Source organism: Lotus japonicus, chromosome 2, assembly GCF_012489685.1.
Source record: "Lotus japonicus ecotype B-129 chromosome 2, LjGifu_v1.2".
Lineage (NCBI taxonomy): Eukaryota > Viridiplantae > Streptophyta > Magnoliopsida > Fabales > Fabaceae > Lotus > Lotus japonicus.
In genome coordinates, this window is record NC_080042.1 from 71997964 (window position 1) to 72063588 (window position 65625).

The 65625-nt window shown below is 36.2% G+C and overlaps 8 protein-coding genes, 1 long non-coding RNA gene and 6 other non-coding genes across 26 annotated transcripts; 11 read left to right on the top strand and 4 right to left on the bottom strand.

The window, feature by feature from the left end:
• Positions 1 to 6547: 6547 nt before the first annotated feature.
• Positions 6548 to 8418, bottom strand: LOC130735641 (transcription factor MYB35). The gene is made up of 3 exons (XM_057587566.1): positions 8286 to 8418; positions 8057 to 8186; positions 6548 to 7349 (listed from the first exon to the last, which is right to left on the bottom strand). The coding sequence occupies exons 1-3, from the start codon at positions 8416 to 8418 to the stop codon at positions 6590 to 6592; spliced, it is 1023 nt and encodes a 340-aa protein (XP_057443549.1). The 3' UTR covers positions 6548 to 6589.
• Positions 8419 to 9743: 1325 nt separating this feature from the next.
• LOC130739310 (probable prolyl 4-hydroxylase 7) lies at positions 9744 to 14361 on the bottom strand. Its single transcript, XM_057591572.1, has 8 exons — positions 14038 to 14361; positions 13881 to 13967; positions 13731 to 13788; positions 13537 to 13641; positions 11395 to 11452; positions 11134 to 11309; positions 10964 to 11024; positions 9744 to 10158 (listed from the first exon to the last, which is right to left on the bottom strand). Exons 1-8 carry the CDS (start codon positions 14145 to 14147, stop codon positions 9851 to 9853), a joined length of 963 nt encoding a protein of 320 aa, XP_057447555.1. The 5' UTR covers positions 14148 to 14361; the 3' UTR covers positions 9744 to 9850.
• A 2446-nt stretch (positions 14362 to 16807) lies between these two features.
• On the top strand, positions 16808 to 16888 carry LOC130741636 (small nucleolar RNA Z199). The gene has a single exon (XR_009020523.1). It is a non-coding gene; the product is annotated as a small nucleolar RNA Z199 (small nucleolar RNA).
• An 85-nt stretch (positions 16889 to 16973) lies between these two features.
• On the top strand, positions 16974 to 17048 carry LOC130741493 (small nucleolar RNA SNORD18). The gene has a single exon (XR_009020389.1). It is a non-coding gene; the product is annotated as a small nucleolar RNA SNORD18 (small nucleolar RNA).
• A 73-nt stretch (positions 17049 to 17121) lies between these two features.
• LOC130741641 (small nucleolar RNA U54) lies at positions 17122 to 17203 on the top strand. Its single transcript, XR_009020528.1, has one exon. It is a non-coding gene; the product is annotated as a small nucleolar RNA U54 (small nucleolar RNA).
• A 44-nt stretch (positions 17204 to 17247) lies between these two features.
• Positions 17248 to 17342, top strand: LOC130741643 (small nucleolar RNA R64/Z200 family). The gene has a single exon (XR_009020529.1). It is a non-coding gene; the product is annotated as a small nucleolar RNA R64/Z200 family (small nucleolar RNA).
• A 496-nt stretch (positions 17343 to 17838) lies between these two features.
• Positions 17839 to 17968, top strand: LOC130741658 (small nucleolar RNA U19). Its single transcript, XR_009020544.1, has one exon. It is a non-coding gene; the product is annotated as a small nucleolar RNA U19 (small nucleolar RNA).
• A 102-nt stretch (positions 17969 to 18070) lies between these two features.
• LOC130741742 (small nucleolar RNA snoR138) lies at positions 18071 to 18214 on the top strand. The gene has a single exon (XR_009020624.1). It is a non-coding gene; the product is annotated as a small nucleolar RNA snoR138 (small nucleolar RNA).
• A 1977-nt stretch (positions 18215 to 20191) lies between these two features.
• On the bottom strand, positions 20192 to 24312 carry LOC130736987 (uncharacterized). The gene is made up of 3 exons (XM_057588761.1): positions 23962 to 24312; positions 21775 to 23853; positions 20192 to 21655 (listed from the first exon to the last, which is right to left on the bottom strand). The coding sequence occupies exons 1-3, from the start codon at positions 24310 to 24312 to the stop codon at positions 20192 to 20194; spliced, it is 3894 nt and encodes a 1297-aa protein (XP_057444744.1).
• A 469-nt stretch (positions 24313 to 24781) lies between these two features.
• On the bottom strand, positions 24782 to 25462 carry LOC130736988 (uncharacterized). Its single transcript, XM_057588762.1, has one exon. The coding sequence runs from the start codon at positions 25460 to 25462 to the stop codon at positions 24782 to 24784; it is 681 nt and encodes a 226-aa protein (XP_057444745.1).
• Positions 25463 to 28802: 3340 nt separating this feature from the next.
• LOC130735642 (pathogenesis-related thaumatin-like protein 3.5) lies at positions 28803 to 30343 on the top strand. Its single transcript, XM_057587567.1, has 2 exons — positions 28803 to 29049; positions 29340 to 30343. The coding sequence occupies exons 1-2, from the start codon at positions 28992 to 28994 to the stop codon at positions 30062 to 30064; spliced, it is 783 nt and encodes a 260-aa protein (XP_057443550.1). The 5' UTR covers positions 28803 to 28991; the 3' UTR covers positions 30065 to 30343.
• A 3786-nt stretch (positions 30344 to 34129) lies between these two features.
• On the top strand, positions 34130 to 35541 carry LOC130736989 (uncharacterized). Its single transcript, XM_057588763.1, has 2 exons — positions 34130 to 34897; positions 35500 to 35541. Exons 1-2 carry the CDS (start codon positions 34130 to 34132, stop codon positions 35539 to 35541), a joined length of 810 nt encoding a protein of 269 aa, XP_057444746.1.
• A 4077-nt stretch (positions 35542 to 39618) lies between these two features.
• LOC130739311 (uncharacterized) lies at positions 39619 to 41463 on the top strand. Of its 2 annotated transcripts, none has more exons than XM_057591574.1 (5): positions 39619 to 40159; positions 40450 to 40523; positions 40604 to 40707; positions 40842 to 40904; positions 41065 to 41463. In XM_057591574.1, exons 1-5 carry the CDS (start codon positions 40140 to 40142, stop codon positions 41281 to 41283), a joined length of 480 nt encoding a protein of 159 aa, XP_057447557.1. In that variant the 5' UTR covers positions 39619 to 40139; the 3' UTR covers positions 41284 to 41463. The 2 variants fall into 2 exon arrangements, with proteins under 2 accessions (XP_057447557.1, XP_057447556.1); XM_057591573.1 differs by having other exon boundaries at positions 39620 to 40159; positions 40842 to 40907; positions 41045 to 41463.
• Positions 41464 to 45729: 4266 nt separating this feature from the next.
• Positions 45730 to 51478, top strand: LOC130739312 (uncharacterized). 11 transcript variants are annotated; one of them, XR_009019836.1, is made up of 12 exons: positions 45732 to 46347; positions 46422 to 46550; positions 47397 to 47465; positions 47564 to 47650; positions 47908 to 48141; positions 48305 to 48411; positions 48668 to 48754; positions 48911 to 49074; positions 49156 to 49341; positions 50269 to 50341; positions 50832 to 50925; positions 51113 to 51478. It is a non-coding gene; the product is annotated as an uncharacterized LOC130739312 (long non-coding RNA). The 11 variants fall into 11 exon arrangements; XR_009019839.1 differs by having other exon boundaries at positions 48305 to 48397; XR_009019834.1 differs by having other exon boundaries at positions 45730 to 46347; positions 48305 to 48754.
• Positions 51479 to 56994: 5516 nt separating this feature from the next.
• LOC130739313 (AAA-ATPase ASD, mitochondrial-like) lies at positions 56995 to 58787 on the top strand. Its single transcript, XM_057591575.1, has one exon. The coding sequence runs from the start codon at positions 57085 to 57087 to the stop codon at positions 58663 to 58665; it is 1581 nt and encodes a 526-aa protein (XP_057447558.1). The 5' UTR covers positions 56995 to 57084; the 3' UTR covers positions 58666 to 58787.
• Positions 58788 to 65625: the final 6838 nt, after the last annotated feature.

Genomic DNA, 65625 nt, shown 5'->3' on the forward strand with positions numbered 1-65625 from the left:
ATACTACACATTCTTTTCCACGGCTGAAATTTTGCAGGTTATGTATTTTGAGACAGAAACTAATTTCATTTATAAATATTTTTTTAAGAAATAGAATGAATATTGCAACAGAGATAAAACCCACCATCCTTTTTTTAAGAAATAGAATGAAATAGAAATAGAATGAATATTCCTCCCCTCACCTTATGAACCAAAGATAAAACCCCGCCCCTCTACTGAACCATAGAGACTATAAAGCACACATGAAGAGTACAAATTCAAGAGTGCTAGGACATAGTAATCTTATGACAAAATCCCACCATCCCAAAAACTGAAACAAACCAATTAGGAAATCATAATCTAAAACAAAGAAACCAAATGAGCATAGTAAATTGAAGAGCGAATTGGTCAATAGTTTATCCCACATGTGCATTCATAGTTTATTTTTTTTGAAAGGCCAATTTTTTTTTTATTAAGAAGCACAAGGGGTGCTTCGCCCCAACAAAAGATACAATTAAAGGTTCATGAAAGCAAAAGCCCTCCTAGACATAATGTAATCATACAACTCAGCTCAATAAGTCTATCAGCCAAAAAAGAGAGTAAGAAATAGCCCATGGAAGGTGAGCAATTACAGCCTCGAAAATTAGAGTCTTCATAATCCATAGCAGATCAAACTTGAAAGTGTCCAAGGGCTCCACCCTAAGCTGACGTGAATAAGCATAAAAAAACATGCACCTGTACAATCTTGATCAAGCATCCTGTGAGCACAATCTCAAGCAATAAACCGGATCCACATCCCACTCATAGAAAGTAGCTTTGAAATTTTTTGCTCTTGCTTTCAACCACCACCACGAGCGCATTTTAATCAGTTCCAAAACAGATAACAGATCAACCTGACCTCCTCTGGACATAATTGAGTTCCTTAGGAGCCAAATACTCCATATTGTTGCAAACCAAGTAACCTTCCACAACGCATCCATCCTTTTTCCTTGCCTCCACTGCACGTGCTGGAGAATCCCATCCTGCGGAAGCACAATGCTATCAAAACCCAGCCATTTATTACATTGCACCCAGATCATATATGAAACTCTGCAGGAGAAGAATAAGTGATTCGTGGTCTCCACTCTCCCCTTCCTCGTTGCACATCCAGCATAAACCACCATTATTGTTCTAAAATGTCACCCTTCTTTTCAGTAAATTATCCATTGTTGGCAATCTCTGTAGTCCAATTTTCCAAGCCAGTGCTGCTACCTTGGAAGGAACCAAACTGCACCATATCTTCTTGAAAAATCTGTTGTGATCAGCAGCTTCATTTCCCGCTTATGAATTTCCTGCTGCCCAAATAAGACCATACGCTGACTTGACAGTATATACCTTTGATGCTTCTTGAGTCCAATGCCATTTATCACATGTTCCTCTTAATAGATGAACACTTTCAATTTCCTGCATGAAATCAGTGTAGATCCTCTTTTCCCATTCAAAAAAAGACCTCCTCCATAACAACCTCCATTCCCACCCGACTTCCCCCCAACACCTATGTCCCCAATACACTTTGTTTTTTGGTCAGACACTTGGAAAAGTCTATCATACTTTGATTCTAATCTATCATTCCCTACCCATAAGTCTGTCCAAAACTTCGTCTCATTCCCATTACCCACACTTTTCCTCACATTTCCCGCAAACCAATCCCCATACTTCCCACTATAGCACACACTACCCACATCCCTCCACCATGAGGACCCTTTTAAAAAACACTCAACGTTCCCCACTTCACCCCCCCCCCCATACTTTGAGGCTAACACCTTTACCCATATACTACCCCTCTCATTAAGAACTCTCCAACCCCATTTTCCTAACAAAGCTGTGTTAAAAGCAATGATATCCTTCACCCCCAATCCCCCCTTATCTCTTGGCAAACACACTCTATCCCACTTAACCCAATTTATTTTTCTCTCTTCCTCACTCCCTCCCCACAAAAAACCTGTTACATGTGCATCCATAGTAATGAATTAATAAACTAAAAATAAAGCAATTGTTTTTTTACAGCAAAAGATGATATTTATTGATTGAAAAATAAACCTTGGGAACAAACTCTCCCAAGTGAGATTCATTGTGCCAGGAATACATGAACATGAAAAAAACCCACCAGCAATGCACTATAATCCCACTCTGTGCTAACTCCCCTCAACAATGCACATGTTTAGTCGAACCCGCAAACACATGAATTCCAAACCGACCTAAACATTAAAACAGGACATGCCAGACTAATAAACCTTTTCATGCAACCCACCAAGGAGCATTTTCATGCACCATATGTGCAAAACATGGCCCCAACCCAAGATAAAAAATACAAAGCACACAAAAATGTAAAAGTAAACTTATGAAAAAATCCCACCATCCCAAAAACCCATCAAATAGGGCTATTCCTGCTACAAACTATCCTGCCTAAATCCAAAAACCCCCATCATCATTCCAGACACACCCGCAATAGCAAAAAGCCCACCAGGATCAGAAAACAGCATATACCAGAGCACAGTGCAGCAACATTTATATTACAGGGTAAAAAAAATCCACCACCCTGATAACCAACTCATACCAGAAACAATGCACAGTGTAGAACCAATACATTGCAGTCTCAGAAAATACAATTCTGCAATATGAATGTAAGCCCTGTCATCCATTCAATAGACCTTCTAGGTGTCATTATTGGGGGAAACTTCAATGGGAAAAATAAAGCAATTGAAATGTCAATCTTCTCATAGAAAAAACATTTTGTGAAATTAAGCAAAGCATAAGTGAAATGTCTATTATGTTTAGAAAATTTTAAAAAAATTTAAACGAATCAATTATAACAACATGCTTTATAGTTTTATTTCCTTCCGATACATGAGCGAAAAATGGTCCCTTGTGATTTTCTACAAAAAAATGGTCATAACCAAATGTAGATTAACAAACCAAGCACATGCATTTTCCCCAAAATAAATGAAAGTTGTTAATGCAATCAAAGAACAGAACAAATGGTTGAATTTATAAGCATAAATTTGGGCGTCCATAAAACCAACAAAGCTGTAAAGAAGATTGAGGGGAGGTAGGGTGTAGGCACACAACCTGTAAAGCAGCGTGACCAGCTGGTTTTGAGAGCTTGCAGGTACCTACGAAGCATTAAGAGCACAGCTATAAGCAAGAAAGCATGGAAAATCGAAAGAAGAACGCGTGCAACAGGAATTTCGTACTTTAAGCGAGAATCCTGGAAAGGAAGATGCGGGAAGGACGCACAGAGCTGTGAATATAGCAGAATAGGCATGGAATGAAAGGTTGGGGCTACGACGGAAGAAGCTGGTTGAGAGGAAGTAGCCACTTTTCTCTGTGCAGAGTTCCTAAACCTAGCTAAGCAGTAACCTATCATTGAAGCCCAAATACGAATCAGGCATTTGCATCCAAAAAAAAAAATGTTGCTCATGAACAGTGCAATTGAACCTTGCATTTTAAGTTAGTAGATATACAAAACATGACCAGGGTTGTTATATTTTTATATCATATCAGTAATTCTCATAACAAAATCAGATTCTGGTTGTCCCTGTTTTCTCTTCTGCGTTCTGCACTGTCCTTGCCTCCTTGGCAAGTGCTGCGCTGCTTTGCTTCTGCCCTTTCCTCTTCTGTGTTCTGCTTAACTCTTCTGCCTCAATTTTTTCTGCTTGATAAATTCTAAAAAGCCAGGGGTGACTAAGCCTCCGCCACTGGTTCTATCTATGGCAAGAAATTGATCTTTGATGTGGGTGTAAGATGCAATTTGGACTGGTTTTATTGACTCTGGGACTGAACACAGATGTGGGGAGCTGTTTCTTTTTTACTATCATTTGTGCAGGTAGGAAATCATGGACTAGTGGCACATGATTGGAGTGTGCTAACGTTTGTTGTTTCTTTGGAAGTAAGTGGAAGAGTACAGTGCAGATGTAATTTGAAGGCTCTATTTTGAGGGAAGTTTCAATTTGCAATGGTAGATGAATGTGTATTTCCACTTCAAATGTAATGGGATGGTTTTGACGTTTAGTGATTTCAGTTAGTATTATGATGTACTTCTAGGAAGGGGAAGGTTTTGTAATGGGGACAAGTTGCCTCTTTGAGATTTGGGTACTCTTTTTTCTTCTCTAGGGTTTTTCCCACTGCGTTTTCCCTAGTAAGGTTTTGATGAGGCTCAATCTCAAAGTCATTTTTGCGGCCAGTGTGTGGGTTGTGTGGGTTGTCTTTTGATGTGGGTTTAAGACGTCTCTTTGCTGTGTTGTTTATAAGCACTTTTTATTAATATATCAGATTCAGCTTTCAAAAAATAAAAAAAAATTATAGTTATAATATCACAGCAATATTGCTTTCCTGCCTGGATGCCAAAAATTACAATTTTCAAATAACTCTATACAATGTGGATATTAACAACATCCCTACCAACATCTTTACTCATTTTATACTAATATACATATAAAATAAAGACTTAATTCCACTTATTGTCCCTGATGTATGACGATTGTGCAATTTTAGTCCCCTTATTTCTAAACGAGCAATTTGCATCCCACATGTTTTCACCGTCAACAGTTTTAGTCCTTCCGTTAAATGGACATCCAATAACTAACGGAGCATGCTTATGTGGCCTTCATTAAATGATGTGGATGCCTAGGTGTGCTCCATGTAGATGCCATGTAAGAAATAAGAAATATAATTAATTATAATCAACCACAAACAGAAAATCCCTAAACACTTCCACTGTCTTGCCCCATCAACGCATCTTCACCATCAACACCTTCCCTCTGGCATCCCAGACCCATGCCGCTCCCTCTTCCTCTTCTCTTCTCTATCCCTACAAACCTTCCAGTCGTGGAATGTGGCTATGATGCCTTAGCGGCGAGAATTGGGGGAGTAGAAGGAGAGTAAGTGAAACGGGCGCTAATCGCTCTAATTCGACCTTCATCGCACCAGTAGAGGAGAAGACCGCCGGTCCCTCCATTGCAGCGGAGGTAAAATCCCTCAAAGATTTGTCTCGATTTGTTACAATTTCGCCATCATCTCGCTTTCTCGCTCTCTATCTCTCTGTTCTTCGTCAGAGGTGGTGCGACGTCCTTTCACAGCAGATACGGGAACAAGGGTTGCCGGTGGTGGTTGACAGAGGTGGTGCGACGCAGTGGTTGCAGTGAGGTGGGTTCTCTGACTTCCGATCTGCTTCATCATGTTTCTTCATCTGGGCGTGTCTTCTTTGTTGTAGATTCCAATGCCTGTTATTGTTCTTCTTCCATTGAAGAGGGGGGAAATGAAATTTGGCTTTGTATGCGTTTTTTTTTGCTTGTAATTGCTACTGCTGTCATTTTTCCTTTTCGTTTCTGGGTTTCGGGATCTGGGTTTAGCAATTGCTTTTGAGTGAAGAGCGATGTTGGTGGTTTAGGTTTGTGTATTCACTATGCTTCATTGCACCTAGAAGGAATGTGACTTAGGATCTTGGGTTTTGTGTTTCTTTTGAATATTTTTACTAAAGTTGTTGGAGGGAAGAAGAAGAAGAAGAAAATGGTGGGGTTGGATGGGAAGAAGAAGAAGAGGTGCAGAAGATGGTGGTTTTGCAAACGGGTTTTCTGGGGTTAAGCTTTTGGCTATGGGGTTTTGGGTGTGAATCACCGTGTGATGGGTGAGAGGGGAGAAGAAGAGGAGGCGGGGAGTTTTTTGGGGTTTTAATGTATTATTTGAAATGATTTGGATAATAATTATCTATGTGGATTTTTTTTGTGTGTCACTTCAACTAATGAAGTCCACGTCATCAAATTTAGACAGAATATTAACGGAAGGATTAAAACTGTTGACGGTGAAAACATGTGGGATGCAAATTGCTCGTTTAGAAATAAGGGGACTAAAATCGCACAATCATCATACATCAGGGACGAAAAGTGGAATTAAGCCTAAAATAAATATACTAAGGAAGTAATATATTTACACATAGAAATAAAAGAGGAAGAAGACAAATATATAAGGGTTGATGTGCTATAGAAAGAAGAAAACAGTGAAAATGATACCGAAAAATAAAATATAAAATTAGTTATTGTTAAAAAGAATATTTTAACAATTACTCCAATTAATTTTGGGACATATGATGATAATTGAATCTAATTTTACGGGAATGCTAATAGTATAAGTTAGATATTGTAATTTTTATTTAGCATGTGTTAAATTTTCGCCCCCTTAAACGATTTTTTCTGGTTCCGTCCCTGATAGCAATAATATTTTAGATAGACGACCTAGAAATTGAAGTATTGAACTAAGATCAATTTCCCTATCATAATTCAAATCTAAACTGCAAATTGCAGTCTATTATCCAAAAACATCTTTGTAAACATCTTTGCAAATTGCATCTAAACAAACACAAAATCTAACGTGAAAGTCTACTATTTAGACTATGTTTCGATACCTATTGTCATGACTCATGACAAATGAACATTAACACTCATTTTGAGACAAAATGTGAACATTCTTATGATTAGAATGGAAGTTCATTCATATAACACTAAACTGATATCTAAAGACACCCTTAGTTATTCTGAAGATCATTCGGAAATAGCAAACTGTGTGATACAAGCACTTAGTAATCAAAAGAAGCATCCAAAAGTTCTGGGAATGCTGCTCTTATCTCACTATCCCTGTCCAAAATACCATCCACAAATGAATTCCCTGAAGATGAATGGCCTTCACAAGCAACAGCCCCATAACCCTCCCCTGCAGCACCTTGCTTGTCTTGGCCATTGCTATTGGAATTAACATTATTGGAAGGTTCAACTCCATTTTCAATTTGACCAGTGGAACTCAATGATGACATAACCTTCTCCAACTCACACTGTTGCAGCTGCTGAAACTCTGACCACACAAATGGATCACACTGAAGAAACTCACTCCAATCAAAGGAAGAACAAGGAGGGGCAATGATTTGAGTCTGAGAAGTTTGGCAAGAATAGGATTGTGGCGGCGAGCATAATTGCGTGAGGTTAGAGGAAGATGAAGATGAGCTTGAGGACGCAGCTTCACTAAACACATGTGGTTGCACATTCTCTGGGTTCATGACTTGGTACTGAACCTGATGTTCCCAAGAGTGAGCTTGATCCTCTTCTGTGTGCTCCACCATTGACATGTTGCTCATCAAGTCCTCCTTGTTGACAAAACTCATTTGGTTTTCTGTGCTTGGTAGTCCACTAACGGTTCCATAGTCAGAGAGAACCTGTGACACTGGCTTATGGGTTACTGGATCAATTCCCATCTTCATAAGCTTCTTCCTCAGTTTTGTGTTCCAGTAGTTTTTGACATCATTGTCTGTTCTCCCAGGTAATCTTTTTGCAATTAAAGACCACCTACATTAAAAAACAACAAGGAGATATTCCAAATAAGGTGAAGGGGTTTTTATCTTAAAAAAAGGATAACAGGTAATTGGAAATTGATTCCCTGCGGTGTCGGGTTCCCTAAATTCATGCAGTCAACAAATCTAAGCCGTCCGATCTTGATCAAGCAGCTCAGATTTTTTAGACACATATATCATTTGATCGTTATGAAAAATCTGAGGCGACCGCTATTAATCGGGCGGCTCAGATCTCTTGACTGTAGGGAACCCGAATCCCAGGAAAACAGAGAAAAAAATGGTATACAGTCGTCATGTCTTTAATGTTATGGTTAGTTCATTCTTTCAATATTTTCCTCATATTTCATAAACCAATAACTGCATAACATTTTGTCACACTAATTTTGCTTAATTTTCTGAGAGTAATAGCTATTTAGAAGACTAAATTTAGCAAGTTGCACCCCTCTACACCTCGATCAGATGGCATGGAATTTATGATAAACACTTAAGAAATAGATCCACTTTCCAAAATGAACAAATAGGTGAATAGTATATAATGTAGTTGAGACATACAAATATGATGTAAGATTCTGGTACAGCAGGTATGTTAAGCACCAATATATTTTACTTTATAGGCAACATAATTATTTTGCTTTTTCTTGTGTCTCTTTTCATAGATTTCATATTACAAGATTTTTTCTTAATATAATGAGTACAACATACCTGCTGCCTATAGCTCCATGAAGATTAATTATGAGCTCTTCTTCTTGGGGAGTAAAACCATCATGCTTGAGATCAGGTCTTAGGTAGTTAGTCCATCTTAGCCTGCAACTCTTGCCGCATCTGTTCAGTCCTGCAAACAAGTTCAAAAAAAAATGTAAACTTGCAATGTACCATATGAAATTATGAATCCTGGTTACAATTTCCCTATTTCTGAAGGGAGTGAGCAAACCTGCTTTCTTTGGAACCAATGTCCAATTTCCAATTCCATGATTGGATACATAAGCAAGCATTTTAGCATCTTCCTCTGGAGTCCAAAGGCCCCTTTTTACATTGGACTTATCACAGCAAGGAGGTCTTCCCATTTTTGAATGAGAGATGGAAAACAGAAGCAGAGATGTATGTGAAGGAAAGCACTGAATGAATTATGTAATGGTGATGCAATGTGCATTGAAGGTTAACTAACTTTAAAGTGGTGAAAGGGCCTAATGTTTAAGATATGAAAGAGGCAAGAAAAGCATGCAAGTTTTTGGCTCCTAATAACAACAATTGCATGATTATAACTCTTCTTTCTGTAAACAAAATAGAAAACCAAAGCCTTTTGTATGACATCAGAAACATATAATACAAGTGCCTTCCATTCCTTCTTCTCTCTCTCTCTCTCTCATATGCTAGCTTGGCTCCCAATAGCAATATATATGTCAGGTACAATTTGAATGACCTATTTAGTTGAAACTGACAATGGTCTGGTTGTGAATCTTGTGATACCCTCTAATGACCTGCACTCAAAACTGACAATGCATGGTACAAGGCTGACATGCCTCTCTTCAGCAGTACAGTACCAAGTTAGATTCATACAGTTAAAGTCTCTATCAATAATGTATGAAAATGAATCCTAGTATCATTTACTTTTTTTCGTTTTTTTAAGCAATGTTTAACAAATAGGAACATGTCACGTATAGCTTCGCATCAGCTTTTGCTTACATCACACTTTCTTGTACAAGAGATTGCAGGACCTATGCATTTAATGGGTTACATTTTTAATTTACACCAATCCCTTTGGAGAGATTAATTGACCGTGCTTGACTACCGGTTAAATGGAACGTGAATGGAGTTTCATCACGATCCATAAGGTTTTCATTTTATTTTGAAGTGCGAGTTTATATCTGTTTGCACTGAGACCGTCGAATATCCAAACATAGCCTTAATTATAGAGTGCAAAACTGCTAATATTATGGACCAATAACTTAGATGTCATTATCTTCAGGTAAAATATTTAAATAATGAAGCCATTCTGTATAGTTTTAAATTAAGAGGCATGCCTATAACTTCATTCAACTTGCCAAGAATGACTGAGTATAGTTTTCAATAGTTAATTTATTCCATCTTTAGCAATGCAACCATGGAAAGATTAACAGCAAATTGAATTGTTCTCTTCCATACCAATTACAGGAACACCTCAGGAATCAGAAGAGAGAACTAATGAATAAGCGAGAATGTATAACAGATAATAGTATGAAAGGATCAGATTAAATCCCAAGTGTATGATAGCATGCAATCTATGAACCCTCTTGATAATCTGGCCGAGGAGTACACACAGTTCATAACTCAGATCTATGGAATATGGCTAAATTTCCTGTGTTTTTACTCTTCACAAGTAGCTAGATCAAAAACAGAAACAACTATGCCATCAGCAAAAATGAATGTCATTACTCAATATTATATACAAGATATTTGACAATGTATTATGACTCTACAATACATCCATTTCAAGGCAAAGAAATTGCAACAGCCTCCCTAAGAGGAGCAAACATTGCAACTCTTCATACAGTAACCTTTAACACCTTTACCACCAATCATATAAAGTGGGTTCTTCACACATTCACCTAATTTAGCCCACCTAGAGCAATTCTCATTCTCATCCGTACAGTCTCCATTGTCATCTTGCTTGATTGCCTTCTCAAAGTCACTCACGTGAATCCACTTCGTTGCAGACCACTTCTCACCCTCAATGACTGGGCAGCTTCCATGCAAGCTGTTACTATCTGTAGTTGCATTGAGATGAAGACTGAAGAATAGCAAGGCATCACCCTTCCGAGGTTTTACTGAAATAACAGAAACTGAAAGTATTAGAACTCAAAGCCTACGCTAACAAATAGGAAAGCCGGCTGTTATATTATAGATCATATAAGCAGACAAGAGATTAAAAGAAAATACTCCTAAAATAAAAGCAGGCTCTATAAACTATAGCTGCTGCAAAGAAAACTCAGATATGCTGCAAGAAAGATAACTCAGCAAGATGGTTGAGTCAATCATTAATTAACCCCAAAAACTAGCTGGATTAAGATATAACATATGCCCAAGAAGAAAGATGCTAAGAAACAAAGTAAGGACTAAAACTTCTACAAGTTGCAACATTCGGAAGTTTTAGCTGCGAGAAAACATAGGAGTAGTTTTAAACTAAATATAATGATGGTGACTTATGTATAGGAGCCTGGGTTATGACCACATTTCATATTGACCTAGCCTGAAGAGATGCACTGCCTAATTAACCACCATTTAATATTTCTACAAATATTTTACTTATGTATGTATATGTCAAATTTTATACAATGTCTAAACATTGTGTCAGATCAATCTTGACACATTAATTAGCCAGGGCAAGGTCCAAAGAATTTGCCTAATGAATATATCAGCCAAGTTAAACATGACCCAACCAAGCCCATAAGCACAGACAAATGTTCTTGTAGTATCCTCTAGTCTAAAAGGGTAAAGCAAAATTATATACACCACAACATTAAGCACCAGAGAAGTTTGAATGTAAGTTTCTTTGATATTGTTCAAAATAAATAATAGCCCAATACATAAAAATGCGTTAATAGTTCGAAAAACTATCAGGAAAATATATACCTGCATATCCTTTGTGGGCACATTCAGACCAGCTCTCATCTTTTGGCTGTGACAACTTCGACTGAAGAAGCGAACTAGTTAATAATTCAAACGATATTTTTTGGAGGAAAGGGGGAGTGTTCATTTAAAAAGGGAACATCAGAGAATCAAAGACACGAGGAAGACTTTACCTCAGCATTGGGAAAAATTGTCTCCCCACCTTTCCCAACATCAGACAAATACATCAATACAGTGGCAATACGATGGCCACCCATAACTTGATTAGCCTTGTCATGGAAGTAATCATAATGGGGTTCGTATTTCTGACCATTCTCATAATGTAATATTTGTATAGACTCACCATTCTCTGATGCATTAGAGACAGATAATCAAATTCTAGTTAACAAAAAACAAATACTAAAATAGGCCAAAGAATGATATTGTCTACTTACCTATAGGAAGGAATGTCCATGTGGCAATTCGGGCTTCAATATCAGCAACAACTTCATCCTTAAAGATTAAATAAAAGAAAGAGTAAATAACCATTCAAATTCAATAATTAAAAGCACAAATGTAAAACAGCTTTCTTAGAGTAAAACTTTAGCTCACGAAAGCATCCTTACTTTGTCATAAGAATTTGTGCAGAGATTTTGCCTAATTTTCCCCAGTCTAGTTTGAGGAGTTATTAATGACCATAGATTCAAAGTCAGTCTTTACGTAAAACTATAAGTAAGATACACAAGCCATCTCACTCGGTTACACTAAATACAATTTACTGGCTACACTTTCTGTCTCACAGGCAACTCAAACACTCGTCTTTTGGTTGTTCTCTCTGGATCTCAATCTCCTTATTTGTGCTTAACAACTTCAAATAAATTATTTCGACATGAGAAGGAATACTCTCTTTAAACCATGAGTCTTTTGATAGCTGTGCAACTGTAATTGGAATCAATGATAGACTATCTGGACATAACTCTCACCATCTACGTGAGTGTCAGTGCTATACATATGTGCACAAATTTGAATGCAACATTCACTTCTTTGCCACACAGCAGCAATGATTTTCATTAGCTATGAAGCAGATAAGACCAAGTTTTCATTGCATAAACACACCCTAAAAAATTTCTATAATGAAATTTTGGATGGTAAAGGTGAGATAAAATAGTAGTTCAGTAAGACTTGGACTGCCTGTGAGTCCGTAACAATAGGCATCATTCAACAATATCTTCTCGTCAATTTTTTCATCCATGAAACCAACTTTATGCTGAGGAAACAGGTGTTGGGATAATGATGATTATTACATAAGAGAAATAGATATTTTATTTACCAAAGAGTCATTCTATATTTCTATGTATTTAAGACTAGAACCACTCAAGAGTCATGGTACCGTGTATTTGATAAGTGACTTCAGTCTAGACTCTGGAGAACTCCAATCTCATAATTAGGTCAAAAGTCATTAATTTAGTCAGTAAAGAGTCCACTCAGTCCTAGAGTCCCATGGGTTCTATAAATAGGCATCTTCTATGCAATTCAGATCAGTATTAACTGAAGCATTCAAGAACACAATTCTTTTCCCAATAAGTGGTGGTGGAAACGTAGATCGAACGATGTCATAATGTCCTATCATAAATCATGAAGTGAAGCATAATGAGATACTTAACCTGGCTCTTTCTTCCCTACTTAGGATTATAATGCTGATCATATAAGCTCTTTCCAAGGAGGAGAACTCCTCCACACATATCCTTTATCCCACATATCTACCCAACCTATTTCCACAATTTCCTTTCAAACCAACTCTAAGTCCCTAAATTAAAACAAATTCCTAGGCTGCATCAGATAAGAATTAACATAAGCTCACAAGTAAGACCACTGGGGATTTCAAGCGGAAGGTTATAGAAAGCAAGATGATGATAAAGTAGCAGGAAATCTGGATTTTGCGAAGCAGAGGAGCAAGAGAACAATGAACTAACACCTCTGGAACAAGATAATTACGAAGAGTAGATGATGAAGAACAAATAATAACTTATACAACATGATATGAAAAAGTTGGAGGCCTGAAACAAGTTAAAATGGCTATGCAATACGTTCTTGTCACTCAAAAGGATTCCAAATGACAAAAATAGCTCAAGCCAGCATTTTCTTCGTTGATGTCAAGCATCAAAGAGCTGGTAGTGTCCTGATGAAGTCCTCTTCACTAACAATAATCCTAGTTCCCTCAAGAAAGTACAAAGCAAAAAAACTATCACGAACTCGAGGATTCTTCGATAGCTTCAGAATATCTTTGACGAAAAATCATATGAACATTCCCTTGTTTACTTATAACTATGTATATGGGGCACTTTCATTTCAATGCAAAGTATAATTCAATCCACATTTTGCCGTTGAAACGCCAAATCAAATACGTTTCTCATCATTAAGGACAGTCTTATCCTAAGAAAATAACAAGAATCATGTGTTCCAATAATGCACAGGCCAAAAAAATTAATCAAAAATAAATAAATTGCCACCCATGCTTCTTCCTATGCTAGATATTACAATCACAATAAGAATCAAATTTTTGACATAGACAGAACATAAATGTTGACTGACTGTACCTGTGCCTTGTTAAGAAACATCCCAGAACTCGTTCTGACTTCACTCTTTATACTTTTTCCGGATTCATTATCCGCCACCATAGACACCTCCAGCTTATCCTTGGCCTAATTATCACAAAATATCAGACACTGACCATAATCTACACTATAATATGTTAATTAAAACAAGCAGAACAAAATGTAATAAATCTAACCAGATTTACTAGATGATCACATTCTTTATCTGATAAAAACCCAGTGTGCAAAAAAGCCCTGCATATCATAATTCACAAGAAAAAAATATTATAAAAAAAGAAAGAGTAAAACCAAAGCAAACCCATTTGCTAACATAGGAAAAGAGGTACCTAGGACTCCACGAGAGCTGAGTGACACGCGTGGGATCAAATTTTACAGAAGAGCCATCTGTGTTCAACCCCAACCCCGATCCATGCCTGGAAACAGTGATATTTAGAAATGGTGAAAGAGAAATTGAAACAAGGGGTGTGGGGTGTGATTGATTACCTGGTTTTATCTTCAGGCAATCCGGGTAATCGAATTGCAGAAATAGAGAGATCAGGGAGGAAGCAGAGGAAACAGCAGAGGATAACAAGGAGGAAACGGTGAGGATCCATTGGAGGTGAATCAGAAGAAGAAGAAGAAAGGAGCGTTTTGTGTGAATGAAGAGAATGTGAGAAGGAGAAAGAGAGAGAGATGAAGTGGTGTGCGTGTGAAAGTGAATGTTGATTAGAGAATGGAGTTTTGATTGATTTTGTCGTTTCAAGAGAGACAGACAATTCAACAAGACGCACACCGGTTTTGGTTTTCGATTGTCTCTGCCCTCTGTTTCTAGTTCTACTGTCTGTTTGAAACAAACACCCCTTTCTTTCTCGAAGATTCTTTTACCCAAAAAAAGTAAAAAAGAAGCACACGGTAAATATTACAATAATAATAATCTCTTTTCTCTAAAACCCCAAAAGAAACCCCAGAGGCCCAAAGGGGTGAGTGAGGTGATAAAACATTACTCCAAATGGGTCCTTCTTTTATTCCAAACATTTTGTTGTTAGTGTTCGTTTGGTTGTGGATATAATCATATACTGCTTTTACACGACGTGACAATAATAAACACACGGTAAATAACAATAATCTCTTTCTCTAAACCCTCAAAAAAAACCCCAAAAGGGACTTTGTGGGGGGGGGGGGGGGGGGGTGGGGGGTGATTGGTGAGTAGGTGAAGCCTCCATACATGAGATACCACTATGTTTTTTGAGTAGTGATTAGAGGTAAACTCAACTAAAATGATGAGTAATGTTTATAGGATAGCTTGTTCTAATGGAGAAAAACTAAATATTTTTATATTTTCAAGATATCAAATTGATTCCCAATTTAGTATGTAGAAGTAATTATAGGTGAGAAAACATTACTTGATATCTTTTATTCCAAACATTTTGTTGTGTAGTGTTTTGTTTGGTTGGTAGGATAAAAAGACGTGATATTATAATATAATTATATTATGCTAATATTTGTTGTTTGTTATGCCAACGTGATAAGATAACACAATTTCGTCTGTTATCCTATCATGATCATCATATGTAAAAATTATCATGAGAAGAAGTTAGATGAAAATTATAATTGAGCAGGCTAGGGATAAAAACTTTATGACTCATTTTCACCCTCACATGTAATTACACTAAGCCGGTATGATAATGTATGTCAGAAGCAAGAAGAGGATCCAGCTCTGCAAGGGGTAAGGACCATATTCGATGAGCAAATTGCAAGCACAAACCCAAAGAAGCAAGCTTGTCAAAACACGTTATAGCCTCACGCCGAACATGTTGGAAAGACACAGGCCACAAATGAGTAGAAATATCAACAATCTACATCAAGAAAGCTCGCAGAGGAGGAGATTCTAGCACTTTAATAACATCCAACGAGTTGCACTCACAAATGACATGTCTATAACCTGACTCCCATGCTAAAAGAAGGTCATGCTTGATGGCCAAAAGTTTAGTAGAAAGAACACACGACCTCATCGAGAAACCTAAGAAACCTCCCAACCAATATGTAGAAGTGTTACGAATGAGGTCATCACATCCAATATGCTGCATGTGGCAAATGAAGCTACCATTGGTACTAAGCTTGACTGAAGTGGTACTCAGACAAGTCCAAAGAAATCTACTGGAACAAGATGTGTTATGACAAAAGATGTAAAGAAAAAATCACACCCTCCATTATAGGCGCTACTTGTTGCGTCACATGTATTATCAACCGCGGTGTATCACCAAAACTTGTGTTATTGTGCCAACGCTAAAGCCTCCAAAGAATGATCCAAACATGCGATAGTTCTGATGATGGACGAGAAAACTAGCTGAAGCTCACGAGCTAGAGTGAAATAACACAGCATCTAAAGGCACCCTAGACTTGATCCAAATTCCCCGAGCGTTGATACAATCACGAAAACACTGCGTAATGGATTCATCTTAGTTTGAGCAGCGAGGGAAACTACCCGATGGAGCTAAACCCCTAGGCATTAGTTAAGAGAGAATCATGAAGAAGAATCCATATGAGAAACTTTATTTTTTATGGGATTTTAAGAATATAATTTTATGTTTTTTCTTTACACAATCTTCGTGGAGTTTAATTTTGATGCACCGACGGTGTAAAGTTTTTTTACACCGTCAACCAATCAGATTTCAAAGATGTGACATGTCAATTAAATAAATTAAAGGAAAAGAGAGATTTTCTCACATCATTGAAATCTGATTGGTTGACGGTGTAAAAAAACTTTACACCGTCGGTGCATCAAACTTTTTCTCATCTTCGTGAAGGTTTTTCTTAATGATTAAATGTAATTTTATGTGAAAATTGACACAAAGTCCATGAAATCTTTATCTATGTGTGTGTATATATATATATATTTACATTTATGTATTACATATTAATTATTCGGTTAATATTTTTTTATAATCATTTATAAATAATATTGGACCAATTGGATGTCAAAAAAGAAAAAGACCAATTAAAAAACAAAACAAACAACTAAAAAAAGGCCCGAAATTGATATGGATCTGGCCCATTCCCCACCTTCACTTCAATATTAGGGTTTCCACCTTCTCGATACTTCACCGCCTGGCATAGTGCCTATAAATTGCTGCACCAAGCGAGCTATTCACAGTGTCTCAATCACCTGCCTCTCCTCGCAGCTCATCCTCTAATCTACAACGGATCTCCTTTCTGGTTTCCTCTCTCCACTAAGAGTATTTCTTCTAGTTTTGTGTTTATGGTTTTGTATAGCTATCATGTGATGAGAAAAAAAACTGCAACAATATGATTGGATTTATTTCCATGATTCCTAGTATTTAAGTCTCTGATGATTCACCAACACTTTTCTTATCCTTCAAAATCATTCTCTGTTAATCTCTGTTTAGATCTGATTTATTGTTTTTTGAAACGAATGTGTAGAGATATGATGATGTTTATATTGGTCCGTGTTTCTGAATTACTGTGACAGACAACCCTTTCCAATTTCTGATCTCTATATCTTCAATCATCTATTATTTTTAACTCAATTTTTTTATAATTCTGTATTGAATTTTGTGTGTGGCAAATTGCTCTGTGATTTTCTGCCTTAGTTGCAGTATACGCTATTCTGATTCTAATCATGAAAGATATTTCATTGTATATGAGAGCAATTGCCATGTTTTGTATTCAATATTTCCAATCCTAAGTGTTTATTTTCTGCTATGAAGATTTTAGAATAAAATTCACATGTCAGACTTCAGAGATTTTCAAAATCAATGAGAATGACAATTCTTCATACTGAGCAGAATTTTTGATTTAATTATTTGTTACTTAGTGTATTCTTTTTGCTTGATAATTTGGTTGTAATTAACGACGGGAGATTTCTCCGAATGAGTCTCAATACTTAATGGGAGCGAACGTATCTGTGTTCGCATAGTTCTCAAGTAACCGTCGGAAAACAATGTTTCTGGCGTTGACGGCGCCGCCTTAACGGGTGGCATCTCCGCCGGTATCTGTCTCATATTCCATTGCCTTGTGGAGCGGCGTCGCTGCCTTTACCATTTGGGACTGGCCATGAGACATACATTTCATATATCTTTATACTTCATTATTATATTTTCAAAAATTCCACAAAAGAAATTATTGTAAACCAAAGTAAAATGTATATCAAATTAATATGAATGGAATTTGAATTCCTTATTTTTTGAATGATTACTCAAAGTAATAATGTGATATCACTTGGCAACATCTCACCTTGTGTTCTGAATCGCACCTTTGAGTAGTCTAATGAAGATAATCAATTTCATGTGACTTAGTTAGGGGGCGAACATTAACTTGAACCAAATGTTAATTTGGTTTTACTAGTGAATAGGCTTTTTGAATTGGATTCTCTGACTTCTCCCATTAGTTGTCCCTCAAGCAGCCTGTTACATTTTACCAATCCTTCATTTTCTACAAAATTTGCATGCATATTTAGTTTAATATATTTACATTACTATTTTAATCGAGTTCATTTCTGATGTTCTTGCTCTTACCATATGCCTCCGAATAACGGAACGGTGATACATTAACATCGTTTGGTTCAGACAGGGGCACATATCAAATGCTAAACACCTGAATTTGTTTGTCTTTATGGAATGATGCTATTGTTTTCTTCCTTACCAGACTAATTCGGATATTTTATTTTTCCATACTTTTATGAATCAAATCAAGTTTTTATTGAACTTGAATCAAATGAAAGATGGATGTGACAAAGGTGTGAATTTTGATACTTGTTTGTGAAAGCCTCCTCAGAAAGCTGAAAGGAACTGATATTTTTGATCTTTCGGTTCGCACGGGGGCTAAAATTTAGAGGGTATCACCCCATGAAACTTTTTTCAAGGGTATACTAACTTATATCCCTTGAAACTTTTGAATGGATGGAACAAATTATTTTATTATTGTTCTATCTCTTCTTAGTTTCGGACACTCTAATTCCATAGACAAACAAATTAAGTTTGCAAATTCTTAATGTTCACCACCAGCACAATTACATGTTTTAATCAACCTCACCCACCACTTTTCTTAAGTTACAATCCCAAGCTATCCACACATTTGCCAAACCAAACTCACCACCATAAGAAGGAATTGAATAGGAGAACCAACTTTAATGAATTCATCATGCTCATGGCATATCAGGTGCCAAGCCTCATCAATTGGCTAAGGTTGAGCTTCAAAAACCATGTTATTGTGTCACTTTCATATATCTCATAAACACGCAGTGAACGTTGTCCCATTGATTCCTCAAGCTTGGGTACCGCTGCAGCATTGGAACCTGAAAGTTTGGCCATGAATAAGCCCCCATTCTAAGCCACAATTCATGCGAGTGGGGACATCTTCTTGGATCTGGATCCTCTCCAGCAATGTTTTTTGTCCAGCCCCTCCTGCAGTACTCTTAACCATTAGATGTATCTTACAGTTCCTTCACCCTTAGATTGATCTCACAATTGAGATTAATTTTCAAAATGTAATTAGCATATTTTCAGTACTAGAATTTTTTGAACCATGAGATACATCTAATGGTCAAGATTGCTGCATGAGGGGCTGGACAAAAAACATTGCTGGAGAGGATCCAGATTCCATTTTCTTCAGACAATGCAAATCACCCTCCCCTGTCGCCGAACACGGCAAACAAGCCGTCGTTGCCACAAGCTTACAACTGAATTTCTTCTCATTGACCTGCAAACCATTATGAAGAACGGGCCAAAATGAAACTATGTCAAACAATCTTAGAATACCAGAAGAACACATAGTAAAATGGATGGACAATGCTCACTTTTCTTCATATCAAAATAGGATTTCTTCAAGTTTTATTTTATCCATCTATTCTTAGAATACAAGTGGCTGGCCTCTTAATAGATTTAATGGACTTTTTGGGTTGGGATCAGATTATCAAATACCTCCTTAAGCTATGTGTGGATTGATGAAATATAATGGATTGAAGCTGAATGAAATATAATGAAAGAGTTGAATAACTACAAGAAAAATGTTCTTTACGTCAGTAATCATGAAAAAGATGGCCAAAAGTCGCAGGGAATTTTTTTTAGATGAAATTTATAAGTATTGGAAATTAGCAAAGGTTTAAGATATCAGTATTATCTATGATTTTTTTCGTCGGTAATTTACAAATGACCTTTTTCTGTTGGTAACTTACATCTATTTTCATCTATAATATTTGGTCTGTGATATAAAAATCATTTTGTTGTGAATAAAAATGCTATTTTCATTTATAAAAATAGCATTCTTATCCACAATATAAAGAGCATTTTATGGTATTTAAAACTATCACTATTTATAATTTATGCTAACATGAGAAGAAGAAAGTGGAGTAAGTGGGTTTGTAAATGCTTATTTAGAGGTTACCAACGATTTTAGCGGTTTGTGATTTACATATGAGTTTTTTCAAGAATATTTATTTTACTGACGGTTTCACGATTAAGGTTTCAAAAATGCGCATAATCACTTTCCAATCACAATTTCAAAGGTTTGCCAAATTATTAGTCGATGACAATTTTCAACAATAGTATGAGAATTTGCAACAGTTTTTACTTTTTAGGTTGCTGGTAAAAAGCTGGGTAATTAGTTTTTTTTTTTAACTCAACAAAAACCTTAAAATAAATCAAATAGGATCCGGCATAGAAGCCAATACATCAGAAAGAAAAAAACTAGTAAGCTCCGGCGGACCTTCCTCTATCCAGACAACATCCTGAAAGGTAGAGGCGCGCCGAGCAAGATAATCCGCACAAGAGTTCCCTTGGCGACGAACAAAAGAAAAATCAACATAGTCAAAAGCTGAAAATAAACTACGACAATCGTAAATAATTGAAAATATATAAGAAGTTCCATTCGCCTTCTTCCACGCCTGAAAGAGGGGTAAGCAATCTGTCTCGAACTGAACGCGTCGGAACCCAAGATCCACAGACAATTCCATAGCCCACCTAAGACTCAATGCTTCAGCCACTGTTGGAGAAAGAGCAAGTGTTGGAAACTTCGCAGCAGCCGCGAGCACCTCCCCGGCGTTGTCCCTCGCCACCATACCAAATCCCGCCATCTTGTCCCTCCCCACCGCAGCATCCACATTGACCTTCACCACATCAACAGCTGGCCGAAGCCATTTCCCTGGCCCTTGACCCCGCCCACCATGCGCCAAAGAGAATGACGTCGATGGGGGGCACACTAGGCTAGCAACACGAACCAAAATCGAAGCCACGGACCAAGGTTTCTCCTCAAAAATCAGTTTATTCCTGGCCTCCCACATAGCAAATAAGATCCGCTGCACATCAGCCACAACCTCAAGCTCCATCTCTCTCAAAACCCAAGCCATAAATTCAGCCATCTTCATACCTGCAAGAGATCGCAAGCCCAGATTACTAGCGAACCAGCAACCCCGACTCACAGTACATCGCAGGAAAAGATGCTCCACGGTCTCCTCCTTTAACCCGCACAGAGGACAGCTAGGATCGACAACAACACCACGTCGGCGAAGCCTAACACGCACTGGTATAGCCTTCGTGCACACTCGCCAAGCTACCTCTCGTACTTTTGGTAAACTGGGAGCTTTCCAAAATTTTTCCCACTGAGACGGTTCAAGACCCACCTCATGCGATGAAGACGGACAGTTCTGGTTAGCCAGTTGTTGGAGCCACTCATAGCCGGATTTAACCGTATACACCTCGTCAGCAGTACCCAACCAGAAAAGACAGTCTATCGCATCCTGATGCCGAAGAGGTATAGACAAAATTCTAGCAGCTGTGGAAGGACAAAAAGTCCACTCAACTAAGGGAATATTCCAACCGCCATGGTGCGGAAGGAGGAGATCAGCCACCTTAACCAAACGTTGCTCCTCAACAATCTCCTGACGAAAAATAATGGGAGGGCCGCTAGGTAGCCAATTATCATCCCATATTCTAACCTGTTTTCCATTACCAATCCTCCAACAACTACCTTCCTGAATCATGGATGACGTTTTAAGGATGCTACTCCATGCATAACTCGGGTGATAACCCTTCTTAGCATCAATTAAGTTACTAGAAGGGAAATAAACAGCTTTAAAGACCCGTCCCAAAAGTGATTCCGGGTAATTCTGAATGCGCCATCAATTTTTAGCCACAAGAGCCATATTAAAAGATTTAAAATCTCTAAAGCCAAGCCCCCCCATCCGTTTGGGCTGGCACATAGTTTTCCAATTCTTCCAATGGATACCACGACGAGTAACATCCCCTCCCCAATAAAAGCGAGAGATACCATACTCTCAATCTCATCACACAAGCCATCCGGTAAGATAAAACAGGACATAACATAAGATGGGATGGCCTGAGCCACTGCCTTAATTAGCACCTCCCGACCAGCACGAGACAACGTTTTTTCTTTCCACCCCTTGAGTTTTTTCCACACTCGTTCCTTCACAAAACTGAAAATCCTACTCTTTGATTTTCCAATAATAGTGGGTAATCCCAGATACTTGTCATAGCTCTCTACCGCTTTTACTCCCAACAGTTGTTGCAAATCAATAAAACAGTTCTCTGGCACGTTCCGGCTAACTGACAGCATAGACTTATCTAAATTGATTACCTGCCCAGAAGCACGTTCGTAGGTTGCCAGAATGGACTTGATACATTCTGCTTCCTGAACATTTGCCCGGGCAAAAAGAACACTATCATCTGCAAATAAGAGGTGGGAAATTACAGGTGCTGAACGAGCAACTTTAATCCCATGCAATGAAGAACTCAAAATGGATTTTTGGATCAAAGCTGAAAAAGCCTCTCCACAAAGAATAAATAAATAAGGAGAGAGAGGATCTCCCTGTCGCAAACCCCGCTGGGGTGCGAAAGTCGGTTGTGGTTTCCCATTTAACATAATTGAAAAATTAACAGAACTCACACAATCCATAATTAAATTAACCCAATGCATAGGGAACCCCATATGAGTGAGGATACTTCGCAAAAAAGGCCACTCAACTCGATCGTAAGCTATTGACATATCTAGCTTAAGAGCCATCATACCACTTTTACCTGAAATACGCTTCTTCATATAGTGGAAACATTCAAAAGCTATCAAAGCGTTATCAGTTATCAACCGACCTGGGACAAAAGCACTTTGAGCCTCACAAATTAAATTATGCAAAATCAACTTCATTCTATTAGCAATGGTCTTAGTAATAATCTTAAAAATTACATTGCAAAGACTGATCGGCCTAAATTGATTTGCAAGAATTGAGTTCTTAACTTTTGGAATAAGGACAAGTAGAGTTTGGTTCACCGTACCTGGCGACGTCTCCCCATTCAGCACCCGGAGACAGAAATCAGAAACATCATCACCAAGGATAGGCCAGAACTTTTGATAAAAAAGCGCCGGAAAACCATCAACTCCCGGAGCCTTTGTAGGGTGCATCTGGAACAACGCTTCCTCCACCTCATCCCTTGAGAACGGCAGGGAAAGAATTCTCCTATGAGCATCGGTGACTCTCCCCGCCACTAGAGAGGCGACATCCTCAACCCCAACAGGATCAGAGGTTGAAAAAATATTTTGAAAATATCCCTTCAACACACGAGCAATATCCGGATCCCTCACAAATTTCCTACCCTGCTCATCATGAATTTCCTCGATCAGGTTTCTCTTCTTCCTCTGAGTAGCTTTTGTATGGAAGAACCTTGTATTTCTATCCCCATGTTTCAACCAATTAGCTCTCGATCTCTGGCTCCAGGCTATCTCCTCCTGTTTTAACAAATCATCTAACGCTTTCTCCGCCTCCCTGTACGCCAAAACCACTTGCTCAGTTTGGTCCTGTCTTTGCAGCCGTTGGAGGAGGGCCTTGGCATATGCAATTCGCTTCGGCAAATCTCCAAATTTTTCTCTACCCCAAGCATCAAGAGAGCGACCAACCAGCTCAATTTTCGAGAGAACCGATAAATCCTGGTTCTCCCACCCTTCAGTAACAATTTCCGTACATTCGTCGCCGCTTTCAAGCCAAACCTCCTCAAATCTAAACATCCTCGTTCGGTGTCTATGAATCTCAGAGCTGCGAGATCCACAATGAAACACAATTGGGCTATGATCCGATTGATAGCGTATAAGATGAGACACCTTATTGATTGGCCACAAATCAGCCCAAGCCTGGTTCACTAAAGCATAATCCAACCGCTCCTCAACTCGTCCTGGCCCGACTATATTATTGGCCCAAGTAAAAGTATAGCCCGAAGAGGGCACCTGGTGAAGCCCACAATCTGCACAAGCTTGGTTAGCAATCTGGAGCTGCCCCACATTGGGGGGATCACCACCAAGCTTGTCAGACGGGGAAAGATTGTCATTAAAATCTCCAATTCATAACCATGGTTGAAGACCCATGGGGCGTGCATGGCGAATCAACTCCCACGTTCTTGGTTTGTTAACAGTCTCAGGAAAACCATAAACAGCATAAATCTGCATAGGTACAGCCAAGTGGTCCGAATGGACAACAGAAAAGTGAATATGATGCAAAGAAGCATTAATAACAGTTACCTCAACCTCCGAGCGCCATAAAAGACAAAGGCCACCCGATCTAGACCTTCCACGACCCCCACATTGGACCGGGAAAATGTTTGAAAGACCTCCAATCCCACGATGACGTAGCATCTCCGAAGTATACAGTTTCGTTTCCATAAGAAACGTAATGTCGGGAGCTTCTGAGTGGATGAGCTTGCGCAAAGCCCGTTCTGCCTCCAGGTTCCCAAGCCCGCGGCAGTTCCATGATAAGATCCTCATTGAGGTGGGCGGGACCGCTCCATGGTCTCCGCCAATCCCAATCCATCAGAGTTCAGTTTCTTCAGGGGGGAGAGGCCCCCGTGCTACTCGAGCCAAGTGCTGAAGAAAAAACACTTGCTCTCTTACGTTGGTTCGTCATCAAGAGATCCTCGCTAACATAAGTTATGGCAGTTTTGAAGGCATCTCCCATTAGCTTCTCCTTTGGTACTTCCTGTTCCTTATTCCCATCTGAGTAGTACTCCTCATCCTCAAGCCAATCCTCATCATTCTCCAATACGGCCTTCATTTTTTGATCAATAATGGGGTCCTCTGCTACCTCGGTTTCCATGGCTGGTTGTTGCACATTATCCAAGCCTTGCACACGACCACCTTTTTTCCTCCCCTCCTCCCTATTCACACGACTTGGTCGACCCGCGGGCCTGTTGGTTCTCCCTCGCGGTGCAGCAAATTTCTCTGTCTGAGCTCGCAACTAAGCACCAAAACGATGTGGGATACCACCCTCCGCACGTGGCACAACACAATCACTGATTTGGTGGTCCAACAGTCCACACCGGAAGCAGAAGTCGTACAACTGTTCGTACTTAAAAACAGCTTTGTAAGGATCCCGACCGGCAACCGCAACCATCTGACCCTTACGTAAAGGCTTGCCAATATTTACCCAAACTCGGACTCGAAGACATTCCCCATCCCGACGCCGATCCCAGTCAAGGAAACCGTCGAAGCCTTTCGCCAACGATCGGGCCACCGTTTCTGTTCGGAACGTCGAAGGCAGGCCGTGAACCTGCACCCAGAAGGGGACCTGAGTCATTGGAACCTCCACCGGATTACAAGTAGCATCAAACTTATTCAGTGCCAACATGTGGCGGTTAAAGAACCATGGTTCAGATTTGAGAACCAGGTCACGGTCCTTGGTAGATTTGAACCGGAAAGAGAACAGATTGGTGCCGACATGCCGCACCTCCAAGCAGTTTCGAGAGTTCCATAAACCTAGCATCATGGCACGGAGAGGACCGAAACCAACACGGGCGCGGGTAAGGGCCTTGCCCAGGAGCCAGACGTCCTCACCCAGCAAAGGATCAACCACGATCTCACCAAGGTTGAGCACCTCGTTCTCGTCACCTTCAAGCACCACATCAAAGTCGTTCACCATCGAAACTGGATCCCACGCACAAACACAACAACAGTTGCTAAAACAGGAATAAAAAACAGAGAATGGTTTCCAATCGAGTCACAGCAATGGAAAGGGAAAAAAACTGGACGTGGAGACCCCAAACCAGCGGTGGGGAAGTAGTGTCGCTGACTATGCAGAGTGCGGCGGCACGGCAAGGGAGGTCAGCGGCGGCGCATGCAGTCTCTAGGCGTGGACCAGTTCAAAACCACATCGCAGCACTGTGGAAGAAGGAAAATAAGAAGAGAGGAACTGAAGAGAGCCCACACGACCACGTCAAACGGCGGCGGAGTCGACAGGTCAACGACGACGACGCTCAAAAACCCTAGACGTTGACGGCTGCACCCAAAACCCTAGGGGAGCGAACGCAGGGAATTCCATCTTCTCGTAGTAATAAACGCATTGATGTTAGTTCCTATTAGATGGTAGCTCTTGGGTAATTAGTTAATTACATGTTTTCCTGTGAATGGGTGGGACAGAGAAAAATAACTTTACAGTGTTTAAATATTTTATTTTGCAAGAAAACAAATACCATCTTACTAGATATTATACCTGTGCGTTGCACAGGTTTATATACAATATTTTTTACATTACATAGAATTATTATAGTTTAAAAATAAATATACACTAAAAAAACATTTTAATAATAAGATATAAAAAATAAAAAAATAATATTGCATTAATGATAATGCATTTTTCTGTCAAACAAAATTAATTTTAATTCTTAATTTTTGTTACTAATGCAAAATTCAAGTTAATTTTTAAAATTATAAATGTTATTATCTAATGTATGTTTTTTTGTGAATATTTAATGTAGGTATTTGAATAGCTTTAAACAATACTTTTTTTCTTCAGTTTTTAATCATATTACTTTATATATTTATTACAAAAGAATTTTTTTTATTATTTAGTGTGTTTTAATACAAAGATATTTAAGTTTTTTTTAATGTATTTAATGATAAACCTCAAGTCTTCTTTACATATAATATATATATATATATATAAATTTTTAATTTTAAAACAATTTTATCGAAATTATTTTTTAAGAAATATTATTTTAATATTGGCTTTAATTTTTAATATTTTTGAAATGAAAAACTCAAATAAATTTTAAGTTTATGAATGTTGCTATTTAATGTAAGTAGTTGAATGATTTTTTACGCTATAAAATTTTCAGTTTAATATATTTATTACAAATAAAATTTGATTATTTAGTACAATGCTATTAATACTATGCAAAAAGAAAAAACAAGATATTTTAAAACAGAAAATGATTTTTCGTAGCATCTCCAAGTTTCAGCAAAAGACACCAGAAACAAAATAAAAAATGCAACTCATCTCTTGAATTTGCAATGCCCAATAGTGTCATAAACCTTTGTACTTGGAGGAAGACTAAAATAAGAAACAAATGGATTTCAGAAAGAAAACTTTCATGCTAAAAAGTATAGTTTCAACGATACACATAACAAGGCAAGAGCTAAACACCATGAAATTGAAAATGACCAAGATAAGGAGAAAAAGAAACCCTCACTTTTCATATACCATCATTTAGGCACTGCAAGATCCAAATCTTAAAATTAAAGATGCTAGAACAAATAAGAAACAGAACTCTAACCATCCATAAGGAAAATCAACTAAATAACAATCAAATAGTTTAATACATTAAGTAAGTGGTTATACATCAAGGAATGAAGGGAATGAAAGTTCTATATAAGCTAGAAATGAAGTTCTAGCTCCACTACCTCTATATTAGTGGAGCTAGAATGAAGCTGCACACCCCTTGAAATTAGTAAATTTACGTTCAAAAAATTACAAATTTTAGCAGGTGAAGTGACAATTGTGGATAGTGGATACCCATAATTATATGGTGCGTTAGTCATTAATTGCTTTAAGTTACATTTCAATAGTTACTTTTATCTTTGTTATGTATCAACATGCGTTGGAGATGAAAGGTTGATTTGTTATTTATTTTTTAATTTCATCTTAAAGCAGGTGATGAAGATAAAGGTGAAGAATTTGATCATCTCATTAATACTATTTTTTCAAGTCTTTATGTATTTAATACTTTAGCTCAAGTGAGCTTTACTAATATATATAGATATAGATTGTTTGGGTACTCCACGTAGCGAAATAGTTTGCAACTTCTTTACTTCTGTATTGCCCTTAATTTTATTTTATTTTGGTTATTGGGGCGGACTAAGCCCAGAAATTACAAACGAAACTGTCTCGGGTAAGAAACACCTGTAACATCAAAAAACAACAAATTCCTACAGCTAGGCGGAGGAACATCAAGAACATGAGTGCCCAAGTCCAAAGAGTGGGCCAAATTAGCTAAACAGTCATCAACTTGATTAGCCTCTCGCAGTGCATGGCGACAAATAACCTCACAGTCCTTCAACATCATCTCACTGATTTGCAAAACCAGAGTAGCATAAGGGTGAGTCATCTCACATCTCTCATTAACTAGAGTGACAACAACAAAAGAATTACGCTCCACGATTACCTTCCTAATTCCACGAGCCAAAGCCAACTGGAGGATGGTAAAAATACCCCAAAGTTCACTCCAAAACACATTTGATAATTTTAAAACATTTATATTGAATATATAATATAGATAGAGGTAGAAAAATACTATTATAGGTAGTGGCGGGTCCAGAATGCGGGGTCAGGTGTTCAAATTTTTCAAATGAACACATCGATAAAAATATATTAGGGGTAAGTGCAATTTTTTAGTGAGGAAGTAAGTGAGTGCGAGTCTTTGGTGCAAATAGTGCTAAATTTGGTCTACTTGTATAATTTAAAATTTTCAGGTGTTCAAAAAATATTATGTAAGGGGTAAGTGCCAATTTAGATGAACCCCTCATTGTAAGTTGAATCCGCCACTGGTTATAGGTTTAGTATTTACTGGTGTTTCCATTTTATTCTATCCAAATTGATGGGTTCTAAAATGAGTTTATTGAACGTGCATTGCTAGTGTAAAGAAATTTTAGTATGCCAATGAGATAAATATTTATATTCTTCATTTATTTTAATTTAAATATTATTATAGTTTCTGATGTGACGGAAAACAATTGGTTGTTTGTGTAAAGAAAGTTTAGACTGAGAGCTCATTGTATCTTCCATTTTCTCTTCTAAAATTAAATATTAGTGTAATGAAATGAGGTGGAATTCGTTCCATCACAATTCATCCCCATTTAACAAAATCAAATAATGGAATATAAAACTTCTATATCTCATCCCAAAACAACATTCTCATCACTCTTACTCTAGTGTGCACGTGTAAATCTATTTGCGAACCCATTTGTTGTTTATTGCTCTCTCCTTCATGCTGCTTAAATATCAATATCATCTTCCTTTTCCGTAAAGACTATCCAGTATCCACGTAGAATCTTAGAGTGCAATTGAAGAAGAAACTCTCATTGGCTCTTTAATCTCCAGATGCACATATATCTAAGGTCTACTAGATGTTCACTTCCCAGCATTCATTTATCAACTTGTGACCAGATTCAGAATGCAGCTGCCAATGTCTATTGCCGTTTTCTTTGTAATCTTGCCTTCCATTTTGTATGGTAATTACTAATTGCATACTATCTAGTATCTACTATTCCTAAACATTTGATACACTAGGAATTTTCTTTTTCATATAAATCCCATTTTGGTCTTATTTACAATATTTTTTATCAACATTTCTTTTCTTAGAATCAATTCTGACAGGTACTGATCACCGAAGCTTGTCACTTGAATTGTCGTAAAATGATTTTTTAACATGCACTTATTGGTTTAGGGAAAAGTGTTAAAAAGTTGTGTTATTTATACATTTACATTTACATAAATTTCAACATATGAAAATACTTTGCAGGGATTAATGTAGAAGCTCATCAAGTAACATTCTACATTCACAACAAATGCCCCTTTCCAATATGGCCAGCAACAGCACCAAACAGTGGCCAACCAGTGATAGCAGAGGGTGGATTCTACCTTGCCTCAGGCCAAACACAGCGTGTGGTAGCACCATGGACATGGAGTGGTAGAATTTGGGCTAGAACAGGCTGCAATTTCGCTTCGAACTGGAAACCGGCTTGTGAAACTGGGGACTGTGATGGAAGACTTGCTTGCAATGGACTCATAGGTACTCCTCCAGTCACACTAGTTGAGTTCTCACTTCAAGGTGGTAGAGGGAAGCCGAATTTCTATGATGTGAGCATTGTTGACGGCTACAACATCCCTGTTTCTGTCACACCAAAGATCACAAACCCCAAGTGCACTATTCAAGGGTGCTTGAAGGATCTCAAAAGCTGTTGCCCTCATGAGCTTGAGGTTTTAAATGCCAAGGGAGAGGTTGTGGCGTGCAAAAGCGCTTGCTTGGCTTTCGATAATGACAAGTTCTGTTGTAGGAATGAATATGGCAGCCCTGAGAAATGCAAGCCAAGTGTGTACTCAAAAATTTTCAAGGATGCTTGTCCCAGTTATTTTAGCTATGCTTTTGACACACCTAGTCCATTGGTGAGTTGTGGATCTTCAGAGTATATAATAACATTTTGTCCTTCTGGTTGGGGTGATGCTGGTGAGCACAAATCTCAGTAGAAAGTGTTTAAACCTGCATTGGCTTAGCAGGATTAGAAGTTGGTGATGAATCAAATCAGCATTTGATTTTTAAGGCACTCTTTGATATATTGCTATCAAACTATGTACTTCAAATTGATTATTGCTATTATTGTTACCTTATAAGATACTTGTAAAGTGTCTAGTTCAGGGGCACTAGTTAACTGTAGCAGCTTGATGAAGAACACATTCCCCCCTTCCCTCTGCAACCCTTTTCTTTGTCACTAATATTAATATTAAACATACTCCTAGATAAATAAATACTTTCTTTATGAATTTCAATATTTATGTTCCAATTTTTAGATAGATGCTTCCTCCCCAAATTACCTAATGCTGAGACTAATCTTCAGTGACAAATCCTAAAGAAAATACACTCAAATAAGAAGCTATGGTAGCCGCTTTTCTAGAATTCTAGGCATGAATAGCTCATCTGCTTTACCTTGTTTATTTACATAATGCACCTTAAAGTTAAAACAACTATTGTCCACATATAATACACATTAAGTTCTCATGTTAAATTTTCCACATGAATCATAAAAAAATTGCATCTCTTTCCTCTCAAACTTGTACAAACTTTGATGAGAGCCATTCATTTAAAGTCTGAAAAAGTAGTGATCCATTCAAATGACAGTTCAATTTCATAAATTTGATATGAACACATTATACTTCTCACTCCACCAAATTCTCGGAAAATAACCTTCTTTAACATTTAAGAGTAGCTATTCAAGAGGCATGAGGCATCAACCCTAAATTTTTCATTGAATATGCAATCTATGACTATTGCATGAGAAAGGCCTCCTCCCAAAGAGTGACAACTTAATTAAGCACCAACTGTCTTTAAAATTAATATAATGGTTTAGGGAAGACTTTTTCCATATTGTGTCACGCACTATAATTATACACAGGCCTCGTATTCCAGTTCAACTTTAAAATAGTTTTTAAATACATGGAGGTCATTTAAAAATCAATGACAAAAAGAAAGGAAGAAAGGAGGAACATGAAACCTGCCTTTCCCCCATGGATCACATGTCAGTTTGTTTTATAGTCAAGCAGAAGTCAATGAGAGTGCAATAGTTTGATGAGAATCTTTCATGCTCGGTGTTTGTTTCTATAGGGGGAGATGGATAATGTTTCATCCACATCTCTTTTTTGAGGTGGAGAGGTGAAATTGTGCGAGAGATAGGAAGAAAAGAAAAAGTAAGAGAGAGAAAATATGATATGTGATAGATGATAAAATTAGAGAGATAGAAATAAAAAGAGGTGGAAATGAAGTGTTTAAAAAATGAGGTGTGTATATATCATTACTCGGGGGAGATCCTCTCAAGTGAGAAAAAACTTGAGGAAATAATATGAGTAATCTCAACCCTTCATTTCTTTTAAAATACATCAAAGGCTAAAGATTAAATTATGTTATTTATGTGTGATGTACCCAATTCTTTCCCCGCTTTCCCGGTAGATCAGTTTCTCTACCCATAACCCAATCCTTTCCCAAGCCCAACAGTGCTGACAAACGGCCGCTGCAACAGGAACGACGGACGATGGCCGGACCACCCTCCTCGAGCACAAATCTGGTCATAACGACGGGAAGGAGGCCAGCACAGATCCAATGGCCAGAGACGGAGAGGCAAGATGGAAAAACCCAAAGGAAGGAAAGACAGGCGGAGAAAGGAGACGGGGCTTGATAGAGAGAAGTTACAGAGAGATTTTGTGTGCAGAGAATAAAACCTTACCTATCCGAATTAATTAGAAAGTAATGAAATTGTCTAATTGAAATTGCAAAGTGGTTTATAACCAGAAATGTGATATTTCAGACCTGCCTTTTAATTATCTCTTTGATATATAGTCAAACTAGCGAAACCAATCCATTTTTCTTGTAATTGTTAAATAGATATCTACTGATATGATAACATTGAGATGATAAGAAGAAGATGTAGTGTGAAGTTGAATTATGTACAGTTTTTTTTTTATCCGTGGCTTTATCGGAGAGGAACAAAGAAGAACAAGTGAACGAAATAGAAGAAAGTGAAACCTTTTTTTCTCAAGGGAAAAAAGATTGAGAAACTGATCTACAGGGAAAGGATTGGGTGCTTATCAAAAAAAACAAGAAGGAAAGATTGGGTACATTACACATAAAAGACACACTTTAATTTTCAGCATTTTATGTACTTTAAAAGAAAGGCTTAAGTTTTTAGAAATCTTATTCACAATCAACAGTTCGATTTTGTATTCTCTCTGTATCCTCTCTCTAGAGCTTCCGCCTGGGTGTGATGTCTTCCTCCGGTACACCACCGGAGGGGGGGGGCGACCAATCCGGTAAACTTGGCTGGGGGCAGTAGCGACTCAACAGTGCAACCAACAGAGTCATTCCAACCACGAAAGGTGGTTTCCTACAAAGATGTCTGCCTGGGAATCAACGGCGGCGACGCATCGGAGGAGGATGATGAGGTCCCCATGGAGGGCTTTATTTCTGAATCTGACAATAGTGATATGGAGGAGGAAGTGCGGATCCAGCCGGAGGAGGAACGCAACCCTCTCTGCCCAATAATCAGACTATCCAAGGAAAAGCGCAAGGAACTTCGAAAGCCTTGGCAAAGCTCCATCATTGTGAAACTACTGGGGAAACGTATTGGTCTCAATATTCTGAAGGAGAGACTCTCTAGGTTGTGGACTCCTTCAGGGGACATGGAAGTCATAGATCTCGATTTTGACTTTTTTGTGGTAAAGATTTGCTAACAGGAATGACTATGCTCATGTCTTTACCGGAGGACCTTGGGTTATCATGGGGCATTACCTTGTCATCCAACAATGGCGCCCTATGTTCATCCCCTCTAAAGGGGAGCTTACTAGGGTCGCCGTTTGGTTCAGAGTCCCAGACTTCCCGGTTGAATGTTATGATCAAGAAATCCTGCAGGAAATTGGGCAGAATGTTGGGCGATTCGTCAAAGTCGACGACCACACATGGAATACCATGGCTGGGAAAGGAAAACCTAGTGCAGCAACTGAAAGAGCTAAGTTTGCCAGGATCTGTGTGGAGATCGACCTGCGTAAAACTCTGGTTTCTAAATTCGTGTTCGAAGGTGAGGAATTCAAAATTGAATATGAAGGCTTGAATATGATTTGTTTTGATTGTGGTAAATTCTGTCACAGAATGGATGCTTGCCCCCTTAAGGTGTCTGAGGTCCAAACAACTTCATTGGGAAAGGAGAAGGAGGCAGTTGTTGGTGCTAATAGGCCAAAGGAGAACTTTGGGCCATGGATGATTGCCAAGAGATACTCTCGGAATGCTCAAAGGAAGCCTTTGCACCCGGGCGGCGGAGTTAAGGCGACCGGGGGGCGTGGCCAGGGTTCCGGTGGAGCTCCGGCGAACTCTCGTTTCTCCGTTTTGCAAAATATGGAAGTTGACGATTTTCAGGGTCCCATTATTACTGAGGAATCTTCTCTGCTGTCAATCTCGAAGTCAGCGGCCAAGAATATTCCCTCCAATGATGAGGCATTCATTGGACCGGGCCCCACAAAATCAGTTAATGCTCCTACGAGTATGCTCGGAATTCAAGGCCTAGAAAATGCTAGCGTTGACAACCTTATCACTCCCATGACTTCCGTACCTAATACCGGGGATCTTAATAACCCCAATCCTCCTGCTGTGGACCCCAGAGTAGTTATGATGCAACAAACAATCAGGGAACAGAGCCCCACTGTTCCCGTGCCTCATGATTGTGCGCCTCCACATACCAATGCCACCAACACTCCAAACCCTAATGCCAAGGTGGCGAAAATTGGCTCGTCACCGAAAGAAACAAAAGCCCAAGCCCGCCAATCACAGGGGGATCCCGAGGCTGGGTCATTCCTTTATACCAATATTCCTAAAAAGAAACAGGATAATGGTAAAAGCCCTAATATGGCTGGACGCGGGTCCAAGGGTCCCAGTAACCCTGATTTTGGGGGTCCTAGGGATCGCGACAGGAGTCTCTCTCCCAGGTCACGTAGAGGCTCATGATAGCTTCCCTCTTTTTTACCTATCATAGTTTTTTAATGTTATACAACATTATGAGTTGGAACATCCAGGGTGCTGCTGCTAAAGGAGTGCCTCTTCTCCTGAAGGATATTACTTCCAGACACAGTGTTTCTTGCCTAGCCCTCTTGGAAACTAGGGTTAGTACTAAGAAAATGCCTCTCATCTTGAAGTCTACAGGTTTTGATGATTTCTTTGTTGTGGAAGAAGAAGGTTTTTCTGGGGGAATTTGGATTTTGTGGAAGAAGCAATGGGGGCAGGTTGATATTATCTCCTCTCACCGTCAATTTGTCCACACACGCATCTCCCCCAAAGATGGTCCTAGCTTACAAGTAACTTTTGTTTACGGTAGCCCAAACTGCACTGTTAGGGATATTCTGTGGCGTGAGCTCAGAAGACTAGCTAGCCAAATCAGTGGACCCTGGTTAGTTGCTGGTGACTTCAATTCCTACCTCAGTGCCTCAAACAAGCTAGGGGGTGGCCCTCCTAACTTGTCCTCCATGAACAAATTCAGAGATTGCCTTGATGCATGCTCCCTTTCTGACCTTGAGTTTAAAGGCCCCCCTTTTACATGGGAGGGGCGTGGGGTTAAGGAAAGAATTGATTGGGCCTTAAGTAATGATAATTGGCTGCTCTCCTTTCCTGAGGCTACTATTCTTCATCTCCCGAGACTCAAGTCAGACCATAAGCCTATCCTCATTAAGCTTGGAGGGGGGCAACGGGACGCGTCTCAACGTCCTTTTCGCTTCCTTGCTGCGTGGCTTACACATGCAGATTTCCCCAGGTTGGTTGAGGAAGCTTGTGTAGGATCACGCGCTTACCACTACGCCAAAACCAATTGGTGTTAGTGAGGGCGCAACGTTATTTCTTATAGCGTAGCAGACAGCGCCCCGTTTCGAATGCTACCTGCAGGCAGGATGCTGGCCCACCTGGACCCAACAATCCCCCCCCCAGCACCTGCCAGCCAAACTAGCTGCACAGCATGCCTTCCGTGGGATTCGAACACGGGACCTGGCTCTGATACCACTTGTAGGATCACGCGCTTACCACTACGCCAAAACCAATTGGTGTTAGTGAGGGCTAGAGCTGGGTATGCGGTTAGACCGCCCCGCATAGGCCCGCCCCGCGTAGGCCCGCACCGCGTAGGCCCGCATTTAAACGGGCCTCTATTACGCCGGTCCGCCCCCGCCCCGCGGATAAGCGGGCTGGCCCGCGGGCCACAAGCCAAATTAAAAAATAATAAAAATGAAATTTAAAACTAAATTAAAAATATTTTTTTCATTAAAAACCTTATAAACGCCTAAATTAAAAAATAAACTGATTTTTTTTTCCAAAGTTGTCAATTTTTTTCTCAAAAGTTGTCAAATAAATGACTTAAATTTTTTTCTTTTGTAATGCGGTCCAGCCCGCAAAACCGCGGTTCAACCCGCATGAACTCGCGGGTTAAGCGGGCCAGACCGCGTAGGCCCGCTTTTAAACGGGCAACCAATCACCGGGCCACAGCCCGCGCGGGCTGCGGGTTAAGCGGGCCGGCCCGCGGGCGCGGGCCAATTCGCCCAGCTCTAGTGAGGGCGCAACGTTATTTCTTATAGCGTAGCAGACAGCGCCCCGTTTCGAATGCTACCTGCAGGCAGGATGCTGGCCCACCTGGACCCAACAGCTTGGTCACCAAATGGAACCTGGCTCCCCTCCTCGGCAACGTTTCGTGATAAGGCCATAACTTGGAACTCTGAGGTGTTTGGCGAAATTGGTAAGCGTAAGCGTAAGCTCATGCGAAGGTTGGAGGGAATTAATAATAAACTGAAAATGGCCCATGTCCCTTACCTAGAGAAACTGCAAAAGAAATTATGGGAAGAATATCACCAAGTGCTTATTCAAGAGGAGTTTCTTTGGAAGCAGAAGTCTCGAGTTAATTGGTTGAATCAAGGGGATAAAAATACCCGGTTCTTCCATACAGCGACCATGGTGCGCCGCAAGCGTAATCGTATTGAAGCTCTTACTAATGAGGAAGGGGCCACGGTTACAGATGTTACTACTCTCCAATCTATGGCCGTTGACTACTTTCAGCAATTGTATTCTGGTTCAGGTAATGGCAACCCTATCTATTCGAGCGTCACGTTTCCTAGACTTCCTGCTAGTACCCTTCGCGAGATTGAGAGCCCTATTGATGCGGAGGAGATTAAATCAGCAATTTCCAGTATGGGTTCCTTAAAGGCCCCCGACCCTGATGGTCTAAACTCACTCTTCTTCCAATCTCAGTGGGATAAAATAGGGGATTCTTTGGTTAAGTTTATACAGGATTGCATCCGCCAGCCGGAGAAAATCCGCGAAGTTAATGATACTCTTATAGTTCTGATTCCAAAGGTTGAAAGACCTAATCTTATATCTCAATTTCGCCCAATAGGTCTTTGTAACGTGATATACAAGACCTTAACCAAGGCTATTGCTAATCGCTTGAAAGGTGCTCTCAATGAGTTGGTGGCCCCCAACCAATGCAGTTTCATCCCTGGAAGACAAAGTTCCGATAATATCATTGTTGCCCAAGAGGTTTTCCACTCCATGAGATTTTTGAAGAGTAAAACAGGGTGGGTGGCGATGAAAATAGACCTCGAAAAAGCCTATGATAGAATTGATTGGACATTCCTTAGAGATACTCTCTTGGAGGTGGGGTTTGAACATAGCTTTTGTGATCTTATCCTTAGTTGTGTTTCTCTCAGCTTTTTTCAGGTTCTCTTCAATGGATGCAAGACTGATAGTTTTTCACCTACTAGAGGTATCCGCCAAGGAGACCCCATTTCTCCCTACCTTTTTGTACTTTGTATGGAGAGACTAGCGCACCTGATTCAGTTTGAGGTGAACTCAAGCCATTGGAAGCCTATTTACCTCTCAAAGAATGGGCCTCCTCTAAACCATTTATTTTTTGCGGATGACCTATTACTCTTTGGAGAAGCGTCCCTTAGTCAGATGGAGCTTATGATGAGCTGCTTGGATAAATTCTGTCTTGCATCAGGTCAGAAAGTTAGCAAAGAGAAATCCCGCATTTTGGTCTCTAACAATATTAGTCATGGCGAAGCTTTAAGGTTAAGTCAATTAGCTGGGATCCATCTTACGCATGACTTAGGTAAATATCTTGGTGTGCCCCTCCTCCACAAGGCCCCAACAAGGTCCACCTATGATTTCATTTTAGAAAAGACCCAAAAAAGGCTGTCGGCTTGGAAAGCTTCTTCTCTTAGCCTCGCCGGGAGAGTGACCCTCGCCAAATCTGTCATCTCTGCCATCCCCTCATACTGTATGCAGACCATGTTGCTCCCTAAAGGTGTCTGTGAAAAGCTAGATCTCCTCCAACGCAAATTTATTTGGGGTTCTGAAAATGGAAATAGACGGATGAGCCAAGTTAGTTGGGGCACTATCTGTAGCCCAAAATCTCAAGGTGGGCTAGGTTTTCGTTTGTCTTCAGATTACAATAGAGCAATGATTATGAAACTGGGCTGGGGACTTATTCACCAACCATCATCCCTTTGGGTGCGGGTTCTGAGAGGTAAGTATCATTGTGGCAACGATACACTACCCAATATCATGAAACGTAGCAGGGAGTCTTTGGCTTGGAAGGGAATCCGTTCTACCTGGGATTCTCTCTCGAACGGTCTAAGGTGGAAGCTCGGAAATGGCCATCAAGTGAAATTTTGGACCGACAACTGGTTGGTGTCTGGCCACACACTGCAAGATGTGGCTTTATCTCCTATCCCTCCCGATTCTCTTCACCTCCCTGTTTCGCACTTTTACGAAGCAGGTAGAGGGTGGAAGGCCTTCCTTTTTGCTAACCTTTTACCTTGTAGGTTTACACAGGAGATCCTCATGGACCAAACTCCCTTCACCACCTCTTCTAGCTCAGACGAGATTAAATGGGCCAGGCATCCCTCTGGAGTGTTCTCCACTAAATCAGCTTATGAGCTTTTGGTAGATAGCCCGATTCGAAGCCAGGAAGAGAATCTCTGGAAGTCAGTTTGGAAAATTCAAGGCCCTCAGTGAGTTAGGGTTTTTCTTTGGAAACTGCTGAATAACGGAGTGCTCACTAATACTATTAGAGTTCAACGCCATATAAGCTCCACTGATCTCTGCCCCTATGTCAGTCCCATGCGGAAGATTATCTGCATCTTTTCCGAGATTGCAATGTCGTTACGCCCTTCTGGTACGCAACGTTATCGGGCGTTCCTCATTCATCGTTCTTCTCGTCTAACTAGGCTTACTGGATCGCAGGAAACATAACTGGTGATCTTAGCAGCCACCTGAACATGGATTGGCCTCGCTTCTTCGCTTCTGGTCTATTTGCTATTTGGCGTATGCTCAACGACCTCGTTTTCGAAGGCACACCTCCAACCACTGCTCGAATATGGAGCTTTGTCCGGTCTCTTGGCCTGGAAGAGCTGGTGGCCAAAACCACGTTAGGTCCTCTCTCAAACCGGATGCAAGGGCAACATGCAGAGATCTTCGATGGTGGTTCTCCTTCTACCCGTAGTAGACCTGTTTCTTGGTCTAAACCTCCAGCCAACTGGGTAAAGGTGAACGTAGACGGAGCGTTGAGTCAGAATGGCCTTGCTAGCAGCGGAGGAGTTATTCGTGACGCAGAGGGCACTTGGATAAAAGGGGTTTCCAGTAATCTTGGCTCTATGCTCACGACATCGACGTTTACAGTGGAGCTACTGGCACTTCAGTCAGCGGTTAATCTAGTAATGGGCCTTGACCTCCCCCGTGTGATTGTGGAGTGTGATTCCATTGAAGTTGTGAACTTGTTTGCTGATAATGAGGTCTCCTCTCATCAGTATAGCCAGATCATTATGGGAATTATTCAGCTGCAGACCGACCATGGCAACCTTATCATCAGTCATGTCCCAAGGGAAGCCAACTCTTTGGCGGATTACATAGCTAAAGTGGGGTTATCTCTTCCCGATGGCCAACACATCTTTGAGTCCCCTTTTGGCGAATGCCACACTCGGTTATTGCAGGACTTAGTTCCTTTTACTAGCCCGGATAGAGGGTTTGCTGTTAGTTAGTCTCCTTTTGTTTTTCTGGGGCTAGGCCCCTCCATGTAACCAAAAAAAAAAAAAAAGGCTTAAATAAGTTTTTGGTCCCTAACCTTTATTAAATGCTTGGTTTTCGTCCCTCGTCGGAGCAAAGATGGGTTTTAATCCCTAACCTTTGCCAAAAGATTTGGTTTTAATCCCTCCGGAGCTTTGGGTCAACGCCGGAGCTCCGGTGGCCCATGTGGCATGACCACGTCAATTTAATGAGTTGACGTGGAATTTGTTTTTCTTTTAAGTTAAAAAAAAAACTAATTAATTAAAAAAATTGTTTAAAATTCTAAAAAAAAATTTATTTATTTAACTTTTTGATGGGAAATTTATTGAACTTCTTTAATTTTAAGCCTGACTGCCTGACCCATCATTTTTTTTTGAAATATGCCTGACCCATCATTAAGAAATTATTTACTTAAAAAATAATTAAGTAAATAAAAAAATTATCTTAGGCAAAAAACCATCAAACCCTTCTAAGCCTGACCCATCATCATCTTCCCAAACCACCCAACCCCAAGCGTCATAATCTCAGGCAAAAAACTCCATGACCATAGCCTTCAGCACCACCAAATCAGCCATTAATTCCCTTTTCCCAAACGCCAGATCTGCTGAAATCAAACAAAGATATGGTTCTGAACCTAAGCCAGAACAATCGAAAGTTTGAAGCTTTTGAGAGTAGATCGAGCCAACCAAGTGAAGGACGAAGGGAAGTGCTTGAGCTTGATCAGGGCATGAATTAATGGCTTAGGTTTTGAGATCCCCATCTTAGTTTGAACACGATTTCTCCTTCGCGTGCGGTTGTTGGTGCGATTTCAGAGGAAGAAAGGGAAGAGCAACAACATTCAGATATGCAATGGTGATGGTGGCATCACCATTGCAGATCTGAATGTTGGCATGAATAATGTCGATTCATTGCTGAAGGGCCCAATATCTGAACATATAGACCTCGTGCTTAGTTACTCTAGTTTGTTGTATGGCTAGGAAAAGAGCAGGGTAATGAGCATAAAATTCAGAGCTTTTTCTTTCTTCCAATTGCTATGCTTCCCTGTCTTAAAATGAATCTATTTGGAGTTTATATTTAGTAGATATAATAATATATTAAGAATTCGGACCGATTATGACATTACTTTAATGTCTTTATTAGATTCGAATTATTTGTAGAGGAAACAAGTATCATATGACTCTATATTCAACATTTTAGTTCTTTCTTGGTATTCGGTGGCCCATGTTATATTGAATTCATTGTATTATCCATGCTTGCTTATGTAACTGTAAATTTATAGATTTAATAAACGTGAAGATGATTTCCCATCTTTGAGAGAATACAATGATTACTTGGAGCAAGTAGAGGACATGAGTAAGCTTCTATTATCATCATTCCATGAGTTTCACTTTGATGAGTTTTGCTCTATTTTGATGGCTTTTCCCCCTTTGCAGCGTTTAACTTGATTGAAGGAGTTGATGTCGCTGCTATTGAAGCAAAGATTGCTAAATACCAGGAAGAAAATTCAGAACAAATAATGGTTAATCGAGCCCGTAAGGTACTTCTAGAAATCTCTTCATTGGTTTAATCTAGGTTCAGTCTCTTTCATATATGCCCTTCATAATTTTTTATGCAAATGCTGATTTCCTGCCATATTTCTAACAGTGTTTTATGCTGATAATAATTTAACAGGCTGAAGAATTAGCTGCAGCTTTGGCAGCAAGTAAGGGACAAGCTGCCCAAACTGCTAATGATGTGGTGAGCATTGGATTGCTATTTTTATTAATTGATTACTATTACTTTGCAGGGTTTTCTTTCTTTGTTTTGTTTGAATGTCTTGTTTGTATGCAAGATATTAACTTTGTCCATTCTCTTGTAACTGGGTGCAAGCCAAGACTTTGGTGCTGTTCCTCAGGGACAATATGCACCTACATTTGCAGGACAGCCTAGACCAACCGGCATGGCTCCACAGCCTTTACCACTCGGAGGGAGTGTCATGCCGGGCTATGCAGGTGATGACGATGAAACGATGAGGCTACGAGCGGAGAGAGGAGCAAGGGCTGGAGGATGGAGTCTAGAAATAAGCAGGAAGAGGGCACTTGAAGAAGCTTTTGGAAGCATGTGGGTTTGTTGAAGGCATATTGCCTATTTAAGATGTTAAGATAATTTCAAAACTCTGTAGGCCATGGAAATTCCATTGTATCACACCAGCTATTCACATGGTTATTCTGATGTAAATGGGGTATAATGTAAGATTTGTTACATTTTTGTTTGGTCATCCATATTAAATTTCATAACGGGATGTTTTAGCTCATATTTTTTATATTATAACTTTTTTCCTGAATTTTCCATACTTAAAATTCGAGTTGCATGGTTTTTTCCCCCTGAACTTATGTCCCAAAGCTATCAAAATCGCGAGTCGCGACCCGAAGCAGAGATACATCACGCGTTGGCTTTGATTCCACAAGTCTTGCCCCTTGCTCAAGATAAGTTGACTTAAGCTAATGAATGCCAAATTTTATTTTATTGCTGTTAGAACCATTTAGAGTCATTTACCCAACAACTTAAGCTTTAGAGAGATAATTGGTTCCTAACATGATTGGGATAGCACAATTGTTCATACACAGCTTGCCTGTTGCTCACGTTTAGTTGATTAGTGCTGCACAAACTGCTCAGTCACAGACAAGTCTTGATTTGAAGGTCGTCTATAAAAGACACACTGGTTTAGTGCACACAAGTCTTGGCCTTAATTGACCTGCAGCTTGTAATAATATACACCACACGCTGCTTTATTCCAGATAAGTACTCTTGTTTGCCACTCTCTCAAGTCTCCAATTTGAGTTTACTTGATAAATGAGGTATGTGGTCAGCATTTTATATTTTTTACAAACCGATTACTTTACTACTACTTTTTAGGCATTGCTTTTTGAATTATTTGGTATAGAGTTTATTCAGTTTTGTCTATATTATATTTTACTTCTACTGTTTACGACTATGTAACACAATATTGATACTGTAAACCATGTAATTTTTTCCCACAAAGTGGGAATACGCATATATATTGATACCTTCCCATCCACACTGATCTACATATTTAGGAAAGCATTTAATTAAAAAAGGTGGAAATTTCATAATGACATGTTAACATTCATCCTACTGTGGACTACGTACACAAAAAATAGTTTACAACTTTACATTGTCTTAAAAAATAAGTTAAATTACTAAATAACACTTTGTTCAGCATATTGGACCGATTACACATGAAAAAGATGGATGTAATGATACATCACAGTCACGGCTTTTGTACCCTAGTAGTATAGTTTTTTTTTGAAAATTACAATTTTGGGGTACTTTTTCTTTTATTTACCAATTTAGTATAAATCGCCACTGACAGTGGCGATTCTATTTATTTTTTAAATATTTTTTAAAGAATCGCCAATAGATTGGCGTTTTCATTTTTTTTTTCATTTTTTTATATAAATCGCCAACCATGTTGGCGTTTTCTTATTTTTTATTTTTGTTTTTTCTGACAATCACCAACTATGTTGGCGTTTTTTACCTTTTTGTTTTTTTTACATCACCCACACGTTTTTTTAATTTTTTTTAAATTAGTAATTAAAATGGTATTTAATCAATTGATACTCACACATAATTTTGTGTCATTACTCACTTTTACAGCACTTTAATCATAAATATTTGAATCGATATTTAAATATAAACATATACATTACATAGTTTAGTTGGGGATGAAGAACATTGGCCATCTTACTCAAGTCCCAATTGCATGCCAAATCCTCAGCTTAGGCGAGAACTTGTCAGTAGACCAAATAATTTATTATCAAAGTGCTGCAAAAGTGAGTAATGACATAAAATTGTGTGTGAGCATCAATTGATTAAATACCATTTTAATTACTAATTAAAAAAAACTAAAAAAACGTGTGGGCGATTTAAAAAAAATAAAAAGGTAAAAAACGCCAACATAGTTGGCAATTGTCAGAAAAAAACAAAAAATAAGAAAACGCCAACATGGTTGACGATTTATATAAAAAACGAAAAAAAAAAATGAAAACGCCAATGCTATTGGCAATTCTTTAAAAAAATAAATAGAATCGCCAGTGACAATGACAATTTATACTAGATTGGTAAATAAATAAAAAAGTACCCCAAATCTGTAATTTCAAAAAAAAACTATACTAATAGGGTACAAAAGCCCACAGTCACAACTTGCTTTGTTTCTACAAGTCTTCCTTCCAACTGGCTCAAGTTAAATTGACTTGAAGCTAATGAATGCCACATACTATTTCATTGCATACAAGTCTTGCCCCGTCGCTTGAGTTTAGTTGATTTGAAGGTCGTCTATAACAGACACTGGTTTATTGCATAAAAGTCTTGGCCTTAATTGAAACCACACGCTTCTTTATTTCAGATACGTCTTGCCCCTCTCTCAAGTCTTAAGTTCAGTTTACTTATAACTAGAAATTAAACCCGTGCGTTGCACGGGTTTGTTTTTAAGTTATGTGTCTATTATTTGTAAAATTAATTTATGTAATATGAAAAATTATTGAATAGTATATAGATAATTAAGAATATGATAAATATATGTAATGTCATTACATTAATAAAGCTCAATAAAAAATTTATTGTACACTAATTTTTTAGTATAAACATTTGGTACCGGTCACCCTTTGGATATACCGACAGATTCGAGATTTAGTTACAATTAAGGCTGATCTTCATCCCTCATCTAGAGTGTACGTGTGAGATCGAATCCGAGAGCTCTTCACACACATTCAGCCTGCGTTGTCAATTGAGCTACCCCTCTTGGGTTAATCTTTTAGTAAATTAAAGCACATATTTTATATTTTATGTTTCTTTAGTAAAAATTATTTTCAATTTATTTGGTGATTATATGTTTAAATAGTAATGCACTCTCAGTATTAAGTAAAATGATGAAAATATATAATTAGATGAGGTGAATAATTCAGTCTGTGTTTGTGTAAAATCATCTATAAAAGTAAAAAGACTTTTATAAAGTGGTATTAATCTCTTGCTTTCATATTTTGGCCATGAAAGTAGTGTTTTCAGTTGAAACTTTATGGGAAGTGTGCTAATGAAAGTTTAATGTCGAAACATATTCTTAGTGACACATATACAAATTATATTATTTATTGCATAATGAGTATTTAATTAGTTAATATGCAGTTTGTAAGAGCATATAATTTTTAACTTAATTATAAATTAAGATAATAATTTATCTTATTCGATAAATTTTTATAGTTTCATAGAAAGTAAAAAAATATAAAACCTCATAAGAAAATTTGCAAACACAAATCGTTCAACCTAATGAATGTCTATTACAATGGTTAAAATTAACTCTTTAGATTCCTGATATTTCGTCCTTAAGGAATGCACTTTATGATAGACCTTTAACTTTCACTATTTGAGTAGAACATATTCCCTCAGTAGAGGATACGTGTGGTTAACACAAATAAGTTATAAGGACTTAGTTAAAAAGATTCTTAAACTCGTGCACCATAATAATGTGCAAAAGTGAAAGTTAAGAATGATTGTTATTTTTTATCAATGAAGAAATATTGTAGCTATATCAAATATAATTTCATTTAGGAAGTTTATTAAATACTTCATTGTATACTACATTTTTAGTCAATTGTAGTGCAACAATGATAAACATCATAGGAGGTTATAAACTCATATTAAATATGATTAGAAAACATATTTTAAATCAAGGTTATAACTATTATCAGCCAAAAAAATTAAATTAAAATATTTTAAAAAATAAATTTATTTAAATTATTCTATTATTTTTTATAACTAACATGACATGCATATTTAATATATATCTCCTAATTTAATTAACTTAGTTTTTAATATGTTTAATTTATTTATCATCATATATGTAGTTAAAATAGCTTTTGACAATAATTTAATTATCAATAATTATTTAATAATAAATATTTATTAATTTTAAATATATTTTATCTAAATTAATTAATTATAATATTATTTATAATTAATTAATTTTAATTCTTAATATTTGTCAACTCAAGTTTTTTTTTTAATTATAGCTATTATTATTTAGTATATGTATTTTTGTGAATATTTAATGTAGGTAGTTGAATAGCTTTTGACAATACAATTTTTTTTTCAATTTTTAATCTTATTATTTAATATATTTATGACAAAAATAATTTGTTATTACTTAATGCATTATAATACATGCAATCTTTACTAATGTATTTAATGTAATGGTTCAAGTGTGCTTTACTTATATATACTAGATATTACACTCGTGCGTTGCACGGGTTTATTTACGATATTTTTTAATATTATATGAAAATTACTATGTGTAATTATATAAGTAATAAATATTAAAATATTTCTTCAATACAAATATAACAGAAAAAATTATTGTGTTTAGACATCTAAATAGCAGTATTAGAGTTTTTTTGATGCATTAATTTACTTGTATTAGAGTTCTCTTTATGTAAATAAATGATATTACTGAAAATTAATAAATATTTTTTGAAAAGAAAAATATTATCTATAAACACTACAAAGGAAGAACTTATTTACTACTGTTCACTAGGAGAGTTTCATACCATGTGTGTTGGTCCACTATAAGGCAATGTGTGGGTTTTTTTGTTTTTGCTTTATCTGATTTTTTTTGGTCATTTTTTCTACTTTTCTGATCATGAACCGTTGTTTTTTTCTCCCATGTGATGAAGGTCTATTTTAAGCTTATTATGTGGTTACTTTATGTTCCTTTAGTTGGTTGTAAAGAACTTTATTTGCCTTTTTACCGCTTTTCTGATTACTTTTCATGTTTTTTTCATCTTCTCTGGTATCTAATGTTACTTTTGAAGGAAAACTGAACTTTTGAGCATACTTTTTGATAGTTTTAACCCATTATAATTCTTCTTCTCCGTCTATTTAATCCCTCCAACCACCCACATTTCAAGCTTTTTGTTCATCATAGAAGATTCTTGAAGCTTTCTCTGCTCTCTCAGCCACGATGATTTTTCCAGCTTCAACAATGGTGTTTTCGGTTGGCAATCGCCTCATTCTTGCTCCACAACTTCAATCTTTCACATCTGGTTCGTGATTTATGTTCTCTGATTTGGTATCTGGTTCTGGTTTTCAACGCTGCCTCCAGATTCGCGTTCTAATCGCGATTCAGGTTCTCACATTTTCGACTTCTGGTTCTGGTTTTGTGCATCGAGATTTCAACTCTTCTCCACTTTGTGATTTCAGATTTGGGCATTGGGATTTTCGTTTCTTTTTTCTTCTTCACAACTTCCTGATTGTGCCTGATGAAAGATCAAGCGAATGCTTACTACCTTCATCCTTCGGATAATCTTGGTTTGCTCGCACATTGAGGAGGTAACCAATTCTTTCGACCCTTTCTTTCATGCTTACTTGTATAATGCTGAATAGTATACACCACTTGATATGATTTTGAAAAGAATTTGGACAATCATAACTTACAAGGATGTTCAACGGTGAATAGTAACACTAATTAATAATCACAGGTTTCTGTCAGCTGCCCATGGTTAATGACCTGTGTGGTTAAGCTACGGTTATATGGGGGGGGGGGAGTTTGTTGTCTTTATGTTTTTGCTGCAGGCATAGTAAACGTAGGATAAGGAGGAAGAATTTCTTTCTTTTCTTATGTGATTGGGGGCTATCTGTATTGTTTTTATATGCTTTTGGAATTTTATCTTTTGGTATTTCTGAACCATGTTGCTGCTTGGTTTAGTTTGGGTATTAAATTTGTAAGGGGCTCTTGTCTCACTTAGGAGAGTTTGTTCCCAAGGGTTCTTTTTCCATTTAATGTATATCATATTTGAGTTTTCAAAAAAAAATAGTCACACTAATTGGTGATGTTGTTGATGATTACAAATCACTTCTTTGTTTTGCGGGGACTATTTTAGCATTTTTCTAATTTTTTTTAAAGAATGTTCCTTTTTTTGTCAATAAGGGCTAAGTGTGTGTTTGGATTTCTCTTACATTCACCAAGACTAGGTGTTTTTTTTTCAATCCACCATCATGAGACATGAATTTCTATTGAAATAACTTATAAGTTTTGCTAAGGGAAATCCAAACACACATGCTTAGCATTAACTGGAAGGTTGAACTGTTAATGCAAAAGTAACTCCAGGCATAAAATCTATGATGAAGATATTAGATATACTTTTTGGATATAATCCTATTTATTCTCTTGGTTAGGCTGCATCCGGTGATGTACAATGCCAGATGATAGACATGACGCATCCAAGAGTTGTTCCAATGCACAAGGTTGTAACATTTCTTTGTTTTAACTTTCTTTTGAGCTCTTCTTTGTATATTATTTCTACCAAGGGTGACTTTTGCAATGTGGGTTTGTTTTATCCTAGGTGAATTTTGATGCAAAGATGGAGTATGATAAGATCCAGAATTACAAAATTCTGCAGGACGTGTTCAACAAGCTGAAAATTGACAAGGTGCTTATTTCTTCTCATGATAATGTTAAGCAGGATAATAGAGAGCTTTGCTGTAGTAAATAAACAAGAAAGAAACAAACCTATGATGGCTTATTGTGACTTACTAGGGCAAACGTGATCACTATTCAACATTTCTATTTTTGGGGTTTCAATGAAATGACTTACCACTGATGAAGCTTTTTAGCATATGAGAAAATGGGGTGTTTATCAAGGCCTAGATATTCCACTAATGGATAAATTTGACTTTGGAATTGCAGATCACATATTTTTTATTAATGCTTCCTTTTACCCTTCACTCAACACCAATGTATACTCTCAAGCATGCACTGGCACACTACAATTTTGGGAATAATCTCTTTAGGCAGGTTGTATAAGGCTACATTAGAAATTAAGTAAAGGAGCTCCTCCCTTACACCATCACGGAAGCCCTTTCCTACAAAAACTGCCCCGCCTTCATCCACTGCACATTGCAGCTAGACAAGGCAATCAAGGTAATTAGATACCTCAAATTCTTGCAAGCACTGTTTTGTGAGCAGGAATTTCAGTTTCGATTGACCGGTGGGGGTTCAATCTTGTGCTGAATGTATGTGAATGATTTTCCTCCATGATTTTTTATTCATCTTTTAATATTATGTGTATGCGTTTTTGTTTCAGGTGTTGAACTTATCGAACAATACCAGTGGAGGAGAGGGAGATTGTCTGGTGCTAGGGCAGTGGAGTCAAAACAACTATGGGTCATTGTGACAAGTAAGACACATAAGGTGAAGTAGAAAAAGCTAAAACTAAGATATGGTCTTCAAAATCAGAACTGAGATCACAGTTTTCCTTCTTAAAGTCTGCATATGAATTTCTCTTTTCTCCAACTAATGTACTTCTTCTATCAATTTTATAACTCACTCAATGATGATGTGATCCATTTTTGTTGTTATAATGTTATGTATCTGTCTGGTGTCTCTGCTTGCCATTTTCTATTTTAGAAAGTCACAATATCTTACTTTTATTTAGATTACTTTGTAGGCTTAATAAAACTTGATGCGAAAATGACAGTTGGCTGCAGCAGTAAGAGAGTTTTATACCACGTGTGTTGGTCCACCATAAGGCACCGTGCGGTTTTCTTTTTTGGTTACTTTATGTTACTTTAGTGGGTTGTAATGAACTTTATTTGCCTTTCCACCGCTTTTCTACTTTTTCTGAAATGAAACTTACCCTTCATTGTTCTCCTTAGTTTGATATGTGTTATTAATTTTTGTGTTTATGTAGTTTGTGGCTGATGGCTTTTCTCTTCGCTCGGCTGAACGAGGTTCTGACCCGAAAGCTTGCTGAGGAGTGAGGACAGATACTCGGGTGTGGAGGTTAGGGTCACTCCAGCGAAAACTGAGATCATCATCAGAGCCACTCGAACCCAGGCCGTTCTAGACTTCTAGGTACTACATACACCTTCAATTTTCAATTTTTTTTCTTTCATTTGTTGCGCTGATTTTGAAATCTGATTTTGTATTTGATAGGTGAGAAGGGAAGGAGAATTAGGGAGCTTACCTTAGTGGTATCGAAGAGGTTCAAGTTTCCTGAAAACAGTGTAGAACTCTATGCTGAAAAGGTCAACAACAGGGGCCTTTGTGCTATTGCCCAAGCGGAGTCCCTCCGCTACAAGCTCCTTGGTGGCCTAGCTCTTTTTACTGTTTTTGTTCTAGGTATATGATTCAAATTCAATTCTTTGCATATATTCCATAATAGGTCCTGATACCAGTATGTCTTGTCATATATCTGATATATTTGGATTCTTTATTTTTTCTTTCAATTCCATTTTCATTTTCAGTTTGTCTTTCAATTCCATTCTTTATTTTTTCTCACGTATTGTTAATGTTCTTTATGTTCGTTTGGTTAAACCAATGTAATAATGTCCCATTGACCCTTAATGGGAATAACTACTTTAAATAGGACAAACTACTTATATTTCTTTCACCTATGTAATCTTTGCCATCGAGTATCATTAGAGAAAGACAATGATCTTCATGAATTCTTGGTTTGTGAAAGCTATTCTGCTTCACTTCATCTTCATGCCATGGTTGGCTTTAAAGTTGTTCCTAATGGCAAGTTCTTAGTTTCTATTAAGAAAAATCGGCAACTACTTTATTGGTTGTAGAATGAAAGTTTCTTTAGCTACCCCAAATGTAAGGTCAGAGAATGAAGTAGGATGATAATTTTAGCTTCTCTAAGAACAAGTGTGATTCATACTGAGGTTTCAGATTCTGAGAGAGAAAGTTACTTACATTCTTTACTCAATCTTGAACAAGAAGACTCTGAGTGGCTATGAGATTCAAAACCTGATGGAGTTTCATATGATAATCCTTCAACCCCTTAACAAACTTGATGGTGTAAAATGTAAAAATTGAGCCAGCTCAATAGCAACTTACAAACTGAGATTTTTTTTATCTTGAGTATGATGTTTTAGGTTGGATTGTGGTTTACTGCTGAAATGTGATTATAAGAACTCTCATTTAAAAGTTTGATGATTTATTATGTTTTTTGATAATTTTGGTGATTATTATTACTGAGCAAACATTAAGTGATGACCATTAACCTACCTGCTTTTTTTTTTGTTTTTTACTCGATTACAGGCTCTGAAGAATAGAATATGAACACTTGCTTTGAGCATACAATACGAAACTGTATTGCCCTTCTATGCTAAAGGTAGGTGATTCTTCTTTACAGAAATGTGATTGAGAATTTGTGATATGGACAAATGATTTAAAGGAATGCATGTGCTTAAAACAAGTGTCATATTAAGAATGAGATTTTCTGCTAAACATAATATTTTGAACCAGTTAAGTGTTGATAATACTCTTAGTAAAAGCTGATAAAGATGGTTTCTACCATCGAAGTTTCAAGCAAAAAGCATTTTTATTCTGCTTATTTCTAGGCTTCAATTGCATTGTTCTTTTCCAACTTGCAGAAGTGTAGTGCCAAGGCAAATTTTAGGAACATTGATTCAGCTAGGCAGAACACAGGTGGTTCCAATAAGTTAGATCATTGGACGGTAGATAGCATGTGTGGCCCAACTAGAGATGTCTCATTTAAAATGGACACCCTAATGATGAGCAAATGGGCATCTTCCTTTCTTTGCCATCCTATATAAAATAAGCGAATAGTGATTATTAATCTTATATGATTACTTTTTCAGTTTTCACCAAGTGACCCAACCAAATTATTGGTGGCTTCTGCTGACTCACATGTCTTTATACGTTCCAGAATGGATGTCATCTACAAATTCGAAGGTAGGTTCTTGACATATACTTTCCTTATGTGAAAAATCTTCTAAAGTGAATGTGCATCTTATCTAAGTGTATCCTCTTTGTTTTTGTGTTTTGATAATCATTCCAGTTTAATTTTCATCTTTACAATTATGTCCATTATGTCCATTTAGCTAATGAAGTATATTTATACCTCTTACTTTTCCTTCAGGCCTAAAAATTGCAGGTCAGATGCAAGCTTCCTTCACCTCTGATGGGAAACAATGTCTCAGTTAGCGAGGGTTCAATTCAAATGTTGTATTTGGAACTTCCCTTTCGTTTGTTGCTGCTGGTTCTATTGCTTGCTGCTGGTTTTTTTGCTCTTCTGCAGCCTTAGTTCCTTTGCCGCACTTTCTGTTTTTCTTTCTACTGGTTCGCGTTTTCGCGTCCTGTTTCTTTATAATTGGGTTTGTAGCACCCATAATGCTACAATTCATTTATTCATTGGCCTTTCAGAAAAAATATTGGCCATGACAGGAATACTTCCAAAACAAAGATATTTTGGTTTTGAGTCAATGCCAGGAACAAAGTTGTTGCACATTTTCTCTTTCTGCCTAGGATCAAAGTTGACATTATGGAGAAACAATAGATTTCAGTTAAAGTATGCATATTTTCAATATTAATTTTCATATATTCATGTCTTTGAAGGATAGCTCAAGTAATAACAGCTAAGAGACATATGCGTTGGCGAGGAGAAGGCCCGGGAATCAATCCTTAAAGGGAGAGCACCAAATGCACCAAATGTGTTTCTTAAACCAGAGAAATCAATGTGTTTAAGCAAAATAAAAAGGCTTAATTGCACTTTTGCTCCCTGATCTTTCACCTTTGTGCGATTTACCTCCCTCATCTTTAAAATGAGCGAATTCCCTCCCTCTTCTATTAATATGTGTGATTTATATCCTTCCGTTAGTTAGCCGTCCAATTGCTAACGGTGGTTGCTATTTTCACCCCCCCTTTTACTAACCACACCCCCTTATCAGAAATAAAAATAAAAAAATAAAAAATAAACGAAATAAATTAAATAAAATTAATAGAAAATAAAAAAAATTATAAATTAAAAAAAACTGAAAAAATATTTTTATAAAAATCAAAGAAAAAATAATAAAATAAATGAAATAAGTTAAATACAATTAATAGAAAATGAAAAAATATTTTTATAAAATCAAAGAAAAAACTGAATTTTTTTTTATAAAAATCAAAGAAAAAAATGTTTTTATAAAATCAAAGAAAATAACATATTTTTTTTAATTGAAGATAGAAATTTAAAAATAAAATAAAAGAAGAATTTGTTTCTATTTGCACCACCTACACTAAATTAAAAATAATTATTCTTTTATTTTATTTTTAAATTTTTATCTTCAATTAAAAAAAATATTTTATTTTCTTTGATTTTATAAAAAAAAAAATTTCTTTGATTTTTATAAAAATATTTTTTTCAGTTTTTTTATTGATTTTATAAAAATGTTTTTTCATTTTCTATTATTTGTATTTAACTTATTTCATTTATTTTATTATTTTTTCTTTGATTTTTATAAAAATATTTTTTTCAGTTTTTTTTTATTTTCTATTAATTGTATTTAATTTATTTTTTATTTTTTTGCTTAATTGCACTTTTGCCTCCTGATCTTTCACCTTTATGCGATTTACCTCCATTTTTTTATTTTATTTTTATTTTTATTTCTGATATGGGGGTGTGGTTAGTAAAAGGGAGGGTGAAAATAGCAACCGCCGTTAGTAATTGGACGGCTAACTAACGGAAGGGCCTAAATCGCACATATTAATAGAAGAGGGAGGGAATTCGCTCATTTTAAAGATGAGGGAGGTAAATCGCACAAAGGTGAAAGATCAGGGAGCAAAAGTGCAATTAAGCCAAATAAAAATCAAAAAGCGGAAAATTTTAAAAGTTCATATTTTTTCGTTTAGATTATTCAATTTCAAATAGCCTCAGATGCTTAATAGTATTTTTTGTTTCTTTATTATACTTATGTTTATTTTTTATAATTACTTTCCTAACCATTTATATGCATCGGCATTCTCATACTCCCTCCGTTCCTATTTATAAGTCTATTTTACTCAATTCTCTTAAATTAAGAAAAGTAGTTACAAGCAATAAATTTGTAAAATAATTTATTCACTTTCCTAGATTACCCTTATTTAATTTCTTATAAATTTCTCTCTCCAAGTTATTATTTTAAAATCTCATTGTCTCTTTCATATTAAATATGAGGATAATTTTGGGAAAAAATAATTAATACTCCATTAATATTGTAAATGGACTTATATTTAGGAATAAGAAAAACACTCAAAAATTGCCTTATAATAAGGAAAGGAGGGAGTATATATCTTGAAGAAATATGAAATTAATGAATTTTGAGAAATATTTATGTTAGTAGAGTAATATTAATTGAGATATGTTTATCTAAAAATTATAAAAAGGATGTGGTAGAATACAATCTTTAAAAAATTTGTCTTATAAAACATAAAATGAAAATAATGTATAATGGTGAGATTTTGTATAAAATTGGAAATTGAAAAATAAGATAGTATTTAATATGGAATTAAGGTCAAATATAAGTTAATTTAGGGGATGTGATAGTATTTAATATGGAATAAGTAGTTAGCTATGTAAGACATTATTATTATCAATGAAGGGGAAATAAACAAACTCAATGTTGACGTTGACGTTGCTATGAGTATCTCATATGTGAGGTCTTAGTTCGGAGTTTTTCCCATTTCCTTTTTCTTTCTTATGAACTGTACTAAAAAAAGTTAATTTCAATGTTTAAACTAATTATTTGATAATATTAAGTGCATTATTGTTAGATTCTAACACAATCATATAATTATATATGTATAAAATATTATTTAATATTTCAATAAACTTAATAGTATTATGTAATTTACAGATTATATTGGGTTTTAATTTAATTTGGGTCTTTATGTTTTTATTTCTACACTTTTTCCTTATATATAAATTATTATATATAATTAATAGTTAACGCTATGTAATAACAAAATTAAGTAAATTCATTTTTATGTAGTGAATAAATTTTTGAATAGTAAATAGTCAAACAAGTTATAAAATTTATATTAATATTTAGTTCATTTAACTCAAAAAAGCAATATTCATTCAAAATAGTTATGCATTGTGTAACAATGTTTTAATTTAATGTGTGTGCATCGTTAGTATAAGTTTTCTTTACACAATCACTCAATTAAGTTTTAACACACCAGCAGTAGGAGGTACCTTATTTGTTTTGTTTTTAGTGTTTATTCATACATGGAAATGATAAACAATTAGATGTTCAAAAATATATACATTAGATGGAATATGATATACTTATAATTAAAGTGACTTATATAATAATCAATTCATTACAATTATAAATAAATTATAAACTATTTTTGATACATCGAAAAATAACTAAATATAAAATATAATCTAATACATATTTTTTTATTAAAATAATTGTGACCGTGCATCGCACGGGTAGCTACCTAGTTAATAACATTAGAAAACTTGAGAAAATATTTTTACTACTATATAATAGATTAAAAAACATATTTGAAATTATTTTTCAAATAATACACACATGCAATATATTTAATGGTAAATATCTTATAAAGAAAAATAATTCAAAAGAAAAATAATTTCCACGTCAGCTCATTAAACTGACGTGACAATGCCACATGGGCCACCGGAGCTCCGGCGTTGACCCAGATCTCCGGAGGGATGAAAACCAAACCTTTTGGCAAAGGTTAGGGACTAAAACCCACCTTTGCTCCGGCGAGGGACGAAAACCAAGCATTTAGTAAAGGTTAGGGACCAAAAACTTATTTAAGCCTAAAAGAAATGAAGGGTTAGGATTTAATCACATTATTTCCTCAAGTTTTTTCTCACTTGAGAGAATCTCCACCCGTTTCTACACCCTTTGTTACATTACTTGTTCCAAAAGTAAAATAGAAGAAGAAATAATTTGCATTGATAACTATCTTTTGTTTGGACTCTGTTGTTTGCACACTAATATAGCATAATAGTCCTTTTCTTTGTTTGGAAAGATATATATATATATATATAATATAAATGGTTGTACAACTGCAAGAATGGCACCATAATATAATCATATAGGCTTAATTGCACTTTTGGTCCCCCAACTTTAGCCTTCCTGCGAAAATCGTCCCCAAACTTCAAAATTAGCAAAAAACATCCCTAACGTTTACACCCGGTTGCAAAATTGGTTTTCCGTCCAACTTCCGTCCAAAATCTAACAGATTGCTGACGTGGCATTTCTAAATTAATTTTAACTGAATTTTTTTTAATTAAATAACATTTAATCAGTTGCATTTTTAGTCCCCCACTCTATAACCACCACTCCTTTTCCTCTCCTCATTCCTCACTTTCTCCATCTTCATCAATACAAACCCAGCAAATTTATAACTACTAAAATTAAAATCTTCCCGTCTCCATTTTCATCAATTATTGTTCATCTTCATCAAACCCCCCTCCCTGCAGCACCACCACCGCCAACCCCCTCACCCAACACCACCAAATTTTGAGGATGAAGGTGATGAAAATGTTAGGAAAATTAACAAAATTAACCCTAATCTAATTAAGAAACCCAAATATGTTTCACATGTGGCCTATTCTTTGATGAGTGTAGAGTGTATAAACAGATATGCTTCATATGTTTCTATGTTGCCTATTCTTTGATTACAAAAACACGTAAATTACAGTGAAATAGATGAATGGGCCATGTAATGATTTGAAATTTCTAATGATAATTCCTGCTTCGTTAAACTTCAGGGGCATGATCTTTCATGTTTGCAAGAGCTTATATTGGAATCCCAAAAATCTGAATCAAAGAATAACCCAGAACTTCAGGGATATGAATTAAAAAAAACCATATCTGAATCCCAAAAATCCAGATCTAAACCCCAAAAAACCCAGATCTGAAATCGAAGAACCCAGCAACTTAATCGAACTTTTGTACTGCCATTTTTTTATTATCATCTTCCAGAACCATAAACCCAGAACCTCAACCCCAGCCCACATCGAAAACCCATAACCCAGAAAATTAAAGAACACAGACCCAGATCTCAAACAGGAAATGAAACGAAGAAGATGAACGTTGAAGATGGCGAAGGAAGGCTTGGTAATGGAGTCTATTGGTGGTGGTGGTTGTTGGGGTTGGGGGTGGTGAAGAAGAAGAGAGGATGGAGAAGAAAGGAGATGAAATTTAGGGAAGAAAAGTAAAGAAAAGAAGAAGAAACAAAAGGTGCGGATGCTTAGGGACGGGAATGCAGATGCAAATAAAAAATTGTGACCGATTATCTCCGTCACTAGTCCTAAAAATAAAAAAAATCTATTTCTTAATTAAATTATTAATGTTTTTTAAATTAAAATATTATTAAATAATACCACGTCAGCAATCTGTTAGATTTTGGACGGAAGTTGGACGGAAAACCAATTTTGCAACCGGGTGTAAACGTTAGGGATGTTTTTTGCTAATTTTGAAGTTTGGGGACGATTTTCACAGAAAGGCCAAAGTTGGGGGACCAAAAGTGCAATTAAGCCAATCATATACTTAGTATTGCTGAAATGGTGTAAAAATAGTTCAATGACATTTGTCTTATAATTAAATACTTGTGAGAAAACTCCTTTGTAAGCAAAATGGAAAATCTGATAGCCCCTTGAAACATTTTGGATGGTCAGAAATGGCAACTGATCGAACACAAACAACAAAACTTTCGTAATCAACTCTAAATAAAATCTAATCATAGGGAAACTGTCACGAAAATATGTAGTGCCTACATGGTACTTGCAAGTTGATATATCAGAACCAACAATGATATATACACACCTCATATTTTATACACTTCATTTCCACCTATTTTTATTTCTATCTCTCTCCTCTTATCATCTATCACATCTTATACTTTTTTTCTCTTACTTTTTCTTTTCTTCCTATCTCTCTCCTCCTCCACCTCATCTTTGAGGTGTGAAGGAACCATTATTCATATCAGAACTCCTGTAGAAAAGGTTTTCCATTCAACTCCTTATAAATACCACATTCCCTGAGTTCATTCAACACAAAAAGTACAAGAATCTAAAAATCATTTGAGAGAACATTGCATAGTAAGGGGATGGGGCTTGGGGAAATATGGTCACAACTAGGCTCAATTATGGCTAGCATCATGTTTGTGTACGCCATGTTTGAGAGGTTCTTCCCACCACATCTTCATATCTATGTTCGAAAATACACACACAAACTCACAGGGCTCTTCTACCCTTATATCCAAATAACCTTCCCTGAGAATACAGGGGAAAAACTCAGAAGAAGTGAAGCTTACACTAAAATCCAGACATACCTCGGTGAGTACTCATCTCAAAGTGCCAAAAGACTTAAAGCTGAAGTGGTAAAAGATAGCCAATCCCCACTAGTTCTCAGTATGGATGACAATGAAGAGATCACAGATGAGTTTAAAGGTGTCAAACTCTGGTGGGCTGCACACTACAGCATCAATAAATCACAGTCATTTTCATTCTACCCTTCTTCAGATGAGAAGAGGTTCTTTAGACTCACTTTCCACAAACGGTACCGTGATCTCATCACTACTTCTTACATCCAACATGTGTTGGATGAAGGCAAGAAAATTGCATCAAGGAACAGACAGTTGAAACTGTACACCAACAACCCTAGCAACGATTGGTCTAGATACAAAAGCACAAAGTGGAGCCACATACATTTTGAGCACCCTGCAAGGTTTGAAACACTGGCTATGGATCCAAAGAAGAAGGAAGAGATTATAAACGACCTTGATGTGTTCAGAGATGGAAAAGAGTACTATGCCAAGGTTGGGAAGGCTTGGAAGAGAGGGTATTTGTTGTATGGTCCACCAGGAACTGGCAAATCAACCATGATAGCTGCCATGGCTAATTTCATGAACTATGATGTGTATGATCTTGAATTGACAGCAGTCAAGGAAAACACTGAGCTGAAAAAATTGCTGATTGAAACATCCAGCAAATCAATCATAGTGATTGAAGACATTGACTGCTCTATTGATCTTACAGGCCAAAGGAAGAAGAAGAAAAAAGAAAAAGATGAGGATGAGGATGAGGATGAGAAACCCAAAAATCCTGCTAAGAAAGCTGAAGAAGAAGAGAAGAAGGGCAGCAAGGTAACACTATCTGGGCTGTTGAATTTCATTGATGGGATTTGGTCAGCATGTGGGGGAGAGAGGATCATCATTTTCACAACCAACTTTGTGGACAAACTTGATCCTGCTTTGATTAGGAGAGGGAGGATGGACATGCACATAGAAATGTCCTATTGTAGCTATGAAGCTTTCAAGGTGCTTGCCAAGAACTACTTGGATGTTGTTGATGATTCACATAGCTTCTTTCCCATTATTGAGAAGTTGCTGGGAGAGACCAACATGTCTCCTGCTGATGTTGCTGAGAATCTGATGCCAAAGTCAAGAACTAAAGATTCTGATACTTCCTTGAAGAATCTGATTCAGGCTCTTGAGAATGCTAAGGAGGAGGCCAAGAAGAAGGCAGAGGAGGAAGCAAAGAAAAAAATTGAGGATGAGGAAGCTAAGTTGAAGGCTGAGAAAGATAAAGAAGAGTTGGCTCAAGAGAAAGAGGTGAAAACAAATGGAAAATCTGGGGAAGGGGTGAAAGAGAATGGTACCACTACCAACCATAAATTTGAGTTATGATATGTATGGTTGAGCATCTTCTTAGTATAATAATACATGTATTATATGGCGTGATCAAAGTTTAATTAGTTTTAACTACTTTTCCTTCCTTTTCAAAGTAATAAATTGAATTGATTGCTCAAGGGTCATGTCATGCATCTATTCTATGAATGATGAGTTCTTAAGATGTTTTGGGCTAACATGGAAAAGTTGTTAGGTTTTTGCTTTTCCTCACAACAGTTGACTCGGTGTACATTAAAATTTTCTAAAATGTTCATAATACAAGATAATATAATTCAGCAAGTTTATACTACTAATTGAAAAATCATCATCATCATCATCATCACACAAGAAAACAACTAATAAGTAAGGTTTTTCTGCAACCAAATATCACATTTGACAGTAATGTTGGAATAGATCACCACAATGTCAAGAGATTAGAAAATAAAGTCCCTTGAATAGAAAATAACATAAAAAGCTTCAATTTGAAAAATGGTTGGAACCTGATAGACAAATTGTGATTACTAACAAAATAGTTCCTTTAAAAAAAAATCACCAATTTTGTGGCAGGCAGCAACTGGACTGGAGACAGAGATGCATATTCAATTCAAATGGAGGGAGTACAGGACACATGCTTTACCTCAGTGAGAGTCACAAGAATAGAGGAGACATAGACATGGTTCTTGGTCGCGGACTAGCGAGCTTGTGAAATAATGAGAGGGATCCATTAACTCCAAACTTACTTCAAATCTTAGTCCTCAATTTTATTCAAAAGTAACAGCTGAGATCCAAACTTACTTCTGTAGGTTTCTCGAAGAAAGGGCACCCTATCCCTTCAAGCTGCAATTTTGTGGGATGCTACTCTACGCGGTGGTCATCATCTCAGCACCCGTTCTCCTCTATCGTCCCTCCCGTATCTGCTTTTGCTGTCGTCACCAAAACTACTCTATTTCTGCTGCTCTGTTTTGACTTAAATCATGATTATGAGTATGCTATTGTGTGCTGTTATGTATTTCAGGGAAGCCATGAAGAAGTTGCAGACGACACAGAACAAGCTGAAAATTGGTTCTCTTCCGCTTCTGCTCAACGAATATGTGGTGTGTATTTTACATAGTTTTAGGTTTCTCAACTCATTTACCTCCTGTTGTTGGTTCATTATACTCCCTTCTTTTCCTAATTGTGATTGTGATTGAGATAAGATTGGTGTTTGATCTTCCAATTTTGTATTTTGTAGGCAATACAACTCTTTAACTAAAACAATTTTGCAATAAAACTCTTTAGCTACTCGTGGAGACCATAGAAGAAGAACCCAGACATTATCAGGGGCAGAATTAATTTAGTTTTGTCGGAAAAGTAAACTCAATCACTTCAAAAATATAGTTTACTAAATCATAATTTCAAGTAATGATTTAACAAGTTTCCAACACTCCTTTAATTTCTTTTTTATCTCTTTTTTCCTTTCAGCAATTTCGTTAGAGGTACTGGCTGGAAATTTGAACCGGATCATTGGTTAGTGAGGCAAACTATGTACTGAGCCATATAAGTATCAAGCAGCCTTATCAATGTGGACTGTGAGGAAAAAAATTACTCGATAATTTGAATAAGAGATAGGAGTTAGAGGGTCACCCATAGTAGTACTTTCTACACTACGAACTTGTAGCTATACACAATTAGCATGTAAGGTTTGAATTGAATATAGACAATTAAGCTGTTTTTGAACTTTATTAGTAGTCATTGATTTAGCTTTTGAGCCATTGTAATCTTGCTTGAAGTTTCTTTACGAGTCTGTTACAAAGTAAAGTGTCTTTAAGAGTTAGTTAGAAACTCCATTGTTATAACACTTTATTAAGAGTCATTGAGTATGCTTTTAAGTTTCCATTAGTTACAATTGTAATCCACTCAATAATTAGAAAGTCTAATGTTATTGAGCTTTATTCGGAGTTATTGAGTAATATTTTAAAGTTTTCATGAGTTACAATTATAATCCATTCAATTGTATAGCAGTGTTCAGTGGCCTCTGATCGCAGCAACCAACATAACTTCATCACCAAGATTACAAGCTTTAATAAAGTGGTCATCAATCCAAACATCACTGTTTTAGATTAACTTCTTCCTATTTTAATTGAGATGGCCAACATTCCAAATTAATTGCAGAGGCATTTGGCAATGCCCTTCTCCAAGCATCAATCTGATTGATACAGAAAAACTGAAAGAATGATTTTTTTGAGGTGTTTCCTATCAAGGAATCATTGAGTACTACAATTAAACATTTGTAAATGCATACAAGATGTCTGTCTTTTCATTTTAACCTTTTTTGTGTTGTGGTCTGGACTATTGACAAAGATTTTAGCACTTAGCTCTTAGTTTATCAATAGTGTCCTGTTCTATTAGCTAATGTGTCCCTGAGCCTGTGTTCTTTATTTGTTTGAGAAGATATTACTTGAATGACCATTTTTACTTCTTAAAAAAAGAATAATTGTAATTATATTTGTGTATTAGAGTATGAAAGCAAACTTTTGGTCATTAACTCCCTGATCCCCTTTTTTTATAGGTAAATGTTAATTGTTAGCAAATTAGTTCATTCACTCGGGTTTGAACCCTGACCCTTCACCTTTAATACCCTTCGTTTCCCTTAGCTCACCAAGTGAGCTTGTGAGCTACCCGTCCCACTAATCCCCTTTCTTAAAGAGTTTCAAAAAACTGGAGTTGATCAAACATGCTGATTTTGTTGAGGTAAAACTTTAGTAAAAACTTAAAATCTAAGCATTAGCAGGGACATGAGTAACAATAAGACTCTTGGTTAGGATTCTTCATGTATTTTCTTTATTGCTATTATTCATAGATGTTACTTTCCCAGCTTTTGGTTTCTTCTCTAAGGATAAAATAATGAATTCGATCTACAAAATTAAACCCCATAAAACTAACTAATATTTTCTCTATTTGATTTATTTTATTTAAGGAAATTCATTAGTGCAATCATTATTCTCAATTTAATTCTCAGTGAAATAATTTTAGTTGCAAAAAAAAAAGGTTTTCTCAATGTCTATTATTAGCTCATATATGTTACTTCAACCTTATGTAATAAACTATTAAATTGTTATATAAAAAACTAAATTAAATAATGCAACATTTACGTAAACTAGGGCAAAAGCCAAAATAAATATTTTTTTCCATAAAAAAAAATCAAACACATTCATCACAAAAAAACAAACTTACACTTTATGTTTTCTTATATCTAAATTAATTTTTTTAATTCATAAATTATCTTTTAATAAACACAAAATACTACAATTTTAAAAAATCACCCGATAAACAAAAATAAATATCCCCGATGCACGGGGTTAGTAATTTTTTGTTTATAGTCCGACTTTTTACAAAATTTGTGTTTTTAAAAATATATTTTATGAATTAAAAGAATAAAATTAATTTAATATATAAGAAAAGATAAATTTCAAATGTTAACAAAAAAAGAAAAGATAAATTTCAAGGTGTTTTTTAGGGATGGATGTGTTTGATTTTGTTTAACTGTTATAATTATATCTAGATATTAGTTGACATGCATTGTTAGTGAAAAACACATCGACAATCAATCTCATTATGCTCTATAGGATCAAACAGTTATATATCTTTTTAATTTTAATCAAAACAAAAACAAATTTCTAATATGACATAAATTAATTGGATGCACGGGTACACTAAAATGCATCAACCTTCATTAGATAAGAGTTCATTTCAAATTTCAAAGAGATAATTTCTTATAACACTCTCTTTTGCCATGACAATCAACACAAGTCAATGACAATCATTAAAAAAGGTGGGGTTATATTTGTCAAAACCAGTGTTTTCAAATGACAAGTTTATGTAGCATTCTCTAGAGTGACGCATCACGAATGATTAAAAGTCCTCATTTGTGATAGTGATGGGAACAATTGTTATAGTACTTCAAATGTAGTTTATAAAGAAGCATTTCGCAATATCATATGAAGAACATCTTTTTACAGAAAATGTGCAACGATACGCTCTTAGTTTTATTCCCAATATAATTTTTCCAAGTAAACAAAAAACAAAAAAAAAACATTTAGTGGTTATTCTTAGCACATACATGTTACTGTAATAAACTATTCAATAGATATAAAAATAATATCAAACAAATATTTATACGAAAACAAGTACAAAAGATAAAATTAAAATAGCAACTAAAAAATCAAATATTCACTACACAAAAATGAATATCCCCGTGCATCGCACGGGTAAAAGTACTAGTTGTACATATAATCTTAATCTTTTATAAATTATTTTAATCATGTAGGATGATGGATTTGAAAAAAAAAAATTGTATGGTTAATGCTTGAATTGTTAAATCAAATTCAGTTAATGTTTGTGACAGAAAGTGCATCTCCTCATAATTTTTGTTGTTGTTAAGGAAATGCTAATAGAGATTAAACATTCGTGCAACGTTGTAATTTTAACCATTCAATAACGTATGTTTAGCCAATTGCTCATATAAAATGTTATTAATAAAATTAGATGAAACTAGTGTTTTTTACCCGTGCGTTGCACGGGAAATATGTCTATTGTATTTGATACATTAATTAATACTTTGATTATTAAAAATATATTAAACAACGAATGAAATAGAAAAGTCAGAATTGATGAGTATAGTGGACATAAAGACTTCTCTTCTAAGCCCGATTGAGACCAAGAGAAACTCGTTTCACATTCTTTGTAAATATGAAGACGATAACACAAATCATAGATATAAGGAATTATCAACATATTAATCTTAAAAAAAATTAATGTGATAGTAGCACAAATTAGGATTGTGTAAGATATATCATAAAGTATAACATTATTGTGTTTATTCCAACTAAGTATGGATGACAATGGGTAGGTACTATAGTACCATCTCCATACCCGCGTTTTTAAAAATTACATGTACCCGTCTCCATACTCACGTGGGTATCAACTCGAAGCTCTCCACCTTTAGACAATTCAATGTCATTATAGGAAGCTATCCATCTTTGCCAAAATCTAAATCTATGGATGACAATGGGTCTCAAAATCATAGGGTACCCGTAAAAAATATCCACTATGGGTAGGGTAAAAAACCGCTAAATGGGTATGAGGTTGAGTATAGATAATTACCCGCAAAAAATAGAGGGTATGGGTGCGGGTATGGGTACTATAGTACCCAACCGGCCCATATCCGCACACACATGTTATTATTATTATTATTATTATTATTATTATCTTAAGATAAATTAAGATAAAATCAAGAAATAAACAACCTAAATCATAATCAAATCTAAACTTTAAAAAGGTACTAAATAAAGATAGATAAAAACTACCAAAATCTAGCAAATCACAATAAAAAACTCATAAAATCCTGAATTAAATAAAAATATGAAAATTCAATAAAAATACCATAAAAATTCATTTATACTCTAAATGTAACTCAAAAATAAAATAAAATATTTCATGAAATTAAAATTAAATAAATAATAAATAAGGATAGATAAAAACTATTAAAATCTAGCAAATCACAATAAAAACTCATAAAATCCTGCATTAATTAAAAATTCAAAAATTCAAAAATTCAATAAAAATTAATTATTATACTCTATAAATAAATGTAAAATAAAATAAAATATTTCCTGGAAGTAAAATTAAATAAATAATAAGATAAAATTAAGAAATAAACAACCTAAATTCTAATCAAATCTAAAATTTAAAAAGGTACTAAATAAAGATAGATAAAAACTACCAAGTCTAGCAAATCACAATAAAAACTCATAAAATCCTGAATTAATTAAAAATCTGAAAATTTAAGAAAATTTAATTAATATACTCTAAAAGTGAATCTAAAATAAAATAAAGTATTTTCTGGATTTAAAATAAATGATAAGATAAATTAAAATAAAATGAAGAAATAAACAACCTAAATCCCAATCAAATCTAATATTAAAAATGGTATTAAATAAAGATAGATAAAAACTAACAAAATCTAGCAAATCACAATAAAAACTCATAAAATCCCGAATTAATAAAAAATTCGAAAATTCAATAAAAATTAATCAATTTATTCTAAAAATAAATTTAAAATAAATTAAAAGACCAAATCTTATCTTTTAAAATAATATCAATCAATTATTTTAGAATATATAAAATTAAAACATATATCAATTGAAAATTATATCTTCTAAAATAATATCAATTAATTAGGTTAGAATATATAAAATTAAAATATATATCAATTGAAAATTATATCCTCTAACAAATTGACACGTGGAATAATTTTTATGAGAATTAATCTGGGAGCGACATGTCACTAACGTGGCCTGTGGGAGCGACACGCCATGCTAGAAGTTGTTCTTTTCTAATATATATAGATAATGTATTAAGGGTCCGTGCATAGCACGGGTCTTAATCCTAGTATTTTTCACATAGTTTTATATATTATTTAGGATATTTTGGTCATTTTAAGTCACTTTAGGATTATTCTAGACATTTTATTATTTTATGTGGTTTTTAGTAATTTTCTATATTTTTATGATTATTATTAAGATTTTATTAGGATTTAAGTTATTTTACTTATTTTATTTTTAGTTGATAAATTTTATTTTGAATTAGTATCTTTTAAGTATTTTATTTTGCTAGTCTTAATTTTTTTTTTATTTAGTTTTATTTTTTTTATTTAGTATTCTCGGAACAAAATTAAACTTTCCATACTAATTCAAAGTAAACTTTATCAAATAAAAATAAAATAAATAAAATAACTTATATCCTAATAAAATCTTATAAAAAATCATAAAATTGTGACCTAAAATGACCAAAATATCCTAAATAATATATAAAATTGTGTGAAAAAAATATAAAAAAATGGCCTTAATCCCGGGTCATCAATAATGAAGTCTTTTTTAACTTCGACCTAGAAAAATGACCTAGAGTAAATGGACTTACAATTAAAAAGTCATTTTCTCT

Excerpts from the sequence above, each read along its gene's own strand:
- LOC130735641 (XM_057587566.1), bottom strand. The coding sequence starts at position 8,418 with ATGGGAAGACCTCCTTGCTGTGATAAGTCCAATGTAAAAAGGGGCCTT. Across the intron at positions 8,187-8,285 it reads ATTGGTTCCAAAGAAAGCAG|GACTGAACAGATGCGGCAAG; the intron begins GTTTGCTCACTC and ends ACTTGTTTGCAG. Across the intron at positions 7,350-8,056 it reads CATGGAGCTATAGGCAGCAG|GTGGTCTTTAATTGCAAAAA; the intron begins GTATGTTGTACT and ends TTTTTAATGTAG.
- LOC130739310 (XM_057591572.1), bottom strand. The coding sequence starts at position 14,147 with ATGGATCCTCACCGTTTCCTCCTTGTTATCCTCTGCTGTTTCCTCTGC. Across the intron at positions 13,642-13,730 it reads GTGATCATCTAGTAAATCTG|GCCAAGGATAAGCTGGAGGT; the intron begins GTTAGATTTATT and ends TGTGATAATTAG. Across the intron at positions 11,453-13,536 it reads TGTTTCTTAACAAGGCACAG|GATGAAGTTGTTGCTGATAT; the intron begins GTACAGTCAGTC and ends TTAATCTTTAAG.
- LOC130736987 (XM_057588761.1), bottom strand. The coding sequence starts at position 24,312 with ATGAGGATCTTATCATGGAACTGCCGCGGGCTTGGGAACCTGGAGGCA. Across the intron at positions 23,854-23,961 it reads TTTATGGTTTTCCTGAGACT|CTTGGTGGTGATCCCCCCAA; the intron begins GTTAACAAACCA and ends CCGTCTGACAAG. Across the intron at positions 21,656-21,774 it reads AGGGGATGTTACTCGTCGTG|AATTACCCGGAATCACTTTT; the intron begins GTATCCATTGGA and ends TGGCGCATTCAG.
- LOC130736988 (XM_057588762.1), bottom strand. The coding sequence starts at position 25,462 with ATGGTGAACGACTTTGATGTGGTGCTTGAAGGTGACGAGAACGAGGTG.
- LOC130735642 (XM_057587567.1), top strand. The coding sequence starts at position 28,992 with ATGCAGCTGCCAATGTCTATTGCCGTTTTCTTTGTAATCTTGCCTTCC. Across the intron at positions 29,050-29,339 it reads CTTGCCTTCCATTTTGTATG|GGATTAATGTAGAAGCTCAT; the intron begins GTAATTACTAAT and ends AATACTTTGCAG.
- LOC130736989 (XM_057588763.1), top strand. The coding sequence starts at position 34,130 with ATGAGTTGGAACATCCAGGGTGCTGCTGCTAAAGGAGTGCCTCTTCTC. Across the intron at positions 34,898-35,499 it reads GGTTGGTTGAGGAAGCTTGT|CCCGCAAAACCGCGGTTCAA; the intron begins GTAGGATCACGC and ends AATGCGGTCCAG.
- LOC130739311 (XM_057591574.1), top strand. The coding sequence starts at position 40,140 with ATGGCTAGGAAAAGAGCAGG. Across the intron at positions 40,160-40,449 it reads ATGGCTAGGAAAAGAGCAGG|ATTTAATAAACGTGAAGATG; the intron begins GTAATGAGCATA and ends GTAAATTTATAG. Across the intron at positions 40,905-41,064 it reads CTGCCCAAACTGCTAATGAT|GGACAATATGCACCTACATT; the intron begins GTGGTGAGCATT and ends GCTGTTCCTCAG.
- LOC130739313 (XM_057591575.1), top strand. The coding sequence starts at position 57,085 with ATGGGGCTTGGGGAAATATGGTCACAACTAGGCTCAATTATGGCTAGC.